We start from the raw sequence: 71,686 nt of genomic DNA, 5'->3' as shown, positions 1-71,686 counted from the left end.
GGTGAGGGAAATTGGAGATTTAATCTGGAGGTTAAAAAAAAAGAGGTCTTGGGCTTCCCTGGTGGCGCAGTGGTTGAGAGTCCGCCTGCCGATGCAGGGGACGCGGGTTCGTGCCCCGGTCCGGGAAGATCCCACATGCCGCGGAGCGGCTGGGCCCGTGAGCCATGGCCGCTGAGCCTGCGCATCCGGGGCCTGTGCTCCACAACGGGAGAGGCCACAGCACTGAGAGGCCCGCGCACTGCAAAAAAAAAAAAAAAAAAAAAAAAGAGGTCTTTTTTTGTAGGAAAAAAATTTTAGAAATTGGCAAATGTAGAGAAGAGCACTGAAGAATTCAGTGTAGGTGTAAGAGTACATCCAGGAGATCATCCCTGCAAGCTGAGCTCTGCCGCCTGAGAGCTCTAACCTCTAACCCTGCAGAGGATGGGGAGAAGCGGAATGAGGTGAGAAGAAAGCCAAATGAAGAAAGTGTTCCAAGAGATGAGAGCCATCAGCCGTGCCAGGGAAGTGCTTCCATGCCAGGAAGAAAAGCTAAATACCACCTCCTCTCCGTCTTCCAACGCTATAAATTGTTCCAGTGAAGCATCATCACAAAACTCATCGCTGCCTTACCTATTTCAGTCTCTCCATTTACTCTGATCAGTAATTAAATTAGATGTTGCACAAGATGCAAAAGTGTTTAATACATATACTCCCTGTCCTCATGAAGCTTTCCATCTACTAAAGAAAATACAACATCAACGAAAGCTTCTGCCACATAAAAGAAGGAATTAATCTATCAGTATTCACCAGGTGTCCGCTCTATTCACAGCCCTCAGCTTGTGGTTGAAAATACACAAGAGAAAGGCAAGACAAAGGTTTTCGTCTCGTGGAATTTACAATCTAGTTGTGGAGATTTAGAGGAGACATATAGTGGAGAGTGGAGATGCTCTAGGTGTTTGAAGAAGGAGGAAGCTATTCATTATTAAAAGGTCTTCTTACCGGCCTCCAGCCTGAAATGTCTCCCTTCTACTGTGGTTCACATATGTATTGGGAGTGGGAGTCCCAAGGAAGTTGGGATCAGGCCAGAGGATGTGAGTAAATCAGCATGACCATGACAACCTCTGAAAAATGACCCCAATGCCCACTGGCCGTGGACTGACAGTAGGAGGAGACTTCTCCTAGGAGCTCAGGCTCAGAGCTAGCAGCCCCTAGGATTGGTGGTGGAAGGGGAATTAGGGCCAACACGAAACTAAGATATCTTGGTGTCTCTTCCCATTCATTAGCTCCCAGCTGTGATTTCCCCAGAAGTAACCAGATAAAAGAGGTTTTGCATTTGCAATGTGGAGGCTTTGGAAAAATCAATTTCCACACCAATTTCTCTCTCAGGTCTGATATTCTAACCCGAAATAGGTTCTCAATTCTGCATACCCCAGCATTATAATGGGAAATTCATGAATTTCTGCATTAATGTAACCAAATCCTCGTATTATAAGGAGCAAAGCTTCAGTGCTCACAGGAACTCTTTGTATAAGGGGCAGATGAGTCTCAAAGGACAATCAGGCATTTACTTGTTTTAGTCTCATTTCTAGAGTGTAAGAAAGGCAGTAAAGTGGTGGATGGCTGGGCATGTGTAAGTAGAACATGGTTCAAGTTTTTGCAAAATTTATACACCTCTTTCTATAAAAATCTCAGGCAATTCTTAAGATAAATGTGTTTGGCTTGAGAAGGGATCAAAGAAACCGTCTATTTTCTTTTTTGTACGAATTCCTGAAGTACTCTCCCGTGAAGACTCAAGATACCTCAGAAGGAAGATGGAAGGACAAAATATTTCCAAAAAATGTCTACTTCCTCTATATCTCCTCATCTTCTTTTTCAAGTCAGTTTGCTTTACCGACAGTAAGATGTTTCAATTATCCGTTCTGTCAACACCTCACCAAAGCCAAGGTAAATATGATCATTTTGCTTTGGTATAAATAAATATGGGAGTAGTAGATTATTTTTTCAAACAGCCAAGGACCATAGAGTTAGAAATCACCTGTAAAGCCTGGAAGGCTTGCAAGGCCATTATCAGGAAAATTCCCTCAAGTCACATTTCTTTAACAAACAAACAGTAAGCAAAAGACCTGGATTTTTCTTTTTCACCGGTGTGAAGCCATCCTGTTCTTTGAGCCCAGTCCTAAATTGGGAAATACAAAGGGTCAATTGATTTCTTCTGAATGTGATTTTTCTTACCTGACATGTTTTCCATAAATTAGTACAATGATGCTAGGTTTTTAGATTAAAAGACCCAGTTCAAGATGTCTGTCCGCGGAAAAGGACATGAAGCATTTGCTTTGTGTCTCCATTAAGAAGATGACTTTCAATGGGCTGCTGTCAGACGAGGCATCTGGATTCCGGCTGAGCTGATTTAGACCCCCAGGCTGAAAGCCTTCGAGGACCCTTAGCAAGTCCCTTCCCACCCCCATCCTCAGAAACAACATGAACAACACGGAGACCCACACATGCATGTTTTGAGGATAATTTCAGGGTTTTCAAGCATCCCCACCCCAGAGGTCCAGACCCCAAAACCGCACCTGCGCTCTGTGATACAGGTTACTTACTTGCTCTCTCTAAGGCTCACTCTCCTCCCTCGTAAGTGGGCATGTCATAACAATACCTCGATCATCAGTCGACTTTCATGATTAAATGAGCAGATGTATCTGAAGCTCTCAGCACAATACCTCGCCCATAATGAAAGCTGGTCATCGTCAGCTGTTATTTTCATGCCTGGGCCGTGAGTTTAAGATTCCCTGGTCAAAAAGAATAATATAGGTACTTTATAGTTTATCTGTATCAATATATATTTTTATTTATTTATTATTTATTTTTGGCTGCGTTGGGCCTTCATTGCTGCGCGCAGGCTTTCTCTAGTTGCGGCGAGTGGGGGCTACTTTTCTTTGCGGTGCGCGGGCTTCTCATTGCGGTGGCTTCTCTTGTTGCGGAGCACGGGCTCTAGGTGAGTGCGGGCTTCGGTAGTTGTGGCTCATGGGCTTTGTTGTTCCACCGCGTGTGGGATCTTCCCGGACCAGAGATCGAACCCATGTCCCCTACATTGGCAGGTGGCTTCTTAACGACTGGGCCACCAGGGAAGTCCCTGTATCAATTTTTAAAAATCTATATGGCAGGTTTTATGGAGTAACAGTTAGGAGCATTAGTTTAATGTCCATAGTTTACTTGAAAATAGCTTGACATCGAGAATGGAAACATGAGTTTGTATTATTTGAAGCCTTAACTCTTGGGGCATTGAGTTGCTGTAACAGAAAATTCAGCCTCTGAGAGTGGTCAGCTGGCAATGTATCAGAAAGATGTCGGCTCTTCAAATTTCAAGCACCACCTGAGGCTTTGCGTATTAAGATAATGCATGTCAGAAATGAGTTTTTATCGGCAGAATGAGAGACTTGTTAGTCTACATGATGAGTATCAGAAATAGACTCTCAAGGGTAGAATGAAAGGTATTCAAGTTTGGAAGCCTGGGTAAAATACTGTAAAAATGCTCCCCGATGCATGCCGTAGGAGCCAGTGCCGCTGGGGTCCTTGTGCGTAGGGATGGCACTGAGGCCAGACAGTCCTGTGAGCTGCCATTGGTTAAAATTTCTGGTTTCCTGATGCCAGTTCTAGGGCCCTACCTCTGGAATACTGCTGCTTGTGCCTCAGGGGAAATTTTTAGTCAAGAGCTAGAATCCACCAAGCTCACAGTTGTACGAATTGTCCTGGGCCTGCTTTCTAAAGGAACCCTTGTTTAATAAAAGCTCTGTATTTGTGTCCAAATTTGGTCTGAGAATTGCTTTCCTAATAACATGATAATGAACACTTTCAATGTCTCAGTGACGTCATAAACCCAAATTACCCAAGAGTGGTGCTCAGACCAATTGGATTAAGTCAGTTCATGGTAGCTTTTTTTTTTTTTTTTCTCCTGTGACCCCACCGCACAGCCTGCAGGATCTTAGTTCCCTGACGAGGGATGGAACCTGGGCCCCCAGCAGTGAAAGCACGGAGTCCTAACCACTGGATCACCAGGGAAGTCCCCACGATAGCTTTAAGATAAGATAGACCTGAATTTGACTCCCAAATGTGTTACCTCCTAGCCCTTTGACCTTGGGCAGATGTCCTTGCCTGTGGGCCATTAAAGGATTAAATAAGGCATACAGAGCACATGCACAGTACCGGGCACACAGCGAGACGGTAATAAAGGCATCACCGTGGTTATGATCAAGTGTTTAGGGATTCTCATCTCTCCTAATTGTAAGGGGCTTCCCAACGTCTTTAGATGTTTATCTTACATGACAGTTTTATGCAGAACTGTGCGTCGAAAGTGCCCACTCTTGGGCTCTTGTGATCTACTTTGCTCAGGTGATCCTTTTACCTCTTGGAGTCTTTAAGGTCCCCCTTGGGATGAACATTCCTTGTGGGCAGGGATCTTGTCTCTTAGTCACTCTTGATGCCCGGCACCTGGACCCAGGCCTGGAACGTGGCAGGGGAATGATGGGGACCTAACTGAACTGTGCGTCTTCTCTTATCCAAGGTCAAAACCAGGAGTCCTTTCTTCTCCCTCTTCTCTCCCTGCTCTCATGCCACCAGCCATGCTTCCCGTTTGTTGTTTATTCATAACGTTACGTCTTCTATCCTCTCAGCCACCATCTTGCATTTAGACCATTGACATCTTCACCTACTGGTTATATCCAACTTGTTTCCCCTCCCGCGTCTGGCTAGTTCTTTCTTCAAACTGTCTTCTACAGAGCAGCCAGATTACTCTATTAGAACTCTGCACAAATCATCATTCTCTCAACAAACCAAAAAAACCCACTTTCAACAACTCTCTACTGAGAGCATCCAGGTCCCACAGGCTGGCTGGCAACTGGAGTCTCCACGACCTAAACCCACGGACCTTCCTTTCAGGAAATCCTTCACTCCAGTCACAGTGGTTTCCTCATTATCTCTGCTGACCCCTGTGTTCACAGACCAGTGTCTCTCAAACATCTCCACCAAAGGCTCCCTAAACTACAGAGGAGGGTGGGTCAAGTACAGAGAGGGAGATGTTGCTTTCAAGTCCTGTGTTTTATCTAAAAAACTCATATGAATTTTGCATTCCTAGCACATAATACATCCATCTGTGTTTGTATTAATATATAAACATCTTAGATGATAGCCACTCTGTAACATTGGGTGAGTCCAATCTCCAGGGTCCAAGAAGACGTGCCCAGGTAAGCCGATGGTTTGCGAATCCTCTGGCTTACCACAAAGCACCGTTTTCCCCACCGTCACAAGCCCACAGTCTGTTCTCCTGGCTTCCCTCCTCCCTACCCTGACTATTTCGGGCAGCAGTCACCGCCTCCTCTGAGATCCTACTCACTGTAGCTTGAACCGGGGACCATCTTTTCATAAACAATTCTGTTCCCCCAAATAAAAGGTAGGCACTTGGAGACAAAGACCCTCTGTTCCACCAGTGTTTTTCCCCTGGGTGTGGCACGAACCTCTGAGCACAAACAGCCCTCAGCAACACCTTCTGTATTCCTCGTGTGCTTTAAAGTGTCTCTTTAACGTTTCCATTTTACATGGATTTCTTTCTTTCTTGTCTTTTCTCCTCTTTCTTTCCCATCCCTTCAATGGCCTTTCTTTCTCCTTCTCTCCTATTTCGGGTCTGAGTGAACCGAACACTGAGTTATCTCTCAGCGGTAGGAGCTTTTCAGATGCTATGCTTTAAAATGCTTCCAACAGAACAATATAAAGAGTGATAAGAGCAACAATGAATGGCTTATTTATTTGTTTGTTTGTTTGTTTTTGGCATTTTATCAAAGACAGGCCCTGTGCTCAGAGATTTATTTGACTTGTTTGTTTCATGATAACACACCAGTGGAGAATCCCTCACTAAAGTAAAGTGGAACATTTCAGAAAAGTACACAAGCAACTCTCAGCTTCCTGGAGACCCACTTCCTTTCTCTGCCCGGCCTCTCCCATTTCATGTTTCAGTAACAGCCCCACTGAACGGAAGAATGAAGGCAGGGAACTCATGGAAGGAAGGGCTTTGAAACAGAAGGTTAAACTGAGATGAGCTTCAGTCATTAGCTCTGCTTTCTGTGGTCCCCATTAACCCAGGTGATTGAAAGGGCAATGGAAGGATGTGTCAGCTGAATCACAGAATGCTATTGAGGTTTTCTTCCACTCAGTGGGCACGAACTATACACACACACACACACACACACACAAACACACACACACACACACACACCCCTTTCCCTCCGGCCCCTCCCGCAGCCTTTTTCAGAGGCTGGAAATAACAAGCCTCATCCAGCCGCATGGCGTCAGTGACGCCGGCCAGCACTCTTTTCATCTGTCACTGGCCGGGCATCCACAAGTGTAAACATAATTGGGGTGAGGGAGGGAGGCGGTGTGTCCAGTGGGCGTGGCCTCCTGGCTCCAGGTGAGAATCGACCTTTCCAGACAGCGCTGTGGCCATGGTCAGGTTGCCACAGCACTGACGATGAAAACCGAACCTATACGCGCGGCAGCAAGAAATCACGCACCAAATGTTCATTCTTTTGCTCTCTCGTGGACTGGGTGAGCAGATATTTAGTCGTTGGATTCTGAGAAGGCTTATGTTTCGTTATGTTTATGCAGTGGTTTCCACTCTATTAATAGCATGTCCATTTTTGCAGCAAACTTCCTCAACCGTTAAGGCCAATTTCCATTAAAAATTGTTTTCAAAAATTATCCAAAGAGAGACAGAGTTGTTGCTCTTCTATAGATAGAACTTCTGATTTCCTTGAAGCCTATGCTGACATCTTTCAGGCAAGCAGGAGCGTGCCCATTTGCGGAGCTGCAGGAAATGTTAATACGTAGGCTGGTGACAATCTGTACTACCTATCAGCACAGCATCTAAGTGCATAGGCCAGGGTAACAAGAAGAAAGGAGGATAAACTTCTCCTGGGACTCTGGTCGATTTGTGTGCCAAGCGGAATTTTTAATTTGGAGAGCAATTCTGCAGAAATGAACAGAAACTGCTATCTAAACATTTTAATAAGAATAAACCCCTGAGCCAATATGCAATTGAGTGCAGTGCTTTCTAGTAATTTCATTTATACAACAGCTCCACAAGCTGTTTCTCTCTCCATATTCAGATAACCCTCGCCTCTAGGGTGACCAGAAAAATGGTATTTTAATAATGTGCCACATCTGTGATCAGAAATACTTAATGAAACACTCTCATGATCATATGGGTAACAAGCTTCAAAGAACTCTTTTCTAGATTTAGACAGGACCTGTTCGCTTCTTGTGGTAATTTTTCAATATCGTCTGCAAGGAATCGTTACCCAAAGACACGTGCTTGGCCTGAGGTCCAGCGTTTTTTTCAGCTAGGAGACCTTGCTGGCTCCCACAGAACTTCGGGACCAGTGCTGTCCAATAGAAATATCGATACAACGCCAGCTGCATATGGAATTTAAAATTTTCTAGTCATCACATTAAGGAACGTAGAAAGAAACAGGTGCAATTAATTCTAATTAATGAATGAATGCATTTTGTTTAACACAACGTATCCACAAGATTATCATTTGGATGTGTAATCAATATAAAAACATTCTTAATGGGATATTTTACATTTTTTATATTACGTCTTCAAAATCCGGCGTGCGTTTTCCATTTACAGCCCATCTCCATGCCGACAAGCCAAGTTCAAGGGCTCCATAGCCACGTGTGGCTATCGTATTGGGTGGCGCAGCTCTAGAGCAAAGGAAGGTAGTCTGCAACCACTCACATCAGGAAAACCCTGAGAATCTGAATAAGAAGGTGAATTCCTGGGCCCTGTTCGTGACCTACCAAATCATATCTCTGGGGGTGGCACTGAGGGATTTGCATCTTTTAACAGCTCCGTAGCTGGAGCTTTGCTTAGTAAAACTTGAGAACATCCGTTAGGCTCCCTGTCCCAACTTATAGTCCTTCAGATATCACCACCACAGCCCTCACTGTTCCCGACCCAGGCTCCTCGCCTTCCCCAGTCAATAGAAATTGACTAGAGGCCAGACAAGAAATTCAGGCAAGGCTCTACCGGGGCCCCTGCTGCAGCAGCGGGGAGGGCGAACAAACAACAGGTTCACTTGCTTGTTCGTTCCCGAGGCGGGGCAGGCTCGTTTCTTACAGGGGGTGAGAGTGAGGTGTGTCCAGGGGTCGGGCCGGAAGGGTGGCTTAGGGAGTTTGCCCACCCCTTAGGTGGTGTTGTGTGCAGGGGAAGGCTCAATACCCTGCTTTTGCTCCGGGCTTTTCAAAAGTGGCGGTTGAGTTTGTTTTTTTTTTTGGTCTCTGTATCTTCTGGGGCCAGAATTTGCCCCAACTGCGCATGCACACAGTTATTTTTAGTCCCATACAGTTTCTCTCTATTTTGTAGCTGGAGGAGAGGTGTGTCCACGTGCAAGCACTGCAGCACCGCAGCAAAGGGTCCAGGTCCCAGGCCTGTCTCACCACCACACATCATATAAACCAGGAGATACAACCTCACCACCCAGTCTATTCTGTTATTGGCTCACAAGCGTCTCTTGAGCACTGATCATGCTCCAGCACTGTTCTTGGCAATAAACAATGGGGGGGGGCGCTTCCCTGGTGACGCAGTGGTTGAGCGTCCGCCTGCCGATGCACGGTATGCGGGTTCGTGCCCCGGTCCGGGAAGATCCCACGTGCCGCGGAGCGGCTAGGCCGGTGAGCCATGGCCGCTGAGCCTGCGCATCCGGAGCCTGTGCTCCGCAATGGGAGAGGCCACAACAGTGAGAGGCCCGCGTACAGCAAAGAAAAAACAGAAACAAAACCAAAAAACAATAGGGGTGTTGCTCTGGGGTATTTATTGCTCTGGGGTAGAGCAATAAACAATAGAGGCAGTGTCCCTGCCCTTTGGAAGCTTACATTCCAGTGTAGGAGGCAAAGAATAAACCAGGGAAGGGGTAAATAAGTGGTCTGATTTCTGGTGGTGATGGGTACGGACAAGAAAAGCCGGAAGGCAGGAGGACAGGGGGTGAGGCGGAGGAAGGCTGGGCTTCTATGCAGGCGCAGTGCGGTGGTCTTGGGGGCTCTGGGAAGAGATGACCACAGACACTGAATGAAAGGATGAAGGGAGCCCCGGAGCAGTCTGGGAGGAGCGCACTGCGTTAGAGCCGGCAGCGCGACGCCTGTGATAGTCAATGCACTTGACTTTAAACGTCGAAGTGCGTGGGATTTCATTCTGCAGCAACAGAAAACGAATGTAGCAATAATGAATATAATAAATATAGCGATAATAATCTTCAGCACTCATTATATGGTAAACTTATTCAGTTGCTTTATCTCATTATTCCTCGCAACAGCCCGCAAAGCTGGCACTGTTATTAGCCCAGTTTAGCACATGCAAAAGCTGAGGCTTGGGAAGACGGCACAGAACTGAGGACGTGACAGAGCAGGGGTCCAGCCAAGGCCGGAACTCTGCAGAGAGTTTGGTCACTGTGCACCGCTGCCTCCTATTAGGGGCGGGGTCCCTCACGCAGGAGCTCTGCGCCTGAGTGCCCCTTCTTCACAGTGTGGAGGAAGGCTGCTCTACCCACGTCTCATCCTCCTGGTGCCTCCGCCCTGCCCAGGCCACGGCCTGCAGAGCCTCCTCTGATGGGCCACCACATTGCTTCCTCTCCTGCCCGCTGCAGGCCCCATGGCCAGTTTGGCCTCTGGGATAAGGTGCCCCCAGGCTCCACTGGGCATATTCTGGCCTAGCCCACCCTTAGGGTGACCGACTCTTCTTGGTTTCCCAGGACTGTCCCAGTTTTAAAAACAAAAGCCCCACCTTCCAGGAAAGCCCTTGGTCCCAGGCAAACTGGGATGATTTCTCACCCTACCATCATCTGAACCAACCGAGGCTGAGGTAGGCACAGGGGCCACTTGCATCCTGCAGCTTGCCGTGACCTTTCCTGTCACCAAGATGCAAAGAAAGGCCCGGCTGGGATACTGAGTCCTGTTCCCGCCCCGAGAGCTGAGAGCAGAAGCAACTCCACTGAGGCAACTGGCTCCTGCTGGATGTGGGGTCTTCAGCCTGGACCCTCAGACAGGCTAGGAAACCGTGACCCCGTGAGGACTGTTCCCGTGAATTGAGAGACCTGCTTGCCTTGAGCATCACGCATGCAACACATTGATGCAGACGTCACTGAGGCCAGACTCCACGTCCCCGTCCACTCTGCTCCCAACAGGAGAGAGCCGGGGGGAGAGTTGGCCCCCATCCAGCCCCATCCTCCCTGTGATGGTGACCATGATGCAACTCGGCTGGGGGTAAAGGGGGCTCATCTACTGCTGGTCACCTCAACTGAGAGCTCAGTCCCGATGAGCTGGCTTCTCTCCATTGGGTGTCCTAGACTCCTGAGCACACCCTGCTGTCTTCCAAATTGCTTTTTTTGTCAAGGGACAGCAGGTGTGACAGTGGTTGGACCACTACAAATCTGTACCTGATACGGGAAATGGCTCCACACACATACTTTATGAAGTATTACCAGCCAGTGACCACGAACTCATGCACTTACTTATTCATTTGTTCTACTAATATTTGGGGACCCCCACGATGGGTCTGGCGTCATCTTAGGCTCTGACACTGAGTTACAGCACATTTTAAACCGAATGATACAAAGAGTGCTGGGCACGATGCTAGCACATAAAGGTACCGACCTAGTTCTCATGGGGTGTGGGTAGGGGGCACACATTCAACAAAAGATTCTTAAGGAAACAAAAGGTTCTTAAGGAAGTCTGTTTGTCCATAGGAAGGATTGTTTGTTTGTTTTTGCATTTGTCCCCAATTTATTTATCTCATCAAAACTTGCTCTCATACGACTCACGCCTACTGTCCCCTACAATGCATCACTGTACAGGACGTTTTCTGAGTTCCCACATAGTCTGAGCCATTGGATGCCTGCTCTGTGCCAGCCTCTAAGCTTGGCACAGGAAAAGCAAAATAAACAGGGACATTCAAGAGCTGACGATTTAGTGGGGCTGGGCGGCACATACTAAAAACACCTTGACATTGCGATATGGATTTGCTGCGGTTGAGACGTGCACAGGGTGCTATGCTGGGGGTCAGGGGCAACACCAGACCAACCTGGAAAAGGCAGTCTTCAGTTGTGTCCTGTCTCTTTCTTTGTTTCGTGGTATTTTTTTGCCACTTAAAAATTTTCAAATAATACATGAAAATATAAATAAGAGATTAACACTTACTCCAAATCTCTTCACCCAGAGATAATCACACTTGACCACTGGTGACCTTCCAGGTGTGTGTGTGTGTGTGTGTGTGTGTGTGTGTGTGTGTGAAGACAGCGTATTTTTTTATCATCATCATTAAGGTCAAGGAAAACTACGCAGTTATTCAACTGTAGCAATTTACCCACGTAAAACTCAACCACCAGCCTCGCATATGTGTCTGCATTTTATTTTAGGAAAACATAAATCGGGTCACAACACATCTTCGGAAAGCAGGATAAGTAAGAAACACACAGACGGGATCTGAAGAGCAAATCTGGTGCCGCCGTCACGTTCCAGGGCGGAGCTGACATGAAGATATTCTCTTCCAGGAAAAGTGAGGTTCGCTCAAGCTGCAAAGCCCAGAGGGTCAGCAGATTTACAGCATCGTTTAAAGGGTTGAGTTATGACGGCTTCTAGGGATTGATTAGCTGAGCACACCCACCCGGAATTCAGTTAGGGGATGAGGAGGAGGGGGGAGATGGTGGTGGCGATCGTTTTCATGTAGTTTTCAAAGTCACTTCCGAAAAGGAGGATGAGGAAATAGTTGAGTATCCCAGCCAGGGACATGAGGAACAGGAACAGGATGATGCGTTTCCCAAATATGTAGCCACGTGTGCTGGAAAAAAAAGGGAAGAGAAAACTGTAGAGGCAGCACAAATGATACCAATTTAACAAGAAACGTTATCACGTTGAGGTACATGGGGTTTAAATTACAGCTCCTTTTACTCAAGAATGCTCCATTTACTTTATATGAAGGATGGAAGTGTCTTAGCTACTATTAGTCATTGAATCTATTTCAAAACCAAGCTAAGAGAGCCTCACGCCCATCACCATTAGGGCTCTGCTCTCCGGCTTCTCAGTGCCATCGGAACGCCAGCTCCTGGACGGCATGAGGGTGGTGGCTTCTGCTGGTCCGCGGGGTTCTGACCGGGGACTAGGACCCCATGGGCTGCCTAAGACCCTCTCCAGGAGCGCCTGTAGGAGCTGTGCTGGCCAGCGTGTAGCGTGCAGGACTTTCAGGGCCTCTATGTGAGAAGATGGTTTAAACGAGCCAAGAAGCCTGGTGGAATCTAAGCGGTGCTTTGCATCCGAGGGCTCGATCTAGTCTCCTGAGCTGCCTGGGAATAACCCATGTTCGCACTAATGAGAGCCAACCCCCAGCACTGGAAGGCAGGCCCTTACAATTGAAGTGAATCAGGGGAGGGAGACTTTTCCTCGCCTTCTCTCAGAGGCTCAAAATCCTAAGCCGCTTAGACAGAGCATCAGCTGGGGTCAGGAGGCGTCTCCCCAGCGACATGTGACCACCTAGCTGTGCATAGGGGCTGCCCTGGCTTCCTCTCTCCCCTGCAGCATCCTCCTGTGACGGCTGTGGCTGGTCCATCTGTGCAGCACCGGCACATCTGGAAAGTCCAGCCCAGTGAGTCTCTAAGGCTGTTAGTAAAGACCCCGGCGAGGGGCCCCTGTGGCAATCAGGAGTGCTCCCCGAGATCAGCCAGCTCAGCTAAACAGACGCCTTAATGCTGCTTGGCCCTTGTTTGCTACAATCAGAGAGCAGAATGTGGCATCCACAGGCTCGACGTCAGAAATTTTATCGTTTTGAAAGGGACCCAAAGGTTCATAATGCATCTCCTAATATTCCTGTGTCGAGAATTTGAAAATCATTCCACGGTTGAGCATGAACGTCCTCGCTGCCCACAGTGTCCCGTGCACCAGCAGCACAGACACCTGTTGGAAATGCAGAATCCCAGGTCCCTCCCCAGATCCACTGGGTCAGAACCTGCGCCACTGACGAGCTCCCTCTGTGACTCCCGGGCCCAGTAAAGTCTGGGAGGCACTGCCCGCTGCCAGCACCCTGCTCCTTTTTAGCCGGCTGTGTTCCTCTGTCTTTGGTTTCCTGTTCACGGTCCTGCTCAGGAAGGGACACATTCTAGCTCTTTGTTGGGGAAAAAAAAGTTTGGTCCCAAAAGAAAAGCGAACTGAATTGTATCCCCCGCATTCACGTCATACCGCAGAATGACTATTTAGAAAGAGGGTCTTTAAAGAGAGGTAATTAAGGTCAAATGAGGTCACTGGGGTGGACCCTAACTCACCATAAATGGTGTTCTTATAAAAAGAGGTGAAGACACAGACATGCACAGAGGGAAGACCACTGAGGACAAAGGGAGAAGACGGCCGTCTGCAAGCCAAGGAGAGAGGCCTCAGGGGAAACCAACGCCCCTGACATCTTCGTCTTGGACTTCCAGCCTCCAGAACTGTGAGAAAACGCGTTTCTGTTGTTTAAGCCCCCCAGTCTGTGGCACTGTGTTACGGCGGTCCTCAAAGACAAATACAGAGAATTACCTGCTAAGCTGGTAAGGAACTGAAAAGAAAGCAAACAAGTCTATTTTTCAGCCAGAGAATAGAAGCTTCAGAGAAATTAAATTGTTAAAAGTCAACTATTGTAGTGACTCAGACTTCTCACATGAATGAGGCCACCATATGCTCATTACAGAAACAAGGAAAAGTGATTTGTGAAGCTATTTCAGAACCTGCTCAAGATAAATCTGTGGCGAAGGATGAAACGGGAGTACCTCCTGATGAAACAGTGGTGTTCTTGATTTGGGTAGGAAGTTTCTAAGGATTCGAGGCATATCTCCCCTAAGGAGATGGGCCTATGGTGCTTTAACTCTTCCCAGACAAGAACTCAGCACGCTGTCACGTGCAGGGCTACGTGTGAACGGGGGGCCCCCCTGTCCAGCCCTTCATTCACTGCATTTTTAAGTCTCAAGCTTGGGGATGGGCTTTTGAAAACTGTGTCCATTATCATTTCTGTAAGCTCAATATTTGGGGTCTTGCACGGTGCCCCTGACTCTGGGAGATTCCCAGGTCTCTGCCATGCTTACTGTTATCACCTCACAACTGACACAGTACCTGCTCAGAGCAGGTGGTCAGTAAAGGTCCTGAATGATGCGGAGTGAACGAGGGGGGCGTAGGCAATGAGGAGAAGGTGGGCTCGGGTAACCCGAATTCACAGGCCTCGAGTCGCAGCCAATCTTTGCCCAACCAGCTCTGAGCTGAGAACTTCAAATTGCAAAGAGGAACTTAGTGGGAGCTCCACCAGGGAACAGGGCTCTGAGGGACAAGCAGACAGAGCAGCCTAGATGCCAGGCAGGTGGTAAAAGGCAGATAGTCTTGTAGCATCAGGCCAACTGCCATTGAGTTTGGGCCCAGATAGTAGCTCAGAAGGAAAGGGGAAGAAACTAAAATTCACCCTACACTGCAGTGTCGTTAAGGATGCTACTGACGACCTAATCAGGACAGGGAGAAAGGGGTCACCGTGTAAGGAGAAGGACTGAGAATAAGAGCCATAACTTCTAGGAGGAGTAAAGGAGACAGATGTAAAATTCTTGCAGGGCAGCCTGAAGCCGGAAGGCGAGGAACCCACCCACTGGACCAAAAATGACACTGGAACTTCTGCAGGGGTCAGAGCCAAAAGATGATCTAGAGCCCAGGGGAGAAAGTTCTGGGGAAGGATCTCACTGAGCAGTAACCTCCATGCGCTGGTGAGGCCAAGAACTAAAGCAGGTCTGGAGGGCATTAAGGCATCTGCAGAGTCCAAGGGTGACACAGCCCAGGGACAGAAGGACGGGGGAAGGAGAGGAGTCTACAGCAGAAGAGGGATTAGCAAGTAGTTTCTAGAAGGCAGAATTAAAAATCCCCTTGACCTGGGGACTTCCCTGGCAGCCCAGCGGTTAAGACTCTGCGCTCCCAATGCAGGGGGCATGGGTTCGATCGCTGGTCGGGAAACTAAGATCCCGCATGCCCCACGGCACAGCAAAAGAAAAAAAAAATCCCCTTGACATGACCACAGAGGCCCTCAGGCTATATTTTGGTCTAAATTAGGATCAGACACTTCATCTAGTGTGTCTCGTTTCTGCTGATGACAACTGCCCAGAACGCTGTGTTGAGAAAGTATGGTGAGGCCGTGCTAGGTCTCGGCGGGAAGGAGCACGATGATGACTAGTAACGCATGTGCAGGGGTGGCGACAAGGGTCCAGCACTGGTACAGACAGTGGGCTAAGGGGCGATGGGACCTTCTTTCTACCACCTGATGGGGGGGATTGAAGAGCACAGGCCTCATTTCAATGAGGTCCAGACACGTGTCCATTTTTAAGTCTATTGTCCTGTTGTGTATTCTTGTTCATTCCCTAGTAGTGACTACCTTTGAAATGAAAAGAGCCTGCGGGTAAGCGGACATATTTTGTCATGTCCCACAGAGTGTCTTGGAATTAAAGCAACTTTAAGGGAATTCCCTGGTGGTCCAGTGGTTAGGGCTCCGTGCTTTCACTGCCGTGGCCCCGGGTTCAATCCCTGGTCGGGGAACTAAGATCCCGCAAGCCACGCGGCGTGGCCAAAAAAATTAAAAATTAAAGCAACTTTAAGATCTCAGGCAAGTGGTGACGGATAAAGAGGAGACCAGTGACTGGGCTGAATTCCTGGGACTTTGGGGGAGGAAGACGGGGCTTCGGGGGGAGCCAGCCGGGAGAGCAGAACCCCTCATTTCATTGATAGTTACTCTGCCCCCTTCGACTCTGGACAACAGGTAAACCTCTGGGGAAAGGCAGAATAGCGGTTTTCCAGGATAAAGAAGAATAAAGAATATCACTGAGGACAGCGTTGACAAGGATGTGCGAGGTAATGGAGTTGTGGTTTTAGAGGATAAACAAAAACGCCGCTAGAGAGGAATGAGGGGGAGGTGAGCTTGGAGGAGACTTGCTGGGGGTACCACCATTCCTCTCCGGCCGCAGCTGACCATCCAACCACCGGAAATCACTCAGCTTCGCAGGCCCCCGGGTTCCCCAAAAGCAGTGCTTTCACCTGGTGACCTTCTGGGATGGCACTGCCTTTGTCACCGCCGAAGGAGGCTCCCTGAACGGAGAGTCCCTTATCCACTAGAGGGGGCGCTATTGTGAGAGACAGAGAGAAGTGAAGCCAGGCAAGGGAGAGACATGGAGCCGGAGGCTGGGGTCAGCGTGTGGGCGGAGCTCCCAGAGCATCTTCCCAGCCTTCAGAGCCCATCAGGAATTCTGATCGCTCAGGAACTGGTGGAAATTGTAACTCAAACATTTCTTCTTCAAGTATTATCATTTATTTTACTAAAATCCAGCCTTCCCAACCCAGGTCTAGGCAAAGTACAATTGCCGCTTTGGGCGACATCTGTAAGCAGCGCAGTGGTGACTCTATCCACTGGCTCCGTCTGATGCCTGCTAGCGCATCTTACTTTCTCAACATTCTTTCCGCTGGTCCCCGGATGATCTGTTACTCAAGGGAACTCATCACAAGGTGCAAGCTTTAGTTCTCGTTTCTCTAGGCAAACAATGAAATGTTTCACTCACTGGAGGCCTTGGGAAGCCAGACAGAGACCGTCATTCAAGCCCCAGACTCTGCAGGGTGGGAGTAGAGGGTGTGGGGTTGCAAAGAATGCGTTAAAGCATCCTTTGTGAGCCCAGCACCGTGTGGGGGAATTTTTAAATGGGAAAACTAGTCAAGGGCCCCAGCTGTATTTCAGAACCAGCAAAGCTCAAGGAGAAAAGGACGAGGGGTCCTAGTCGGCCTCTGCCCTCCCACCCTGAGTGGTCCCACAGGGCCTTAAATGGTAGACGGAATACTGTTGTGAATGACCACTCTTCCAGCTGGAAAAGTACGACTCCCTGCACGGTTCTTAAACAGTCCCAGTGGCCTACCTCTGCGTTCTCTCCCCCAGGTAGCCAACAAAGTACTTTTGCCTCACAACCAGGTACATCAGTCCAGCAAAAGCCGCAGGAACTAAGTGGAAAAAGGAAAACACCTTGCGTTAGCGTCGCTGACACCAAAGCATGCTAAGTTAACCCAGCATTAATACAGTCATGATGCAATCAATGCTGGTCACGAAACTGAGCAGAGGCCTCAGCTTCTGCCAGTCAGGGCCGATGTGAAGTTCAGCAAAGAGCCTGCAGCTGGAAGAAACCTGAGATCTTTAATAATAGTCATGTTGCGAAGTAAGTCAGAAACAGAAAAACAAATACCGCATGCTAACACGTGTATATGGAATCAAAAAAAAATGGTTCTGAAGAACCTAGGGGCAGGACAGGAATAAAGATGCAGATGTAGAGAATGGACTTGAGGACATGGGGAGGGGGAAGGGTAAGCTGGGACGAAGTGAGAGAGTGGCATGGACATATATACACTACCAGATGTAAAATAGATAGCTAGTGGGAAGCAGCCGCATAGCACAGGGAGATCAGCTCGGTGCTTTGTGACCACCTAGAGGGGTGGGATAGGGAGGCTGGGAGGGAGAGGCAAGAGGGAGGGGACATGGGGATATATGTATATGTATAGCTGATTCACTTTGTTATAAAGCAGAAACTAACACACCATTGTAAAGCAATTATACTCCAATAAAGATGTTAAAAAAAAACTCAACAGAAAAAATAAAACAAAACAATCTAGTTAGAAATTTAACAAAAGACATGAAAGGTATTTCAGCAAAGGGGATGTACAAATGGCAAAAAAAAAAAAAAAGCACATGAAGATTACTCTCATTAGACATTATAAGGAAGCACAAATGAAAACGATAATGAGACATCACTACACACCTATCAGAATGGCTAACAAAAAATAACGATGACACCAAACACTGATGAGGCTACATATTGCTGGTGGGAATGTGAAATGTTACAGTCTGGTAAAGACGTCAAGAGTTTCCTACAAAACTAAACATGGAATTACCATATGGTACAGCAACTGTACACTTGGGCATTTATCTCAGAGAAATAAAAAATTATGTTCACATAAAAATAATAAGAATAATAGTCATGTTACCCTGTATTGGCATCACGGTGTAGTTTACAAAGTCTTTTCAAACCCTTCATCTAATTTGAATCCTTTTCACATGATTGATATCATCTTTTCTATTTCCAGATGTGGAAACATGGGCTCCATTGGCCAAGGGGCTTGTTTAAGACTGTCAGCTTGTAAGTGTGTGTGTGTGTGTGTGTGTGTGTGTGTGTGTGTGTGTGTGTGTGTGTTTGGGAGGAGAGCTGGACTTGAACCCAGAGCCCTGCTCTGAAGCTGGTTCTCTTCAAAGTACACCCTTCACCTGTGGGCCTCCAGGAATTGCAACGTGCAACCTTTTCTGAACAATTGCTACAGTTCAGGAAAGATCTCTGGGGAAAGAAATGCCCTTTGCATTCCAGCCAAATAAACCCATGGAGGCCTGAACACTTGGAGCTGAGAGTTAGGAAACCCAGCCCCACCAGGACTATTACATCTGGAGCTAATGCTTAACTCATTCCACATCTGGACAAAGGGCTGATTACAGCTTTCCTACCTATCAGGAATTAATATGCAGGTGAAACAGAAGTATGGGTATAAAAGCTCTGTGAAAACCCCCCAGCGTTATTCAAATACCAAATTAAGTGCATTAACTGAGCACTTTTTGTGTGTCACGTACTGCCCGAGGCATACCGGGTACTCTGGTTTCCGATCCTCTCTTCTCTGAAGGTCACAAAATTGTCACAATTCACAATTTGCCTTGGACAAAGTCTTTCCTGGTTGGTCCCTTCCGGGTGGCTCTGCTCTACCTTACCGACCCATCTCTCTTTCACTGGGAGCTAAGGTGAATATAACCTAAAAGAAACCAGGGTGCAAAGTGGCTGAACTCCTTGCCCATGTGCAGGGAATGGCGCCCCCCTCTGGTGTGGACCTGGGCTGCTTGGAACACCAGGAGAGGTGTCGTGGATTCAAATCCAGGGTCTAAAATTCTCAGGTTTGAGCAAGTTCCCCTGGGGTTTGGGTTCCTGCTCTGTAAAGTGATGGGTTTGGGCTGGGGCTCCTTTCACCTAAAAAATTCTACAATCTACCATATTCATAGGAAGTGATGATTACTGAACAGGGGTGACTGACACTTCTGTCTCCCAGCAATGCCAACACTTGTTTTGGCAGAAAATGCATATTTCCAGCACCCTGAAACCCCTTCCAACTCCCTTTGTATTTAACTAACCAGAACAACTCCAGATTCACCTGTATCAAGTATCGTCTAAGACATAAAAGGAAGCATCTCTCCTACTCTAAGTGTAGTTTGACTTGATTTTTCAAGTGATGCCAGACATGTTTCTTATTTAACTGAGGACAGAAAGTGGGAAATAAAGAGTGAGCTTACTGACAGCCTTACAGCACACATGATATTCCTGAAGTGGTTTCTGCTACCATCCCTCACCTCTCTTCTCTCTCACTGCACCTTATTCTTTTCCTTCATGGCATGTCTCACTCTTGGCAAAAATTTATCCATTCATTTATTTTCTATGGTCCATCTCGCCAACTGCTGCGTGCTTCACCACCATCTCTGTTTTATTTATCGCTGTGTATCCAGGGACAGGGCTTGGCACATAGTAGGTGTTCAATGTATATTTTTATGGAAATAAATAAAGTAAGAGGATACTTGTGAAAAATCCAGGATTTAGCCTGAAAGACCTGGGTTCCCATCCTGGCTCTGTTATTCACCAGCTGAGCAACCTTGAAAAAGTCACTTTATGTCCCTGAACCGAAGGGTCCTCAAAGGTAACAGGGGGAAATAATATCTACTTTACCTACTTTATAGAATGAGTGAAGGCAATAAGGATGAAATCATTTATCAGGGGACACTAGTGGCCTTTTGTCATGCACCGCTGGGCCACAGCATGGAAGCCGGCCAGGTCATGCCGAGCCTTCACCAGACACAGGGCCAGTCTTCAAAGGGGACCAAAAATACCACACAGGGATTTCCCTGGCGGTCCAGTGGAAGACTCTGTGCTTCCAATGAGGGGGGCGCGGGTTCGATCCCTGGTCTGGGAACTAGAGCCCACATGCCGCGTGGCACAGCCAAAAAGAAAAAAAAAAAAACCACCACTCAGGTTTCCATTTAATTTTAAATCAACTCTGGGTGTCAACGTGCTGAAGTCAAGACCGTGGGCTGCTAAGAACCGGGGAGGCTGGAGACCTGGACCGAAGAAGGATCACCATGCAGAAGCCGATTGGCAGGACAGCCAAGTGACAGCTGGCCCAGAATAGACCCCTCGGGCGCTCTCATTTAGAATGCCCTTGCATCTGAGCTAACACTGCTTAAGGATTCTGAGCCACATTTAGCCTTAAACCACCCTTGTCAGCGCAGCCACTCTCCACCAGCCACCAGGGGGCCAGCATTAGCGACGCATTACCGCAGGGCTCCGCGCGGGCATCCCGCACGCTGAAACACAGCCTCCGGAGGGTCTCGCCTCTCCAGGGCTTCATGGATTGGAGCTGGAGGGCAGGCAAAGCCTTTTCAGCAGCTCCTGGTGATGCATCACGTTTCAGAAAGCGAACACGCAGGAGAAGCCTGGGTTACCTTGGCTGCAGAGAAGCCCGGCGCTCCAGAGCGTGACGAGGAAGGTGGGATACGCATCCACACAGTTCTGGCTGTAGGATAAACACACAAGGGGAAACGTCAGAAGACACGCTACTGCAGCGCAGTCTGAAAATTACCCGAAACCCCGAATTAATCATCACTGTCGCGCACAGCACAAACCCCATTCATAATTCCACTGACCTTTACCTGATAAGGCGTCAGAAACAGACAGCGGTGTGTGTAAAGCGGACACGAGTTCGGAAACCATCCACTCCCTTCCTCGGTGGAGCCGATCGGAGACCCACTTTCTTGACGGATTCGCCTTGGCAGGATTCCTGTTCTCGGTTACGCCAAAGCGCTTCTTGGAATCGAAAAGTGAGCGCTGTGGACAGCAGGTTGCCGGAGCAATGGCCTTGTGCAGGGCTCAGTCCTCACGCCCGTGCTGGTGTCTTACACCCTTGGTCTCCTTTAAACTCAAGCAATCCTGTGAGCACACATGGTGACTGCATGCGTTTCCTGGGGCTGCTGGGACAACTAGCCACAAGCTCAGTGGCTTAAAACAAGACAAATTGATTATCTGGAGGTCAGAAGTCTGAGATCGGTCTCATTGGGCCAAAATGAAGGTGTCCACATGGCTGCATTCCTTCTGGAGATGCATCGCTTCTGTCTCCTTGCTTTTCCCAGCTTCTAGAGATCGCCTGCATTCCTTGGCTTGTGGACCCTTCCAACCTCAAAACCAGCAATGTCTGATCATGTCTTCTTTGCGACACCAACTCTTCTGCCTCCTTCTCCCACATTTGAAGGATCCTTGTGATTACATTGGGTCCCACCCAGATAATCCAGAATAATCTCTTAAATTGAACTTAAATTCAGCTGGTTAGCAACCTTGATTCCTCCTTGCCACGTAACATAACCCATTCACATGTTCCCGAGATTAGGATGTGAACACCTTTGGAGGTCATTATTCTACCACATATACTACCATATATACTACCACAATTATTCTACCACATATACTACCATATATACTACCACAATTAGTCTCATGTTTCAGTCTACCATATATACTACCACAATTAGTCTCATGTTTCAGATGAGAAACTGAATCTTGAAGAAGTTGAATAACTTGCGCAGGGTCACCCAGCTACAGAGTAGCAAAGCCAGGATTCACAGCCTGGTCAGTACAACTCTAAAACCAGGTGTGTTACCTCTTCGACTCCACAGGCACATCTCAGAAATAGAGTGGCTTCAGTTCCACACCACCACGATGAAGCAAATACCAGATAAAGCAACTCACAGGAATGTTTTTGTTTCCCAGTACACATAAAAGTGATGTTTATGCTATACTGTAGTCCACTGTATGTGCAATAGCATTATGTCTAAAAAACAAGGTACATAACTTAATTTAAAAATATGTTATTGCTAAAAAATGCTAACCATCATCCGACAATGCAGGGCTGCTGCAAACCTTCAATTTGTAAAAAAAACAAAAACAAAAAACCCCACAGTGTCTGTGAAGCACAATAAAAAGAGGGATGCCTGCACTAAAGCAAACAGCAAGTGTTCTCGAGTTTACAGCCGAGATCAGAACAATCAACATGCACATCCATGGAAACACACACAAGAAGACTCAAAAGAGGAGAGCAATGCAATAGAGCAGGGAGGATTTGGTGACTAGGATTTCGTCCCCCACCTGACATTAACCTGCTGTCTGTCACGGGCAAAGCAATCTCTCTGGACTTAGTTTCCTTACCAGTTAACCTAAGAGACTAATACAGAGTAACTCTGAGACCCACTTAAGCTCTAAGAGTCGATGGTCTAATGTACTGGTTCTCAAGGTGTGGCCCCTGGATCAGAGGTCACATCAGAATCACCATGGAACTTGTTGAAAATGCAAATGTTAATGCCTTCCTTGGACCTAAGGAATTAAAAACTCTGAGGGCAGGCCCAGCAAGAGTTTTAACAGCCCCCCAGGTGATTCTGATACGTACTCAAGTTTGAGAACCACTGGTCTAAAGTAATTCGAACTGTATAGGTAAAAGCAAAGATGCAATTTTCAAATTACATTTGGCCTTTTATCCAAATTCCTTCCTTGGATTCTTCATCTGGATCCTTCCTGATCTGGTTCTCATAGAGTTCCTCCTAAAAGTTAGCCTTGAAGCCTCGTTCAAACCAATAGGATCTCACGATTCAGCTGGTACCACTGAGAACCCTGGAATGACCAGCCTTTGGTCTGTCCCCTGCAGAGAACCCAGAGGTTGGGTCACGGGGGCCTTCAGATCTTTCTGATGGTCAAAAAATCCTTTACTGGAGAAGTCAACAAATGGAAAAAGGAAGAAACCAATGTACCCTGTCCTGGATAGACACAGGAGAGCCAGAAGAGCCCTGATGACACTGCTGGGGGCTCTGGATACCCAGGATTTCCATGGATCTATGGACACAGTAAGAACTCCAAAGGGCAGGAGTCCCTTACAAATCTGCCATTTGCGGTGAAGCACCTAGTGAGTAAACAAGCCCCAAAGTGATAACTGTAGCAGCCGCTAAGCAACTGCATCACATCCATTCTTACACCTCATTAGAGACACAAAACTGCAGCCTCAGGACTGAGAGAAGATCCATCTCCCAGTTCCAGAAAACTAGAGAGAACATTCCCTTTTATTTAGTTGAATAATGTTCCATGTCTGATGGGATCTAATACCTGACGCTCCAACAGTTTGAAAATCTATTAATATCAAAGCTCTCCCCTGCTTCCTCTCATTCTCATGCTTCTGTTTTGTTTGTTTTGAAGTTGTGATTTTGTCTGGGTGATGCAAAATTTTAAAAAATTCTTCATTGTCCAAGGGATGTGCTCACAGAGAGAAGTGTTAGAAGCATTAGATCAGCCATTCAATCATTCCTGCCTCTTATATCAAGTCACCATGGGCCCTGGTACAACACAGTCTGCCTGGAATTGAACGAAATTCTCCCAACTCTAAGAAAATGGGCTCTTCTCTGGATTTCCAGAATACGCCCAGAAACCTAACCCCCACTCTGGCTCAGGCCTGTCGCTCTCCCCATGCAGGACCTCTGACACATCTTCCATCCACAGCTGCGTGCACACACGCCCCTCCTCGCCAGAGGACTGCTGCTGTGCTGAGCTCAAGCAGCTTTTGTCCTTTGGTCAGTGATACAGCTGCCTTTAGAGACCTTAGAGGTCACTCGTGTGGTCCCTAAAGTCACAAAGCCTGGGTCCCACCCGGGGCTGCCACTTTTTTTTTTTCAGTATTAAAATGTTTAATTTTATATTGTCTTTACCACCTTTAATCTTCTTCTTTTTTTAACATCTTTATTAGAGTATAATTGCTTTACAATGGTGTGTTAGTTTCTGCTTTATAACAAAGTGAATCAGCTATACATATACATATATCCCCATATCTCCTCCCTCTTGCGTCTCCCTCCCACCCTCCCTATCCCACCCCCTAGGTGGTCACAAAGCACCGAGCTGATCTCCCTGTGCTATGCGGCTGCTTCCCACTAGCTATCTATTTTACATTTGGTAGTGTATATATGCCCATGCCACTCTCTCACTTCGTCCCAGCTTACCCTTCCCACTCCCCATGTCCTCAAGTCCATTCCCTACGTCTGCATCTTTATTCCTGTCCTGCCCCTAGGTTCTTCAGAACCATTTTTTTTTTTTTTAGATTCCATGTATATGTGTTAGCATACAGTATTTGTTTTTCTCTTTCTGACTTACTTCACTCTGTATGACAGACTCTAGGTCCATCCACCTGACTACAAATAACTCAATTTCGTTTCTTTTTATGGCTGAGTAATATTCCACTGTTATATGTGCCACATCTTCTTTATCCATTCATCTGTTGATGGACACTTAGGTTGCTTCCACGTCCTGGCTATTGTAAATAGAGCTGCAATGAACATTGTGGTACATGACTCTTTTTGAATTATCGTGTTCTCAGGGTATATGCCCAGTAGTGGGATGCCTGTGTCTTATGGTAGTTCTATTTTTAGTACTTTAAGGAACCTCCATACAGTTCTCCATAGTGGCTATATCAATTTACGTTCCCACCAACAATGCAAGAGTGTTCCCTTTTCTCCACACCCTCTCCAGCATTTATTGTTTGTAGATTTTTTGATGATGGCCATTCTGACTGGTGTGAGGTGATACTTCACTGTAGTTTTGATTTGCACTTCTCTAATGATTAGTGATGCTGAGTATTCTTTCATGTGTTTGTTGGCAATCTGTATATCTTCTTTGGAGAAATGTCTATTTAGGTCTCCTGCTCATGTCTGGATTGGGCTGTTTGTTTTTTTGATATTCAGCTGCATGGGCTGCTTGTAAATTTTGGAGATTAATCCTTTGTCAGTTGCTTCAAAATATAGGCAAATATTTTCTCCCATTCTGAGGGCTGTCTTTTCATCTTGTTTATGGTTTCCTTTGCTGTGCAAAACTTTTAAGTTTCATTAGGTCCCATTTGTTTATTTTAGTTTTCATTTCCATTTCTCTAGGAGCTGGGTCAAAAAGGATCTTGCTGTGATTTATGTCAGAGTGTTCTGCTTATGTTTTCCCCTTAGAGTTTTATAGTGTCTGGCCTTACATTTAGGTCTTTAATCCATTTGGAGTTTATTTTTGTGTATGGTGTTAGGGAGTGTTCTAATTTCATTCTTTTACATGTAGCTGTCCAGTTTTCCCAGCACCACTTATTGAAGAGGCTGTCTTTTCTCCATTGTATATTCTTGCCTCCTTTATCAAAAATAAGGTTACCATATGTGCGTGGGTTTATCTCTGGGCTTTCTATCCTGCTCCATTGATCTAGATTCCTGTTTTTGTGCCAGTACCATACTATCTTAATTACTGTAGCTTTGTAGTATAGTCTGAAGTCTGGGAGCCTGATTCTACCAGCTCCATTTTTCTTTCTCAAGATTGCTTTGGCTATTCGTGGTCTTTTGTGTTTCCATACAAATTGTGAAATTTTTTTGTTCTAGTTCTGTGAAAAATGCCATTGGTAGTTTGATAGGGATTGCATAGAATCTGTAGACTGCTTTGGGTAGTATAGTCATTTTCACAATGTTGATTCTTCCAATCCAAGAACATGTATATCTCTCCATCTGTTTGTATTGTCTTTAATTTCTTTCATCAGTATCTTATAGTTTTCTGCATACAGGTCTTTTGTCTCCTTAGATAGGTTTATTCCTAGGTATTTTATTCTTTTTGTTGCAATGGTAAATGGGAGCATTTCCTTAATTTCTTGTTCAGATTTTTCTTAGTGTTTAGGAATGCAAGACATTTCTGTGCATTAATGCTACTTTACCAAATTCATTGATTTGATTTGATTCATTGATTCATTGATCTAGTAGTTTTCTGGTAGCGTCTTTAGGATTCTCTATGTATAGTATCATGTCATCTGCAAACAGTGACAGTTTGCTTCTTTGCTGATTTGGATTCCTTTTATTTCTTTTTCTTCTCTCATTGCTGTGGCTAAAACTTCCAAAACTATGTCGAATAATACTGCTGAGAGTGGGCAACCTTGTCTTGTTCCTGATCTTAGTGGAAATGGTTTCAGTTTTTCACCACTGAGAATGATGTTGGCTGTGGGTTTGTCATATATGGCCTTTATTATGTTGAGATAAGTTCCCTCTATGCCTACTTTCTGGAGGGTTTTTATCATAAACGGGTGTTGAATTTTGTCAAAAGCTTTCTCTGCATCTATTGAGATGATCATATGGTTTTTCTCCGTCAATTTGCTAATATGGTTTATAACATTGATTTGCATATATTGAAGAATCCTTGCATTCCTGGGATAAACCCCACTTGATCATGGTGTATGATCCTTTTAATGTGCTGTTGGATTCTGTTTGCTAGTACTTTGTTGAGGATTTTTGCATTTATGTTCATCAGTGATACTGGCCTGTAGTCTTCTTTCTTTGTGACATCTTTGTCTGGTTGTATCAGGGGGTGATGGTGGCTTCGTAGAATGAATCTGCTATATTTTGGAAGAGTTTGAGAAGGATAGGTGTTAGCTCTTCTCTAAATGTTTGATAGAATTCACCTGCGAAGCCATCTGGTCCTAGGCTTTTGTTTGTTGGAAGATTTTAAATCACAGTCTCAATTTCAGTGCTTGTGATTGGTCTGTTTATATTTTCTACTTCTTCCTGGTTCAGTCTCAGAAGGTTGTGCTTTTCTAAGAATCTGTCCATTTCTTCCAGGTTGTCCATTTTATTGGCCTATACTTGCTTGTAGTAATCTCTCATGATCCTTTGGGTTTCTGAAGTGTCAGTTGTTACTTTGTCTTTTTCATTTCTAATTCGATTGATTTGAGTCTTCTTTTTCTCCTTGATGAGTCTAGCTAATGGTTTACCAATTTTTTTTATCTTCTCAAAGAAACAGCTTTTAGTTTTATTGATCTTTGCCACTGTTTCCTTCTTTTTTTTTTCATTTATTTCTGATCTGATCTTTTATGATTTCTTTCCTTCTGCTAACTTCGGAGGTTTTTTGTTCTTTCTCTAATTGCTTTAGGCGTAAGGTTAGGCTGTTTATTTGAGACGTTTCTTGTTTCTTGAGGTAGGATTGCTATAAACTTCCCTCTTAGAACTGCTTTTGCTGCATCCCATAGGTTTTGGGTCGTTGTGTTTTCATTGTCATTTGTTTCTAGGTATTTTTTTTTGATTTCCTCTTTGATTTCTTCAGTGATCCCTTAGTTATTAAGTAGTGTATTGTTTAGCCTCCATGTGTTTGCATTTTTTACAGATTGTTTTCCTGTAATTGATATCTAGTCTTATAGCACGTGGTCGGAAAAGATACTTGACACAATTTCAATTTTCTTAAATTTACCAAGACTTGATTTGTGACCCAAGATATGATCTATCCTGGAGAATGTCCCTTGAGCACTTGAGAAGAAAGTGTATTCTGTTGTTTTTGCATGGAATGTCCTATAAATATCAATTAAGTCCATCTGGTTTAATGTGTCATTTAAAGCTTGTGTTTCCTTGTTTATTTTCATTTTGGATGATCTGTCCATTGGTGAAAGTGGGGTATTAAATTCCCCTACTATGATTGTGTTACTGTCGATTTCTCCTTTTGTGGCTGTTAGCATTTGCCTTATGTATTGAGGTGCTCCTATGTTGGGTGCATAAATATTTAGAATTGTTATATCATCTTCTTGGATTGATCCCTTGTTCATTATGTAGTGTCTTTCTTTGTCTCTTGTAATAGTCTTTATTTTAAAGTCCATTTTGTCTGATATGAGAATTGCTACTCCAGCTTTCTTTTGATTTCCATTTGCATGGAATATCTTTTTCCATCCCCTCGCTTTCAGTCTGTATGTGTCTCTAGGTCTGAAGTGGATCTCTGGTAGACAGCATATGTACAGGTCTTGTTTTTGTATCCATTCAGCCAGTCTATGTCTTTTAGTTGGAGCATCTAATCCATTTACGTTTAAGGTAATTATCGATATGTATGATCCTATTACCATTTTCTTAATTGTTTTGGGTTTGTTATTGTACATCTTTTCCTTCTCTTGTGTTTCCTGCCTAGAGAAGTTCCTTTAGCATTTGTTGTAAAGCTGGTTTGGTGGTGCTGAATTCTCTTAGCTTTTGCTTGTCTGTAAAGTTTTAATTTCTCCCTCGAATCTGAATGAGATCCTTGCTGGGTAGAGTTATCTTGGATGTAGGTTTTTCCCTTTCATCACTTTAAATATGTCCTGCCACTCCCTTCTCACTTGCAGAGTTTCTGCTGAAAGATCAGCTGTTAACCTTATAGGGATTCCCTTGTATGTTATTTGTTGTTTTTTCCTTGCTGCTTTTAATATTTTTTCTTTTATTTAATTTTTGATGGGTTGACTAATATGTGTCTTGGTGTGTTTCTCCTTGGATTTATCCTGTATGGGACTCTCTGCGCTTCCTGGACTTGACTATTTCCTTTTCCTTATTAGGGAAGTTTTCAGCTATAATCTCTTCAAATATTTTCTCAGTCCCTTTCTTTTTCTATTCTTCTTCTGGGAGCCCTGTAATTCGAATGTTGGTGTGTTTAATGTTGTCCCAGAGGTCTCTGAGACTGTCCTCAATTCTTTTCATTCTTTTTTCTTTATTCTGCTCTGTGATAGTTATTTCCACGATTTTATCTTCCAGCTCACTTATCTGTTCTTCTGCCTCAGTTATTCTGCTATTGATTCCTTCTAGAGAATTTCAAATTTCATTTATTGTGTTGTTCATCATTGTTTGTTTGCTCTTTAGTTCTTCTTGGTCCTTGTTAAAAGTTTCTTGTATTTTCTCCATTCTGTTTCCAAGATTTTGGATCATCTTTACTATCATTACTCTGAATTCTTTTTCAGGTAGACTGCCTATTTCCTCTTCATTTGTTTGGTCTGGTGGGTTTTTTCCTTGCTCCTTCATCTGTGCGTTTCTCTGTCTTCTCATTTTGCTTAACTTACTGTGTTTAGGGTCTTCTCTTCGCAGTCTGCAGGTTTGTAGTTCCTGTTGTTTTTGGTGTCTGTCCCCAGTGGCTAAGGTTGGTTCAGTGGGTTGTGTAGGCTTCCTGGTGGAGGGGACTGATGACTCTGTTCTGGTGGATGAGGCTGGATCTTGTCTTTCTGGTGGGCAGGGCTGCATCCGGTGGTGTGTTTTGGGGTGCCTGTGACCTTATTATGATTTTAGGCAGCCTCTCTGCTAATGGGTGGGGTTGTGTTTCTGTGTTGCTAGTTGTTTGGCATAGGGTGTCCAGCCCTGTAGCTTGCTGGTCATTAAGTGGAGCTGGGTCTTAGCCTTGAGATGTTGATCTCTGGGAGAGCTTTCACCGTTTGATATTACATGGAGCTGGGAGGTCTCTGGTGGACCAATGTTCTGAACTCGGCTCTCCCACCTCAGAGGCACAGGCCTGACACCCGGCCAGAGCACCAAGACCCTGTCAGCCACACAGCTCAGAAGAAAAGGAAGAAAGAAAGAAAGAAAGAAAGAAAGAAAGAAAGTTATTAAAATAAAAAATAAGAAATTATTATTTAAAAAATTTTAAATTATAAAGTAATAAAAAATGAAAAAAAAAAGAAAGAAGAGAGCAATCAAACCAAAAAAAAAAAAAATCCACCAATGGTAGCAAGTGCTAAATCTATACCAAAAAAACCCATAAAAAATGGACAGACAGAACCCTAGGACATATGGTAAAAGCAAAGCTATACAGATAAAACCACACAAAGAAGCATACACACACACATTTATAAAAAGAGAAAAAGGAAAAAAAAAATATATCGTTGCTCCCAAAGTCATCTCCTCAATTTAGGATGATTAGTTGTCTATTCAGGTATTCCACTGATGCAGGGTACATCAAGTTGATTGTGGAGATTTAATCCGCTGCTCCTGAGGCTGCTGGGAGGGATTTCCCTTTCTCTTCTTTGTTCGCACAGCTCCTGGGGTTCAGCTTTGGATTTGGCCCCGCGCCTGCGTGTAGGTCACCTGAGGGCGTCTGTTCTTCGCTCAGACAGGATGGGGTTAAAGGAGCAGCTGATTTGGGGGCTCTGGCTCACTCAGGCCGGGGGGGAGGGAAGGAGGGGTATGGATGCCGGGCGAGCCTGCGGCGGCAGAGGCCGGCATGACATTGCACCAGCCTGAGGTGTGCCATGTGTTCTCCCGGGGAAGTTGTCCCTGGATCACGGGACCCTGGCAGTGGCGGGCTGCACAGGCCCCCAGGAGGGGAGTTGTGGAGAGTGACCTGTGCTCGCACACAGGCTTCTTGGTGGCGGCAGCAGCAGCCTTAGTGTCTCATGCCCGCCTCTGGGGTCCGTGCTGATAGCCGTGGCTCGCGCCCGTCTCTGGAGCTCCTTTAAGCGGCGCTCTGAATCCCCTCTCCTCGCGCACCCCAAGACAGTGGCCCCTTCCCTCTTAGGCAGGTCCAGACTTTTTCCCGGACTCTCTCCCAGCTAGCCGTGGCGCACTAGCCCCCTTCAGGCTGTGTTCACGCCACCAACCCCCGTCCTCTCCCTGCGATCCGACCGAAGCCCGAGCCTCAGCTCCCAGCCCCGCCCGCCCCGGCAGGTGAGCAGACAAGCCTCTCGGGCTGGTGAGTGCCGGTCGGCACCGATCCTCTGTGCGGGAATCTCTCCGCTTTGCCCCCCGCACCCCTGTCGCTGTGCTCTCCTCCGCGGCTCCGAAGCTTCCCGCCTCCACCACCCGCAGTCTCTGCCCGCGAAGGGGCTCCTAGTGTGTGGAAACCTTTCCTCCTTCACAGCTCTCTCCCACTGGTGCGGTCCCGTCCCTATTCTTTTGTCTCTGTTTTTTCTTTTTTCTTTTGCCCTACCCAGGTACGTGGGGAGTTTCTTGCCTTTTGGGAGGTCTGAGGTCTTCTGCCAGCGTTCAGTAGGTGTTCTGTAGGAGTTGTTCCACGTGTAGATGTATTTCTGAGGTATTTGTGGGGAAGAAGGTGATGTCCACGTCTTACGCTTCCACCATCTTGAAGGTCTCCCGGCTGCCACTTTTTGTCTGTGCGATTGTGGGTGCATTTCCTAGCCTCACTGAGTTTCAGTCTCCTCATCAATTGAAGGTGAATGGAGACATGAGTATTTATGGATACCTCCTTGGCTGTTGTGAGAATAAAATGAGAGAAAGCAGTGCCAGGCTCATAGTAAGCATTCAATAAATGGTGGCTATTATTCCTCCAACCTCTTCCTTCTTATAACCCCCAATGGAAATGTCTTTCCTACTGACAAATTATTGTGATTCCAAATATTCTTTTGTGCCATTTTTTCTGCAGGACAAAACTGACAAACCCACTTTGTCTGTCATTTCTTGAGGTCTAACTGCGAGCTACTCAGCAGATCTCTCAACAATTCACTGTGCTGTGTTCAATTGGATGCACCGCACTGCCAGTGTTTTTATGGAGAAAAGGATTCATTGCAATTTTCCCTTTCATTTTTCTCCACCTTTAGGAATGAGATATAGAAGCACTTAATGTTTTGCTAATTAATTTGGGTTTATTTAAAATAAGTAAATATGGGAGGGATAAATTAGGAGTTTGGGATTAAAATATACACACTACTATATATAAAATAGATAACCAACAAGAACCTACTGCATAGCACAGGGAACTATACTCAATATCTTGCAATAACCTATAATGGAAAAGAATCTAAATAAGAATATATGTGTGTGTGTATATATACATATATATATATAACGGAATCACTTTGCTCTACACCTGAAACTATTGGTGGTGGGGAAGTAGACCTGGTACAATTACAAATGAGACCGAAGAGGTAGGTGGTGAATTGTTCTTTCAATGACAAACTAACACAACATTGTAAATCAACTGTATTGCAATAGAACTTTAAATAAATATGTAAATAAGTAAATATCAATAATAACAGTAATAGTATCAATACTAATGAATAGAACCAACGTAGATGTACCACCTTCAAACCATTCACAAGTCCCTGCTACTTGGAAGTGGGTCCAGAGTGGATTCTGAGAAGTGTGGGGGGAGAAGGGACCTCAGGGTGTCATTTACCAAAATGCATCTTGTGAAACACTAAACCTTTGATATGCTCTAGAAAAAAAAAAAGGAGGGGTGTCTGTAGTTAAATAAGACCTCCCCTTCTTGTAGAACCAGGAATCACAGTGTCTTAGTACTTTAAAGTTTCTCAAAAGTCTTGCTGTACAGAACTTGTTCTTTTCTTTAACACCTGTTAACAGCCCATGAACTTGTAATCTATGGGTCACATTTTGGAAAATGACACATCTGCAGAGACCCATCTTCTCTCCACAACCTGTGCTCACCCACACTCATGGAGAAGAATCTTAGGTCAGTTAACTGAGACTTTTCTCCAAAAATCAAACTTTGACGGCTCTGGCTGCGCTCATCAACTGGGAACAGGGCTTTGACCTATGCTTTAGACACATGAAGAGAGAGTCAAGGTCGAGATCCTTTTAACTCTCAAACCCTGACTCAGCTCTGCCCTCGAGGGAGATGGGTGGTAGAGCAGCCCATTAACCGAGGCTGAGTCTGAGCTGAAGGCCTCACCTGGCTGGGACGTCTGTTTACCAACAGCCCCCAAATCTTGAACTCTCTGTATCACTCAACAGTCATACTTTATGCTGAAAAACATGCATCAGCCATTTCAATCCACCAGCATCATTTATTCTTTCTGCTATTTTTCCCTTTATGCAGTCTCTAAACATGTATGATCCCACACCCCATCAACCAAGAGTTTTGATCCTGCAACCCTATGACGGGTGTATTTATGTACAAATTATATACACATCCTACTCTCAACTGTATATTAAAACTGAGTAAAGTTCAATTTCCTATTTTTTAGATAGCAACATAAGATGCATGTTCTTTTCTTCTCAAACCCCTACGGCTCTTCTTGTACCCCTCTTTGGTGCTTTTGGACGCCCCTGGAGAAGCTATCACTGGGGATGACTTTCTCCCGGGCTAACAGGTAAGGCCCTTCCTGGTAGCTTCCTGGCTGGGGCACACAGACTGGGGGCTCCTGGCGTCGCCAGCAGGCGGCAGCCTCTGTGTTGATCTTCAGCACCTTCCACAACCCACCTCAGGCACACACAGGGTGCTGCCAGCTGGGTCAGGGAGGAAGCAGTCTTTGTAACAGAACCACAGTAGTGTCTGGGCAACCTTTTAATTACAGAAAATTCCCCTCCGCTCCCCCCTCCCCCCCCCCAAAGCTCCGACCTTCTCCACAGCTCTCTCCCTTCCCCTCCCTCTTCTGGCCCTCTCTCGGGGGTGGGTAAGTGGGAAAGTCACGTGGGTTTGGGAGCTGGGCGGCAGCACCCATGCGGTGGGGACCCCCAGGCGGCACCAATCACCCACCACTCTCCTCTAGCGCCTTCGGACGTCAGGGACGCCATCTGGAGGCTGGCAGCGAGGGCCAGGCGTCAGAGAGGCGTCTTCTGAGACGCAGAGCTAGTTCACTCCTGGGGGAAATGGCAGACACCAGGCGGCCTGGCCTGCCCCTGTTCTTCTTCATTTTCGGCAGGATGGAAACTTAGCTTCTCACCCGGTACCGAGAAATCCCGCTGCATGCAGCCCTGCGCCCCTTCTCCAGACGAGCCCAGCTGTGCCCCTAAGAACACGGGGCAGCCGGTGAGAATGTAGTGATCTGGGCGGGAAGAAGCTTCTCTTTCCGAACAGGTAGAATGGTATTCACGTTCTTTTGGATTCCACGTGGGGGGAGGTTCTGGCGTTACCCCTGACGGAGGACACTGTCCTTGCCCCTCTTGCACTCTTGCACGTGGGTGTGTCTGAGGGGACCTCTCCCATCTCCCCTGCAAACAGCACAGAGGGGCTGACGGCACCGCACACACTCTCCTCCACGTCCTGTAAATGTGAACATCTAATATGGCTTAAATCCCATCCTCACGCTTCTTCGATGGATTCTGAGAATTAACACACCGAAGGTCTGAATCTTAAGATGGAAATCTCCCTGTAAGTAGTTCAGGAAGGGATTTCCTCGGAATCAGACTGCGCAGGAGTGCTGGGTCTGAGGGGCTGGGGCCGACGGGAGACAGAGGGGCCTCGAGGGGCTGCATGTGCTTGTGCTATTCCTGCCGTTGCTTGTGTGGCCACGACTCCCACTTTGGAAGGATCTCTGGAGACATCCAAGTCACCTCCAAGCCGAGACTGAAGGCCAGCTCAGAGCTGCAGCCTCCCTTTCTCACAGGCCAATCACAGGCTCAGAGAAGCAGGTGACAGGCCGCTGGCTGAACCCTCTGTCTGAATGCGCTCAGCACAGAGGGAAATGAATGTTGGATTTGCATCCCACATAGCGCCCGCCTCCTTCACCGAGTTCTTCAGGTGTTTTCAAACAGCCTTTTCATTCGGAAGGAAAGCAGCAGAGGTGGGGAAGCCATTGCATAATTTCCCCATTCTTTCCGTTCTGGTTGCACCAGGAGACCTGGCTTAGGAAACGCACTAGAGTCCCCTCCAGACCCCATCGAGGGGACCAGAGGGGCTGCAGGCAGCTGCCAGCTGGTCCTACCTGTTGCTTCCGAAGCTGGCTGGTGAGCGATGGCTGGTTTTCCCGGCAGCCCCTCTGGACTAACGCCCCAGAAAATCGGTCAACTCCACGACTGAATGACTGGCTGAGAGGTCCCCGAACAGGCGGAGCTCCATCCCGCCATGTCACAGCCCCGCTTCCTCTCTTTACACACCAGCACTTGCTAAGATGATGAAAAGTGCCCCCAAAGTCTCCCAGGTGAAGTTCAAGCTTCCCTGGGAACCTCGCCTCCCCGGCCTTTGGAAGGTTAGCCCGGACAGACATGCAGCCCTGTGCCCATTGCCCCTCTCTGTCAGTTAGCAGTGTCAGGGTTTGGACTCACTTGGCAGTGTAGACCCGTTCAAAGGCAAGTGTCCCCGTCCTCTGGAAGCTCCACCCATTATGGGTCTTGCTTTCGTGCTCCAACTTGTGGGCAAAGAACCCTGCCAGGGGGAAAGGTTTGGATTTGGTTTATAACGGGGAACATCCACGAGCCTCGTATCCCATTATTTTACTAGAATGTTAGACGGTTCCTTAACTTGACGTCTAAAGAGCCCTAAATGTCCTCCATCAAATGCAACTGAGCAAACATTCATTCAGCAGCTACCCTCCATTAATCACTGCATCTGGTGTTGGTGACTCAATGGTGAGTAAGACACGACCCTCACTTTCAAGGATCCGACAGTCGGAAGAAATAGACAACCAAGTAAAGAAATTACACTACAGAGTGACTCGTGCTAAGATCAGACTGAGTGAGAATACAGAGCCATCGAGGGTCCAAGGGGGCAACTTAATTCAGTGTTTGGGACACAGAAGGATTCCTAGAGGAAGTGATATTTAAGATAAAATCGGAAGAACAAGTGTGGCAAGCAGAGGAGACCACTCCACTCTAGTGTAATGGCATGTGCAAAGGTCCAGAGGCAAGAACCTCTGGGGTTCAGTACATCCAGCTTATTGGTGGTGGGGAAGTAGACCTGGTACAATTACAAATGAGACCGAAGAGGTAGGTGGTGAATTGTTCTTTCAATGACATTTCTCTGTTATCACTTGCCACGTGCCAGACACTCAGCTTACGTCTGAGAACAAAACACACAAAGAGCCTTGGCCTGAGGAGCTTACGTTCTGGCGAGGATACAAGAAGAGAAGACAGACCACACACAGTAAACAAAATGCAAAAATTAAAACGACACAGTGTGCCAAGCTGTGGACAAAAGAGAAGGCACAGCACGACAGGGGCCGCTGCGGGTGCAGACAGGGTGGCCGGAGGGAGCCCCAGGGAGAAAGCAGTAAGTGAACCAAGGCTGAAGAAGACGGTGGCTGAGAAGTACCTGCCAGACTTAGCAGCATGACCGTGACCTTGAGGACAGCCACGTTAAGAGCTTCTGAATTTATTTCCATCTTGAGAGCAACAAGGAGTTACTGACAAATGTAAGTTGAGGAGTGGCATTGCCAGAAAGCCACTCTGTCTTTAGCATGGTGAGTGTTTAAAGGGGTGAGACAGACCCAGGACAGGGGAAAGACAGAAGGGAGCTGGTTAGGGTGATGCTTGTGGGATTAAGAGATGCTGAGGGGACAGAATCTGTAGGCTGGATGGTGGGGATGGCGGGATAAAGGTCTCTCCCTCCCTCTCTCTCTCTCTCTCTCTCACCCCTCCTATTTTATTCCTTTCCTCCTATTTCAAGAGTGAGAAAGGGAAAAGTGTGATTGTCAGGGACCCACTCACAGGGTTTCTTTCCATCAACTTCCTCTTAGCCTCCTCAAAAAGACATGAAAAGGATGCCTTATCCATTGTGTACATGAATAAAAGTCTTCACGTTTTCCTTTTTGTCAAAAGTACATTCCTGTCCTAGAACTGTGCCCGTTTTGAGCAGAGCTGCAGGGCTGGCTTGTCTGAAGGCCCTCTGTTAGGCACTGGACATATGCTCCTTTATTGGGCCTGGCACCAGCTCTGTGAAGTGGGTGGTACTGTCCCCACTTTGTAGACAAGGGCCCTACGGCTCAGGGAGGTTAAATAACTTGCTCAGAGTCACTCCACTGGGGAGCAGGGAGGTTGGGATTCAACTCCAGCTGGGCATTCGAGGGTGTGTTTATCCTCCTACTGTCACATAGAAGCTCACTTCAGGGATTCCATCAACTACACAGGGTTTAAGTATCCAACTGTCCACTCTGGACGTCCCTTCTTACCATAGAATACAGTGGAAAATTCTGATCATTGTCTTTCCAGAACCCAAGGTGACACCCCTTGCCCCTGAACATGTAAATAGAGACAGTTTAAGAAAGTCTGAGGTTATTTCTGCAACCAACTGCACAGCGTGGCCGTCCTTCTCCGAGTCTGCCTCTCTTCTTCCTCTCCTTGCCTGAGAACAAACCCCTTCCTCTTTTCCAAGCTTTAGCCCTCCACCTGCAACCCTGACACTGCTTCTGCCACCCTCTTCGGGTCTTTGTTCATCAGTGTTTGCCCCATTTCCTGAACCTTCAATCTCTGTTTTCCTCCTAATCCTTACCATTGAAACACACTCAGATCTTTCCTACCCTCAAAACAAAAGAGAAACAAGCCTGCCTTTAGGGTCTACCTCCCCCTCCTTCTAAGCTAAACTTGAAAGAGTTGGGCCACCTCTGTCCACTCCTCCAAACACTGACACTCCAGCTCCTATTCTCCTTGACCACGTTACAGAAACTGTGCACGCAAAGACCACTCACACACTTCTCTTGGCTGGCTGCTAACATCAGACCAAACCAGAGAGACAGAGAGAGACACGGAGAGAGAAGGCTGCAACGGTACCACATGCTGGGCTCTGCTGGCTACTCTACCTATGTTAATTATCCCAGGCAATACCTTCAACCATCACACATAGAAGATATTAGTAACTCCATCTCTCTGTTGAGGAAACTGGTGGTCAGAGAAGGTAAATAACTTTCTCAGGATCACATAAAAAGCTCTTGAGAGCTTCATTAAGTTAGTATGAGCCAGCAGCGTGATACGAAAGAAAAATTCACACATCCTTTATTCTAACAGAACTGCTGTCTGAATCTCGGGAACGGTTTCCCTCCATGGAAAACACCCACCTGCATCTTAGAAAGAACATGGCAAGTTGGGGAGTGGGGTAGGAGGGGGAACCCAATGACAAGGGACTCTGGAAACCAAGTCATATGAGGAATGATACATTGAAGAAGGGATGTTACAGGTGACTTTGTAAACACAGAAGCAGCAGGTACAGTCTAAGCTTTTCCAAAGAACAGACACACCAGTGGATAGAAATTATAAGGCAGCAGATTTCAGTTCCATATAAGAGAGAACTTCCCGAGTAGTGAGCGTTTGAATGAATGAATTCGAGACAAAATACACTGTGTAAAGGTCTACCCTTTGGAGCAGGTTTGAATCCCAGTTTCACCATTACTGGCTCTGGAACCTCCAACCAATGGTCTAACCTCTCCAAGCTCCACTTTGCTTACCTGTGAATTAAGCCAGGACATGGAAGCAACCACTGACAGGTGAATGGATAAAGATGTGGCACATATATACAATGAATATTACTCAGCCATAAAAAGAAACGAAATTGAGTTATTTGTAGTGAGGTGGATGGACCTAGAGTCTGTCATACAGAGGGAAGTAAGTCAGAAAGAGAAAAACAAATACCGTATGTTAACACATATATATGGAATCTAAAAAAAAATGGTTCTGAGGAACCTAGGGGCAGAACAGGAATAAAGACACAGACGTAGAGAATGGACTTGAGGACACGGGGAGTGGGAAGGGTAAGCTGGGATGAAGTGAGAGAGTGGCATGGACATATACACACTACCAAATGTAAAATAGATAGCTAGTGGGAAACAGCCGCATAGCACAGGGAGATCGGCTCAGTGCTTTGTGACCACCTAGAGGGGTGGGATAGGGAGGGTGGGAGGGAGACGCAAGAGGGAGGAGATATGGGGACGTATGTGTATGTATAGCTGATTCACTTTGTTATACAGCAGAAACTAACACACCATTGTAAAGCAGTTATACTCCAATAAAGATGTTTTTAAAAAATTCAAAATAAAAAACAAAGAAATATAATACTATATATTTCATAGGGTGCAAGGATTAAATGAGATAATATTATGCCCAGCACCATACTTGACACAAAGCGATTCTCAATACACTTAACAATGGCAAGGGCAAGGCCAGTGCATTGTGAGCCCTCCGTCAGGGGAGTGTTCAGCAGGGGCTCTTCTTGTAAAGAAGATTTCTGCTGTCACCATTCAGGCCTCCGCGCACGAGGCCCGGGCCCCTGCCCGCAGCTCACCCTCTCCTCCCAGGCTAATTAGCTTGGCTTCCTATGGAAATCACTCTCTCTAAATCTGTGTCTCCCAGGTTTGCTCCATGCCAAGCTGCTGGCACCTTGGCCAAGAAGTTGGAGGCCCTCTGGGTGCTACGCATAGGAAATCCATCTCTCTACACTCCCTGCGAAACCAGGCTTTGGCAGTTCTGGTCCAGGTCTCTTGGAACGAGGTACTCTAAACTTGGTCTGCATTTCCAAACGTGGGTTCTGCTGGATCAAGCTGGAAGAGGGCCACGAGCTCAAAGATCTTGATGACTAACGAGCGTCTGGGGGGCAGAGGAGGAGGTTCCACCAGGCGGGTGGGCTCTGGCCCTTCCCCTGGGGAATCGGGCTCACACAGTGTACCGAGAGCGCAGAGCTCTCCAACACTGTCACAGACACGGGGACTGACCTCCTTGTCTTGGGACAAAGACAGAGTGTGCCATGCCTGGCAGCAACATGTGAATAGTTCCTAAAGCTAACAGAAAGGGCATCCAATGTAACTGGGGTGGGACAGAGTTTTTGCATATTTTCCGCACTCAATAAGGTAGACCCGTGGCTGCAACGTCGAGGTTAATTAGAATTGCAAAGAGAAGTTCTGGACCTACATTTGGACCTTTGTGTTTGCCTAAAAACTCAACGGTTAAAACAGGTAGAGGTGTTACCTTCCAAGTCATTTGCATTGTTCTTGTTTCCCTGCACGGGCACATTTAACAGTTAGAAACAAAAAGTCCTCACAGGGTGATCTCAGCATCACATGGGAGCCCTGGTCTCTGCCTCAGAGGGGAGCAGGGCTGATCCTAAGCCTCTGAGCGGGAGGCAAGGGCTCCTTCTGTGGCTTCAAATGGGCAGCAGCATGTCTTCTCCCCCGAGCACGGGTGGGACAACGCTGTGAAAGGGAATTGGGGGGATTGGATGGGGAGGGACAGAGGCTGTGATGCTGGGGCCGTGCTGTCCACACCGCTACACGTGCGCTCCAATCATCTGTGTGCCCAGGATGAAAAGTCTCCAGCCCAAAGCAGTAGCTCGTCCACACTTGTCTCTCCCCCACCAGGAAGCCTCTTCAGTTCACGGGACTGTGTCAGGGAGAACACTGTGCCCTGTCGTTATCTATCTGAAATGGCTGGCCGAAAGACTGCGGTTCAAACTCAGACATGTGGCCATCTGTAATCTCTCCTCCCCCTTTGCACCGAAGAAGAAGACTTAATCTCACCTGCCAAAGATAATTAGAAATCTCACCGTCCACCTCAAGTCTGCTCCGGGTTTGCTGTGCTTCTATGGAAAAGCCCGGGACCCCCTGGACAGACCAGGGCCAGGTCCTGGGGCATCTCAGGAGAGATGAAAAGAGTCTGTTCTCACGGGAGGAGACCCTCCAGCTTCCCCCGACTCAGCCTGGACCAACAGGGAGCAGCTCAGGGTGCACTCGAACCTCTGCTCAGCCCCATCTGCACAGGCGGCCGAGGGGACCCTGGCTCCCGTCCACTGTCACCGAGATTGACAGGTATCCGGGGGAGGGCCGGAAGGGGAGAGCTGAACAAGCAGCGCCCGCCTGCACCCATACAACTGCCTCCACGGGCACCGGAAGCATCACTGCAGGCTTCCTGCTTACCGCCTGCCCATCTTTTCCTGCCAGCCTTTCCTTTCCTGGGAGGCAGGAACCTAGCGTTCTTGTTCACTGCTACATCCTCCTGGATGCGGGACCCTTCCTGGACAGAGCAGGGTCCCTGTGGGTGTATGCAGGTCGAATGAATGAATCCCTCGGTGACTGACAAGACTAAGGGAGCCCCAACATGAAACAGCAATGGCCTGAGACTGTGGCAGCCTCAGCCGGCCCCTCGTCCCCTCTCTGTGTGAGATTTAGAATGAAAATGTTTGGGTCAGAAAACTGCCAAGTGCTGTTCCGGACACCAAGGGGGGAAAGTGGCGGGAGGGCTGGTGGTGGTGGGATGAATTGGGAGATTGGGATTGACATATATACACTGATATGGATAAAATAGATAACTAACAAGAAGCTTCTGTATAAAAAATAAATAAAATAAAATTCAAAAACGAAAAACAGAACGTGTTGTTCCACGGAGGAAGCATACTCGGAGTATGCAGAGTTGGCCACTCTCTGGTGCGGGGAGACCACGGGCAGCCTTCCCCATCACCAGCCTCTGTCCACACTCGAGTTGGGGGAAAATATCCGAATATGCCCAATTGATTGAACACCCAAGTTTCCAAAGCATGCCAGGGTGTGAACATTCAGTAATTACCATTAAGTTACAGCGCCGCCCTTCGTCATTCCTCTCCTTTTTTCTCTGTCTTCGTAAACTGCAAAGCCCAAAGACACTGGCCGTACTGATAGAGAGAGCCTGAGGCAGTCCTAGCTCAGAACTTTAAAGAGAAAGTTCTACCCAGTCCTGGCGTTTTCAGTTCTAGGTCTCTTGCTTGGTTTAAGTGATAGCAGAGTTAATGGAAATGCAAACCCCAAACAAGAAAATCCTCCCCGGTCTGTCTCTCCCTTTATGTAAGTACGTAATGCCTACCAAAAAATGCTTCAATTACGCATTGCTAGAGAAAAAGAAAGTATTGCAAAGGACATGTTTCTTCAAAAGAAAAAAGAAAAAGCAATACTGAGGTAAAATAATGTTAAGGTGAAATCCCCCTCACACCACACAAATTTCCTTTTTTTTAGCCTACAGGTGACAGGTGAAGAGCACCCAGCTGCAATTAGTAGAACCCAGCGTCTGGGTGAACATATATCTGATTGTCCCTTTCCAGCCTTCCTGCCCTCCAACTGGTCTCTGGCCACAGTAATTCATAGTTAAAATGCTGATTGCAGACACTCCGGTGACGGTTTTTTATACAGTTTGCTGCCCTGGCTCTACAGACATGATTAATCATCCCCATTAAAGCGAAAGAACGATTGGGAGAAGGAAAAACCTAAATTCATGCAGAAAGGCACAAACCCCTATACATTCAAATAAAGATACAAATACACATAAAGACAAAAGTGTACACACACACACACACACACACACACACACACAACTGTGTAAGCCTGACTTTCAAACAACTACAAACAAACTCTACCCTGAGGGAGGGGATTCCCTTACCGTTCTGGACTACACTGATGAGGGTGACGATGGCCAGCAGGACAATATTGCCCAGGGTTTCGTAATCCATGTTCGTTTCAGGCTCCCAGCAAGGACTGATCAGCTCTGTGGCACCCCAGGCCCGCACTGTGCAGGAAGGGGAAGTGAGGGCTGGACTCTGCCTTTCATCATTAGAGTTTCCAAAGGTCCCAGTGCTTCTTCTTTTTTTTTTTTTTTTTAAATAGCCACCAAAGTACCCTGGCTCAGCGTGTCCTGCCAGAAGAAGCAGGGCTCAGGAGACAGGCAGGAAGGGAAGAAAAAGTGAAGCATGTTTTTTATTTATTGAGCACCTAAAAGATCTGTGTCCAGAGTACTGTCTTTCTTTCTTTCCTTGAATCCCTCGGAAAAAAATAACTACTTGACACGTGGCGGGGTGCAGAGTAGCGACCAAGTAATAAGCCCTGGATGAACGAATGAATGATGATGAGGTGGACGGCTGATGCCTCTGTTTCCACAGGAAACAAGCAACAAGAGAATTAAAACTAAACCAAAGAACTTAGATAAGGAGCAGAAAGACGGTCACCTAGGAAAACTTCCACACAGGAAGGATTGTTGACCACTGGCTTCTCTGAGGTAATTACTGAGCTACTTCCCTGGAATCTTCTCAGCATAATAATAAGAGTAGAGAGAAGGTGTAAGAGGGAACCTGCTGAGTGAGGTAAGTGGTGGCCTGGCATCTTATAGGACAGTTTTCTGCCCTTGGAAGTTACACAGAAAATGCAAGATTCTGCAAACTTCATCCCAGCCTCAACATCTATTTGGCAGTGATGAAGAAGAGCTTTTATCAAAACCTCACTTCGAAAGAAAACATTGGGGGACTTCCCTGGCAGTCCCGTGGTTAAGATTCCACGATCCCGATGCAGGGGGCACGGGTTCGATCCCTGGTCGGGGAACTAAGATCCCCGCATGCCACACAGCCAGAAACAACAACAACAAAAAGAAAGAAAGTAGAAAGAAAGAGAACATGGGCCACTCTAGTTAGTGGCAGCAGGATTTGCATCTTGCTGTGGGAGAGGCCAGCATGGGGAAGAGATCACACAGTCCTCATACCTAAGGCAGCTGAGGCCAGCTTGAGTGAAACAGGTCCATGGGGGTCCATGGAGGACCGAGGCGTTTGGAGCTTGGATGCACAGAGGCCAGTAGCGAGGGCAGCCCTGGCTGGTCATGATGCTCTTGAGAACTCTCGCTGAGTGCCTGGGGCACTTCACAACGTGTGGGATCTTTACAAGATGGCTTAGGGGCTGGGCGCTGGCAAGATTTGTGTGTTCACCTCAACGAGATCTCATTTGTAAGTGTCAGGGAACGCTTAGGTCCCAGTAGACAAGGGGTCTGGTCCCCATAAAGTGTTAGCCCTTCTAAGACCCCTGCTGTCTTAGTGACAGTGCATCAGAAGTGAAGGCCAGGCTCCTTGAAAAGTACTCTAGTTGCACACAATAGAAACTTAGCTCAAGCTAGCTTGGGCAAAAAAGGGAAATTTATTGACTCAAAGAATCCAAGGAACTGAACAACCAAACACTGAAAAGAGCAGGGATGAGGCTGGGCCTCTCAAACGGAGTTCTCTGTCTCAATCTCTCTCTTTCTCTCTCCACTTTCTCACAACTCAGCAGCCATGTTCTCTCTGCAGACCAGTTTTCTCCACACAGTGGAAAATACCTCCACCTCCAACTCTGGAGTTTTATGTCTTACAGCTCTGTCACCTGTAAAGGGCTGACTCTTCTCAGTGAACTATTAGGACAATCCCATTGGCCCCAGGCTGGTCAGATATCTACTCCTAGGACCACCAGACAGCAGGAAAATGAAAGGACCTGGTGCTTTCCACAGTTGTCACGTGGTTGAGGGACACTGTTCCATAAAGAAAGACTGGGGCAGGGTAGGGGTGGGGTGAGGAGTGCCCGATGTGTCTGCTGCCGTGTTGTGACTGTTCACCACTTATAATCCCAGATTGTAAACGCCCAGCTTTAAAGAATTCTCTGTATCTTACAGCCTGATGTCTTTAAGGCTCATCCTGACCTCCTTCTGCTCCAGTGTTAATGTCTGTGGCGCAGAAAACAACATCAACAGAATCCTACGCGGTCAGCCCAGGGCGTCTGTGGCGATCTTGCCAGGTGTCAGGAACGCAGGAAAGCAGGAAGGAGCAGCCTCTCCGGCTTGTTCCCCGAGCCTCAGGAGCCCCGCAGACAGGATGGGGCGCGGGGGCGCGGAGCGGAATGCCCAGCCAGCTCCACTTTATAGAAAGCTGAGAAGGCGCCTGGGAAGAGGGTCACTCTTTGCGTGGTGGGACCTACACGTCTGAGCTCCCGGAGACACGCCGCCCGGGCGGGGCGCGCGTACCGGTGGAGCGAGTCCACTTCACCCAGGAGGAGAGCGTTTTAACAGTCAGCCGAGCTGGCCATTAAATTACAGCGTGCACATTAAGATTCTGGCTGCGGCTACAGAGGAGCACTTATCAGAGGTGAAGCCTCTGGAAATGCCATTCATCTCAACAGAGAGCTGCTGAGACAGAACAGAAAGAGAGGGACGCCAGGGGCACGGGGGAGGAGCGCGCAGGGGGCGCGAGGGGCGCAGCGGCCCGCGCTGGATGCCGAATTCCTAACAGAACGGTCTCCTGGCCTGGAGCCGGCCTTGGTCCGGCCAGCACCAGACCAGATCCATCCTGGACCCAAAGCCCTGAGCAGCTGTGTCCTGGGGACCTGGCTTGTGCATGTGCTGTTCAACACACCGCTCTGGGGACAGATAATCCCTCCCATTGCCCAAAAGAGGAGACTGCGCTGCAGAGCGGTTAAACCACAGGAAGCAAGGGGCAGACCTAGGATTCAAAACCAGGCCTGTCTAGCTTCAAAGTCTGGGGTTTTAACCACCCCGAATGCTGCTTCTGGAATAGTTTTCAGAGCTTGGGGCCCCTGGTCCTTCTGCATCCAAATCTGGCAATCCCCTCAGGGGCTAGTGAAATGACCAATGGCCGCTCAGCCCCTAAAGAGTTTTGTTTTTTTTTAAGAAAAGAAAGAAATTAACATATTTCCGGACACCTGACCATTAGTAAAGGTAGTTGAACGAGAAAGAGCCCACAGGTCCCGGCTGTAGGCCCAACACCCTCTCCTCCCGGACCCCTGCTCCCAGCGTCTTCGGTGCTGACACAGACACTGCACTTATCCATGCGTGACAGGTTAGTTGGACAAATGCGCTGGGAGTAGGGAAGAATAATTAGCACGTTCATTAATTAGAGTGCAGTTAGTAGCTTGACTGTAAAGACAACCATTTGTCAACAGAGATCAGGACAGCCGGGGCCAAGCAGCGACTTGGGGGCAGCAATTCACGGAAGGCGGTGGCACTGACCAGCTGCTATTAAAATCCATGGGAGCTGCGGCTCATCCACTTAGCGTCAGCGCGCTTCCATCACCATGGTAACACGGGCCCTTCAGGCAACAACATTCATGCATCCTTCATCTCGCCACGGGTGGGTGGCGTGTTGCCGTTTCATGACGTCTCTCGCCTTCACTTTCTGGCCAAGGAGGATTTCCCCGCACATAAACGTTGGGAGTGAGGGAGAGGGCGCAGAATGCCCCCAGGCTGCGGGTCAACTCTAGAGGGGCATGCGGATATAGCCCAGGTCTGTAGGCACACACTGGAGGTGGCTACACAGCAGTTCCTTTTAATTTCAGTTAATCTAAAGAATATTCAGACCTGGGATTTCCCTGGCGGTCCAGTGGTTAGGACTCTGCTCTCCCACTGCAGCGGGCAGGGGTTCGATCCCTGGTTGGGGAGCTAAGATTCCGCAAACTGCACGGCGTGGCCAAAAAAAAAAAAAAAGAAAAAAAAGAATATTCAGACCAGTATTGATCTGAATGAGAAGTGATAGGAGCAAAGATCAGGCCACAGTTTGTTCCAGATGTCATACATCGGTAGTCTCCAAGAGAACCCATCAGCCTGGTTAAAGTGTCCTGTCTTCTTCCCCGACCACAATCAGATGGCCTTTCTTTATATGAACAGCCCGCAGTTCCGAACCAAATTGAGTTAGATAGAGATGAGTCCTCGTGCCTTATACAGATGAGGAAATTGAGGGGTAGTGAGTATGCTACAACCTCAATGCTACCGATAAAAGTCCACGCATGCCCGGGGCACTGAGCTAGATGCCTCACAAGTCAAAATGACATGTACAGATATGACCTCAGTTCTCTAGAAGCTCAAGTTACAGGCTGATAATACCAGTGCAAGGAAACAGATAGAAGCAGAAATCCGTGGGCTGCAAGAAACGAAGATAGTATATCCGGAAAGCTTCTTTCTCTCTTGTCACAAACACGCAACACAGTGTACTGTTATGAGTTTAAGAGGAAAGTTAAGCAAGTAACCCACAAGTGCAGAAGACATCATGTTGTGTTCTATGTACAAAAACAGAGGTTAGACATAGATTCCTTCGTCCAACTATCAGCGTCATCTGCCTTATAGACTCACCAAGGAAAGGAGATCAGAAATGGTATGACCTGACTTGGGAAAGTTCAGTTCTAATAGTATTAAAAATTGCGATGCTCATATATGCTCAGCTGATTTTTGACAAAGTGATTCAATGAGGAAAGGAAAGTCTCTTCAATAAAGGGCACTAGAACAACTGGATATTCATATGAGGGGGAAATGAATCTTGACCCCGCCCCCAAATCACACAAAATATAACTAGAAATGAGTCTTTAACCTAAACATAAAAACTAAAATTATAAAGCTTCTAGAAGAAAATATAGGAGGAAGTCTTTGTGACTATGAGGAAGGCAAAGATTTTTTAGATAAGGCACAAAAAGTGTGAGCTATGTAAGGGAAAAAAAATCAATAAATTCGACTTCATCAAAATTGAAAACTTCTGCACTTCAGAAGACCATTAAGAAAATAAAAATGCAAGCCACAGACAGGGAGAAAATATGTGTAATATATAAATCTGATGAAGGACTTAAAACCAGAATATATAAGGAACTTATTTTCAGCCAACGATAAGAATATAAACAACTCATTTTAAAAATGGGTAAATGACTTGAACAGATATTTCAAAAAAAGAAGATAGATAAATAGCCCCGAAGTGCACGAAGAGATGCTCAACATCATTAGCCATCAGGGAAACGCAAATTAAAACCACAATGAGATCCTACTATAAAGCTCTTAGAATGCATAGCAAGGATGTGGAGCAGGTGAAATTCTAATCTGTAACTGGTGAGAGTGTAAAATGCTAAATGTAAAAATGGCAAAATATAAATAAAAACACATTGGAAAAAGCTTGGCAGCTTCTTAAAAAGCTAGATACACACTTACTATTACCTAGCAATTCTTAGGTATTTTTCCAAAAGAAGTAAAAACATATGTCCTATATCAGCAGGGGTTCAACCAGAGAAGCAGAACCACTAGAGACTATATATGTGTGTGTGTGTGTGTGTGTGTGTGTGTGTGTGTGTGTGTGTGTGTTATAGGGGTATGACCTAACACAATTGTGTGGTTAAATAGTCTATGTGCACGTATGTATTCGCTTCTAGGGCAGATGTAACAAAGTACCGCAACTGGGTGCCTTAAAACCACAGAAGTTTATTGTCTCACAGTCGTGGAGAGCAGAAGTCCAAGATCAAGTTGTTGGCAGGGCCACGTTGCCTCTGAAACCTACTTGCTCACGCAATTTACTTGTGGCTTCAGGCACTGCTTGAGCCCAGTCTCTTATACGTACGTATACCCCTTGCATTTGATGATGGAATGTGGCTCTGGGAGCCCAACTTTCTGGCTTGGGTCAGATGACACTCAGTTCACTATGGACAACTCAGTTCACAAGCTACCATGATGGCCCATGGTGAAGAGTCAGCATTTATTACCAAGAGCAAGCCAGGTGTTTCTTAAAAGGAGAATAGTTATCTTTGGAGGATAACATAGCTTGGCTCCAACATCCTAAGGAGCTATGCTAGGATTCACCCGTAGAGTGAAAGACTCTAAACCGCATCTTCCTACCTACCACCACCAGTGACCTGCCAACAGTACTTCAACCGCCACTGAATCGCACTGTATCAGCAGTCTTTAGGCTCAGGTGACACAGCAGCTTTCACAGCAGGCTGCATTTGTATGCAAAGGGAAGATCACGATGCACTTGATGAGCTGAAATGTTTTTCGTTTCGCTGGAAACCAGACTGAAGAGGTGGTGTGAGAGGGGCCTGGGGAACCCCGTCACAAAGGGCCCTACCAGCGCCATCAGCAAGTGTCAAGGGAACTCTCTGGTGGTCCAGTGGTTAGGACTCCACGCTCCTGCTGCCAAGGGCCTGGGTTCAATCCCTCGTCAGGGAACTAGAAGCCCACAAGCTGCGCGGGGTGGCCAAAAATGACATAAAATAAAATAAGAAGTTTTGAAATGATCCCAGAGGCAAAGAGAAGCCACTCGAGGATATTAAGAGGATTGTCTCCCAGCTGTATTTGCAGTTTGGAAGATCACGCTGGCTACAGTACGGAGAGCAAGTTGGAGGCGCCAGCATGGAGACGGGAGAGCAGCTGGGGGTCCGTTCCAGAGATCTATGGAGAAAAATGGGTTCGGGCACAAGATGGTGGATATGAGCGCTGTTAACTAGTAACTATGAGGTTTAGTGAGGGACGGGGGATAAGGAAGAGAAGACAAGTGTGATTCTCAGATCTCTGACAACATTCTGGGTCTGGATGAGTGTGGGCGCAATTCCCTGAGAAGTTCCTCTCGAGACCCTTTCACTATCATCATTCTTATGGTACCTCATCAGGGGTCATTTGGGCACGTAGCTGAAGGGCCCAGTGCTTGGTTGACTTTGGCTCTTCTTGAGTGAATTCTGATAAGCATCATGGCTCCCAAATGATCCACTTGACCGTACTATTGAGATATAGCAAATTTAAACTTGATGGCAGAGGTACGTGTATTAAACATGAATGCCCATTTCCTACGGTCTCCTGACAGGAGTAGAGGGAGGTGTGCCCGGCTATCAGAAGGAAGGCGTATGGGGTAGACTCAACAAAGAGTCCGTGAACCCCGTGTGATGACTGGAGAACTGAATTACAAGCTTCGTCTCCCCCCAGATACACGGCCACAGGGGGTTCCCAGCTCGAGATTAGAGGTGCAGCATCCACACTGAAGTTCAACTCCTACAACCGAAGAGCATCTGTGCCCACAGAGAAGTGGGGAGAGAAATGAGAATGGCGGTTGTGTTCGCTGGAGGATTCCCTCAGGGTGCAGACACCCCATTCTCTTAGGGATCAGTAGGCAGAAGAGAGAAGAACTCCTTTGTTTGTTGTTCTGTCTTTATTGACAGAAATTATGCAACAAGCGAGTACACAGAACTCAAACCAAATGACTGGGCATTCAAAGATTCAGAAGTTAAGATTCTTCCTCTGGCAAAATCACCCTGACCACATTAACAGAGGATATACAGCATTAAAGTGTTTTTGTTCCTGTTTTCCTTTCAAATAAACTCGCTGAAAACATTACTGCTTGTGGTGTTAAATGGATTTCATAACTAATATAGGATGTGGCTAAATCCCTATGACTGTGATAATTTTAATTGAATTTCCTGACTCTTACATGCTTAATTGTCAACTTTTAACACTGCATTAAACATGAGGTCCCAATGTTATTACTATGAAATGCTCACATTCCCCACGACTGTGATTATATTTTGCTTATCATTCCTGAATGTTGTATTAAGTCTATTTAAAAGATATGTTTACTGCATTAGAAGAAAAACAGATGTTCTCACATATCCTGAGAGATATTATAATTTACACTGTATACGAAGGGTGTTGAGAACCACTTAGAGATCTTCTTAGGTGGCTAAGTTTTCAGTAATCCACAGCATCTGATTTTCTCTGTCACATTATAAAGTTAGAAAAAAAGTCTGTGATATTATAAAGTTAGAAAAAGATGCCAATCACATTTTCCAAATGCAAACATATTTTTAAAGCAACTATGGGACTTCCCTGGTGGCGCAATGGTTAAGAATCCGCCTGCCGATGCAGGGGACATGGGTTCGATCCCTGGTCCGGGAAGATCCCACATGACACAGAGCAACTAAGCCATGCAACGCAACTACTGAGCCCACGCGCTGCAACTACTGAAGTCCGCATGACTAGAGCCCGTGCTCCACAACAAGAGAAGCCACCGCAATGAGAAGCCCGCGTACCACAATGAAGAGCAGCCCCCGCTCGCCGCAACTAGAGAAAGCCCGTGCGCAGCAACGAAGACCCAACACAGCCATAAATAAATAAATAAATAAATATACTTTTTTAAATCCCTTTAAAAAAAAAAGTATCTTTAAAAAAGAAGAAAAACAAAGCATTTGAACCACAGCCCTATTGTTCTCTGTGTTTGAATCACATTCACCAGTTAGAACTGACACAGTTTTATCAACAAAACATCCCAAACAGTCACTCCTCACTCGACCTGGAGCTTGTCCGTTAACGGCACCATGAACTATGACACGGCAAAGACAACCCTAAGCAATTCAAGCAAGTTTAACAGAGAATATTCACTAAACACCATCTGATTCTTTGAACTGCCCTAAAAAGCCTGGTCATTGTATGCAGGATTGTAACAAGACTTGTTCTCTGAAGTGTACACAAACAGGAAGAGATAAGGAGGAATGAGGGCGAGGCTTGAGGAACGTTTGTTGAATGCAACTAAGTGCAAGCAACCGCAGCACATTATTTAATCTTGATAACAACCCTCTGAAGAGGCACTGTTGTCCCATTTTACAGCTGGGGACACTGAGGCTGAGAGAGGTCACATGAGCATGTGGTGAAGCTGAAATCCTAGCCTAGGCTTGTTTGACTCTAGAGAATCATAATAATAACAATAAATACTAACATTTATTGGTTGTTTTCTATGTGTGCCGGATACTTTCCTGAGCACTTTATATCCATCATAACCCTTAATTCTTACAAAAAGACTTTGTCACCCTTCTCTGTTGTGACCATGTCACAGAGGAGCGAACGGAGGAAATTTTCGGTCACTTTCCCACCGTCGCACAGCCCACCGAGAGCAGAGACGGGCCTCAGACCCGGGATAGTGTGACTCCAAGCCCATGGGGTTTCACCACAGTCTGCTCTGCATTGATAGGGGAAGGGACAGCAGGAAACAGGTACCATGGCAACAGTAAGAAGGGGCAACTTGATGGCAAGAGAAGAAAAAAGAAAAGAATTAAGAAGCAACCGGAGCACAAAAATGAAGCTGGCCAGGCTGAGGCGTCCGAAAGAGGTGGCTGTCACTCAGGATGAGGGCAGGAGTGTGGGGGAGGGGAAGACTGTGAGGCCGTGGCCACATGTTCAGTGAACCTGGGGGAGGGACACTAGGGAGGTCAGGGGGCAGCTAGGAATATAGGGGGAGGGGGCTGTCATGACCTCAAAGCTCAGGGATTTTTACGGGAGTTCTGGAAGCTGCATTGGGAAGCCAGGTCCACCCTGATCCCACCTCGTGATGCGACCTCAAGCCGCTGGTGTGGCCCCACAGGTCTGCTTATGGTTGGAAAGCATGTAAAGACTAGCCCAGACCCTGTGAAACTGACAAAGGAGCATGTCTCCCAGTGGGGTTCCCCCGGCCCCTGGGGATCGCCTCCTCTGGGCTGGTAGCTCTCATCACTCCAACGCCACAGGCCCAGTGACTCGGACCCCTGCAGGCAGTTCAGCTCTGATGGGGGGGCATAGCCTTGATGTCACGAGCTGACAGATGTTGCCCCCAGCTCAGCATCACAGAGATCAGGCCCTTAAATGCTGACATTCCTATTTGACTACGACCATATATTTTTCTCATCACTTTGAATGTTGCATTTGGTAGCCAGGAAGGGATCGTCTTAGAAGTCAGGGGCCACTTGCCTGAACATTAGCTCCTGAAAAGAAGCCCAAGAGCAGAAAGGGACGCTGTGTTACAGAAGGAAACTCGACAGGGAGCTTTCCAAACTGTTCTGGCCTCGAAACACATCCTGATGGACGGGCCCCTCCCACCATGAGGACGGCTTCCACGGGGGCTCAAGCCAGGAGGAGCCACTGGGGCAGGGCAGCAGGGCGCCTGGACCACTTCCCACCCCATAAGTCACGTCCCAGCCTCCCTGGCCCACCTACAGGCCTTGGAGGTTACTGCCGCCTTTTCCTCTGCGTGTACTGACAGGGAGGCCTCTAGGCTCAGGAGAAAGTAAGGCTAGGCATGGAGATATTCTCTGCCCCCAGTGCTCGAGAAGACCCTCACCACCTTCACTCTGGCCCGTGCACTGGGGCACAACTATGTGGTTTTACAATGTTTCTTAGAATAAAAGCTAACATAGAGGGCTTCCCTGGTGGCGCAGTGGTTGAGCGTCTGCCTGCAGATGCAGGGGAACAGGTTCGTGCCCCAGTCCAGGAAGATCCCACATGCCGCGGAGCGGCTGGGCCCGTGAGCCGTGGCTGCTGAGCCTGCGCGTCCGGAGCCTGTGCTCCGCAACGGGAGAGGCCACAACAGTGAGAGGCCCGCGTACCGCAAAAAAAAAAAGCTAACATATAGCAAATTGCAACAAATGCACCAGACACTGTACCTAGTGCTTTTCATCCAATGCCTCATTTAACATGGACAAAACCCTATTGTTATCGCCCTTTTAACAGATGAGGAAATTGAAGCTCAGAGAACCCCAGTCACTTGACTAAAGTCACAAAGCAAGTAAAAACATGGTACTCAAAGCCAGACCCCTCGACTCCAAAGCCAGTGAAACTTAGTTACTTTTTCTGGAGGCCCTGGAGGCTCAGGCAACCCGTCCATGGCGCACATCAACCTGGGGAAGGAGCAAGGTGGCAAAGCCAGGGGTGAGGGCAGCCCTGCCCCAGCCTGTGAGCCACAGCCAATCGAGAAGTGATCTGACCACACGGTGCCCTCTCCCCAGCCAAGGCACAGTCTCTCACAACCTTGATGCAAGTCCCAAAAGGGGAACCCAGCACAGTACCACAGTGAGTAATGATGATGCTGGGAGGGGCACTGCTCACAGAGTAAGATGAATTTCCCAACAGGAACCACAGCCTGTAAGCTAAGTGGAGACATTCTGCCCAGTGCCCAGGGCCCAGTGGCAAGCTGGCTTCTCAGAGGCCACAGAAGTCCCCAACAGAACCTCCTACCAAGGCTCCCCAAGTCTACCATCCTCCCGCCCAAAGCATCGTGAGAGCCGTCCGCAGGCTGCCCACGAAGTGCTGGGTCCCACGAGCTCCCCCGACCCAGGGCAGCTGGCAGTCCTCCCGCCAGGCCCCTTGCCAGCCCCCTGCCTCTCTCAGGAGGAGCCTGGGAATGCGGGGAGGGCAGGAAAGAATGAATGAGGCCTAGGGAAATGGACCACTCATGCTGAGCGATCCCACCAGTGTCCATACATGGTGATACCCACACTTACTCCTCGAGTCTCCCCCCCCACTTGCTCCACCCCCTTCGCCCTTGGTCCTGGAGAGGCCACTCATGAGGAGGGAGTACAGTGACTGTATCCAAGTGTCTTCCTCAGGAGAGCAGAAAGGACCGCCTGGCTTCTCCCTCCAAAGGGACGGAGCGATGTTCTAAGCTCTTCGTGAATCCCACACTGTTTCTGCGCGTGTCAGCTCTTAAAACCCCTGCATGAGGTCAGAGGACCAGGCAGATCCGTAGGGGCGTGTAAGGGTGCCCCCAATACACGCCCCTTGTACCAGCACCTCAAAGCAGCCGACTTTCCCAGCACTTCCCAAGGCGCCTACACATTCCCAGGTTCAGGTTTTCAGATGCTCCCGTGGACACCATGAGAGCTGTGGTTAAACGCTAGCATCGTTATCTCTGTTGACTTCCTGGAGTTGTACAGTGCCGGGCTCACAGTGAAGCGAGCGCTACATTGCTCTCGAAGGATTGTCCAGATGTGTCAGGACTCCCCCTTTTCACTGGGGGGCAGGAAGCGAAATGGAGTGGAGGAGGGTGGAGGAGAGGTGGGATGGGGGATCTGGGAACTGCAGAGCTATCCCCCGAGCCTCGCCTCTGCCAGAGCTGTGACACCTCCACGTTCCCTTGTGACGGGAACTGATTTCTGTCCCTTCTCTAGGTGCCTCTTGCCTCACCAGCTTCCCCAGACCAAACACACCCCAGAAAAGGACGGGGGGAGGTACAGTTTTCTACTTGTGGGGTTAGGAGCAATGAATGTGGGAGACCAGAAGTTGCAGTGTGGTCTCACTCACTTCCTCGTACCAGGCCTCAGAGACTCAGGTCTGCAGAAGGACAGTATTCCGCGTGGACACTTCCTGTTTCCCTACCTCTGTGTCACTCTCCGTAATTGGTCTCCTACTGCACCCCTGCAGCCTGGTGTCCTAGCCCCTTCCCCTCTTTAGGTAGTTAGCCGTCCCACCGCCACTAGCACCCACATTCTCCACTCCCATCCCCAGAAGGTGTCCCTTTGTGTGTCCTGGAAAATCTAGCACCTCAGGTTTCGATCAGATACACACGGAGCCTCTCCTCTGTCCAACCGTTGGGATGCAGGGTTGGTGAAAATGAAAAGCAAAAAGGAAGCTTGTGGGCTCACATGCCCACGCGTGGCTGCAAGGAAGTCAGCCTTGGGCACACCCAGGAGAGGGACCCTCACTTCCTCAGGACACTCTCTGCCTTCACTCTGTGTCTTTGTGGGTCCGCTTCTTCCTCTCCAACTGAAGCTGGTCTCTAGTACAGGAGTGATGAGATGGGGGTGTTTGATTCCAGTCTGAACTCCCCAGCAATGAGCGATGCTTCTAACGGCCTCTATTTAGGAAGTAATCCAGTCTAGTTTGACATGAAGAAAACATGTTCTTCCAGTTAACGTGGCTTTGTTCCTGGATCTTACAAAATAGTAATTCAGGCATCTTGGTCCTGGTTCTCCTTACAAACTCTGGGACATGTGTTAGCAGCTGTTCCCAGGCAGATTGTATCCCCCTCAAAAGATGGGTCCCAGTCCTAAGCCCTGAAATCTCAGGATGTAATCTTACTGCGAATAGGATCATTACGGACATAATTAAGTTAAGATGAGCTCATCCTGGAGTAGTGTAAGCCCTTACTCAGTAAGACTGGTGTCCTTAAAGGAAGAGGAAAAGAGACACAGAGACACAGGAGGGAGAGTGCCGTGTGGCAACAGAGGCAGACATTGGAGCGATACGTGTACAGGCCAAGGAGCGCCAAGGATTCCTGGCAACACCAGAAGCTCAGAGAAAACCATGAACAGACGCCCCCCTGGAACCTTCAGAGCGAGTGCAGCTCTGCCGACACCTTGATTTCTGACTTCTGTGGCCTCCAGAACGGTGAGAGAACAAACTTCTATTGTGTAAAGCCTCCCAGTCTATGGTACTTTGTTATGGCAGCTCCAGGAAACTAACAGAGCCCTCAGCGTGGTAGTACAGCTCAAACTGATCCTTCCCAATCCCCAGTCTTCCGTGACAGGAGGTGCTCGGGCCTCAATTCCTCCCACCAAATGGAAACTTGTTTTGGTCGAGGCTTACTTTGCTCTTGCCTGGTTACTGCCACTCAACCCAATCTCTTCTAGGAACCAGGATGGGATAACTAAAGACTAAACCAATGACTCAACAGCAGGAGGTGTGGATGGATTTCCAAGTACTACAGATAAGAAAAGGTACAGTATTCACACTGGAAACGTGAGCAATGCCTGCTTTGAGACGTGGCGAGACAGTCATCCTGCAAGAGCCCTTCACTCTGTCACTGAGTGAACACAGCAGGTTCTGAACAGAAGTATGGTGTGCTCATCGACGTCTCTGGCTTTGAGTTTGCTTGGCTTTGAGTTTCTAAGATGTCGATTGATTGAAGGTGTTAAAGAGGCAGGTATCATTCAAAGATTCAAATTTTCCTAATTTAATTAATGATCTGAATAGGGGATTGCTGTTTCTGTTGCAGATGAGGGTGGCCTTGTGGATAGGAGGTTGTGTCATTTGAAAAACTCTCCTCATGAGTCTTATGCCCTCCTGGGTACCCCTTGCCAGGTTGAGAAGCTGATGCACAATTAACTGAAGACATGAAACACAATAAAATATATATTCTGGAAGTTTCTCTTTGTCCTCACTCCTCAGTTTTATCCCCAGAATACATGTGGGAACAGGAAGGGTGATGGAGGCTGTCTAACTCTTCCCCACCCTGTAGCAGCCTCACTGTGTACGGGAGATCGACCCACCTCCAGCTCCACGGGGGGCTCTGATTTGCCCAAACTAGTAGGTATAATCCCTCCCCCTTTGCTGCGGTCCCTGGTTCACAAATGCAACCAGTGCAGAGCGTGAAAGCATTCATCTTCCCAATCTCCACTGCCACTAGGAGGTGGCCATGTGGTCAGTTCTGACCAATGAGATGTAAACAGAATTATAGATGGGACCTCAAGAAGGTCTTTATGATGGTTTGGATTTTTTGTCTTCTTCTTCTTCTGATAAAAAAAGGACAAACTCAGCTGGCCTTTAGCCTGTCTGTCCCCTTCTTCCCACTAGGAGCTAGAATGTGATGCCAAAGAAGTAGCCATCTTGCTACTGGAAAACAAAAATCCACTTGCTGAAGATGATGGAGCAGGAAGCTGGAGAGAGGCTGCTCTGAACACGCAACTACCTGGCACAGCTTCACCCTGGTCCATCTATCTCTGGGAACAAGATAATAACCTTACCTGAATCAAGAAAGTGGAAACTGGCTTAAGAGTAGACAAATAGATCAACATAACAAAATAAAGAGCCCAGAAATAGATCCACACTGACCGTAAAATTAAAACCTGATTTACTGAACTTCATCAAAATTTCACGTTTCCACTCAGCAAAAGACATGAAGAATATGAAAAGGCAAACCACAAACTGGGAGAAAATATTCACAATACATTTATCTGACAAAGGGCTTGTATCCAGAGTATACACACTGCTGTAAATTTTAAAAATTAAAAAAAAATAAAGAAAATGATAACTCAATATTTTTAAAGACTGAGCAAACGACTTTAATGAACATGTCATGGAAGAAGCTAGAAATGGCCGATAAGCACTTGAAAAGATGCTCAACGTCATTAGTCATCAGAGAAATGTAATTACAACCCCAGTGAAATTTCACATCCACTAGAAGGGTTAAAATGTTTTTAACTGGCAACACTGAGTGTCAGGGCGTACATGGAGCAACTGGAATTCTCGAACATTGTTATTAGGAGTGTAAATTAGTGTAAATTAGTGCGGCCACTTTGAAAAACTGCTGGGCAAAGTTTCTTATAACTTAAATACGCATGCCTTTATTATCCAACAATTTTACCTCTGGTTATTCACCCCAGAAAAATAAAAAGATATAAATAAAAGACTTGTACAAGAATATTTTTAACCACCTTATTTGTAATAAGCAAAAATTGAAAAAAAAAAGTCCAAATATTTACCAAGTGAATGGATAAACAAATAGTAGTGTATTTATTCAACAGAATACTACTTGGCAATAAAAAGGAAAAACTGATACATTCAACAACAGGGATGAATCTCATGAATGTTACTTTGAACAAATGAAGCCAGCACAGAAGAATGCATTCGGTATTACTCTATTCATATGAGGTGCTAGAAACAGGCAAAACTTAGCTATGGTGACAAAAATCCAAACTGTTTTTGCCTGGGGACAGGGGACCCAGATTGACAAGGAAGGGACATGAGGTCATTTTCTCGGGTGATACAAATGTTTTCTACTCTGAGGAGGTGGTTTTAGATAGCTACCTTACACTTGTGAAAACTCATTGAACTGTGCACTTAAAATGTGTGGAATTTACATCATGCAAACAACACCTCCAAAAAACAAATTACCCTATTTGGTTCAGCGCTGTGGTCAGGTTTTTATTAATGCTACCAAATGTCATCCGTCACTGATTCAGGAAGGAAGAACCAGAGCAAAAATAAAGATAATAAAGGTGAAATGAGGAGAGGACAGAGGCAGTGTGGTATACAGTGTGACCTCCTTTCATGAGTCCTTAAACCTTCACAAGCACAGTCAAATTAACTGCATCGATCCCATAGTTTGATTGGATTTTCTTGTGCGGGTGGGTGGCAAGACTACTGAAAAGACGGAGCTCTGTGTACAGGGTGGAAATAGATCACATGTGCCTCTTCCTGAGGGGACACTCAAGGGACAAGGGGAGGTAGGCTTTCCGGTATTCCAGGCATCATGGGACGAGCTTTGGAAACTCACAGCCAGGAAACTGGGTGTGTGAAAAAACGTACCTAAATCTTTGAAGTTCTAAGAGGCCCAAATTAATGTATGAGTTGGGTCTGCTAAGGGGAGAGGAGGGGTGCCTTGACTCCATTTGAGGTCTCGTTGTGTTGGTGTCCCCATCCTAGTTTCCAGCCGCTACATACTGCAGGGGTATGGTTTCACCTCGAAGCAGTTTTCACAGCAGTATAGGACCTTCTTATGGAAAGCCACTGCCCTTGCCCATTTATTACCACCCAACACATATAGTCTCGTCCTCTGGCCCCTTTACCCCAAGCCCAGCCCAGCTGGGGCTCCAGGAACAAAATTCCACAGCTGTGCATCTGCCCCTCACCATCTGGGGTGGACGTATGTGGGGCTTTCACAGCATTAGCAATAAGACCTTGTGTTCTGATCCCAAAGCATCCATGCAGTTCCCACTGAAAAACAACAACACCATGTGCTATCGGTAATACCTACTGCAGTTCCGAGGGCAGATGCCAAGTATTGATAAACGCTTTGACGATGATGATGGTGCTGGTGGTGATTTTGTTGATTATATTCCCCACAATAGTGGCTCTTTCTTCTTTGGGTGGAGCCACACATCTCCTAGAAAAACTTTGCTTTAGAAAGTAAAAGAAATTGTGCTCATCAGGCTGCAGCTCAGCAGGAACAGTGACTGTGGTATTTCTCGGGGATTCTCCCAGAAAGCCAGGGAGAATTGGGCACGTGGAGCTCAGGGCCTTGAGGGGACTGTCCTCCGAGCACATTTCACCTGCATTTTCTGCCACCTGACCAGCTGCAAATTAAATGCAAAAAGTTTCCAAACCCTAAAATTCCAGGGAACCACGTTAGTTCAGAGCGACAGATGTTATTGTTTTGCTGAACCCTAATTCCATCAAACCACAGAGGTGGCCCTGCCTGTCAGGCAACTTCTTTGGCTTCTTGGTGTGACCTGCTGCTATGTCTTCACTCATGCCAGGCACTGAGATGTCTCTTGTCCTTCACTTGACGCAAATACTTTGTTTCGTATGAAATCCATTTCTTGTCTTTTCCATTAATCTGCAACTACTTTTAAAAATGCCACTTGGCATCAAAATGATTATAAACCCATTTATGGATACGGGTCCTGACGTGGCAAAGTAGTACTCCTAACTGAGGGAGTCATTGGAGAGCACAGAATAGGCTTATCTCCATCTGTTTAGATGACCATAAACATGAAAACACACGGTTTTAACACACGATCCCTTGCAGAGGACTCTCACAACTCCGGGTGTATCCTCCCACCACCCCCGGCTGTGGCCGGGGACTGCAGACCCCGTCTGAGACACTCTTCACTGTTTCTCAAGTTTCCCTCGGTGCTTTCTTGCTTTGCTCCAAATCAGACTCTATTTGTTGCAGGAAAGCATGTTACGAATCCCACAGTGCTTTGGTTCAGGCCTGTTCTAGAATCTTTAAAAGCAATGTTTATGTCCTGGTGGTTTCCTAACGTTATCTTGCCAAGTATTACCTCCAGGCTTGATGTCACTGTCATATAAGGCAATTCCATGAGAAGCTCCCTTCCATTTGGGATTTATGGACAGGCCTTTTTATTTTTCAGCCTCTGATTTGCATTGAACTTGGAACCCTACAAGGGAGGGAGACGGAGGCTTTCTGTAAAACTCGGGGTCTGGCCTCCTCTTTCCCACACACACTGGCGCTGCCACAGACTCTGGCCGGTCAAGCCCCGGCAGCTCCCTCCTCTGAGGGTCACTGACTTGTCTGCTGGAGAACAAGTTCCAGGAAGGCGATGCTGCTCTTCAGGCTGGGAAAGGTCACACGCTAAAAATCTCCATGGCACTGTCACCAGGGAACATTTGACCTCGAGGAAGAGACGTTCTGACGTGGAAAGCCCCATCCTTCCGGGAGAAGTTTCTCAACCAGTCTGGTCTGTGAACGAGCCTGGGAGCCAGTCCCCGCTGCTGGACGTCTACACTGCTTCTCTCCTACCCGCCAGGCCTCCACACAGGTGCTCACTCCTGTTTCCTCTTGGGGTAAATGAGATCCTGGCCCTCCCACGTCCCCAGGCTCCCAACCAAGGAGTCACCTTCCTCTGCTCCTTCACACTCCTCCCCATGTCGAGGGTCTTGTGGACCTGCCCCTGAGGTGTCTCTTTCCATCCCCCTAACAGTGTCTGCGTTCAGACTGTCATCACGACTTGTCTGGACTACAGCAGTGGCCTCTGAAATTACCTTCCCACCTCCGGTCACTCCTTTTGACAACCTACACTGTGCACATCATCAGAATCATCATTCTTTGTGTTTGTTTTCTTTTCATTATTTTTTAATTTATTATTTTGGCTGTGCTGGGTCTTCGTTGTGGCACGCAAGCTTTAGAGTCCGTGGGCCCAGTAGTTGCAGCGCATGGGCTTAGTTGTGGTACGTGGGATCTCAGCTCCCCAACCAGGGATCAAACTTGGGCCCCCTGCATGAGAAGCGTGGAGTCTTAACCACCGGACCACCAGGGAAGTCCCCTTTGTGTGTTTTTTTAAAAAACAAAGCAAACCAACCAACCAAACAAAAAACATTGCTCCCATTGCACACAACACCATGGCAAAGCCTTGAAACTCAAGGCTTTTCCCGAACGATTCCCCTAGCCTTCATTGCTGTATCTTTTGCTGCATAAAAAGTTACCCCCCAAATGAGTGGCTTAAAGCAACAAGGAAAACATTTACTATCTCTCCCTCTCGGTGAGTCAGAAATCCAGACATGTCCTAGCTGGGCAGCGCTGGCTTGGGTCTCTCAGGAGGTTTCAGTCAAGTTGTCAGCAGGGGCTGAAGTCGTCTGAAAGCTGGATCTCGGGCTGCCAGATCCGCTTCCAAGGTGGCTCGCTCATGGGGACAGGAAGTGGGTGCTGGCTGTTGGCAGGAGACCTGAGTTCCTCCCCGAAGTGGGTCTCTCCCTACGCTGCGTGAGTGTCCCATGACAGGATGGCTGGCTTCCCCAGAGCAGGCAATCCAAAATCCAGTAAGGGAAGTGGAAACATTTTCTATGACCTAGTCTTAGAAGCCACAAACCATCACTTCCACTATATTCAGTTGGTCGCACAGAGCGACCTTCTTACAGTGTTGGAAGGACTGTGAAAGAGCATGAATGCCCCAAGACAAGGATCACTGGGCACCAGCTTGGAGGCTGGCTACCGTGATTTTCCATCGTGACCCTCACCCTCCCATCCTGTGCACCCTGCGTGGTAGCCACTCAAAATGACCCTCCTCCCACCCCTAGCTGCCCAAATCCTCCCATTTCTGCCAGAGCTCACCCTTCCATGAAGGCATCTCAGATCCCATAAGCTTTAAGAAACTCCTGGTTCACTTAGCACTTTTACTTCCGTTGCAGTACTTATCACTCTCTGCCTTGTATTATAGCTGCGTGCAAATGTATCTACCTCCAAAAGACTGAAAACTCCTAAGGAGAAAATCCCTGCCATTCACATTTTCACCCAGTCCTTGGCAAAATACTTGAAGAAGATGCTCTATAAAAAAATTGATTAAATTGAGGACTTCCCTGGTGGCGCAGTGGTTAAGAATCTGCCTGCCAGTGCAGGGGACACGGGTTCGAGCCCTGGTCCGGGAAGATCCCACATGCTGTGGAGCAACTAAGCCCGAGCACCACAACTACTGAGCCCACGTGCCACAACTACTGAAGCCTGCATGCCTAGAGCCCATGCTCCACAACAAGAGAAGCCACCACAATGAGAAGCCCGCGCACCGCAACGAAGAGTAGCCCCCGCTCGCCGCAACTAGAGAAAGCCCGTGCGCAGCAACGAAGACCCAACGCAGCCAAAAATAAAAAGTAAGTAAATACATTTATAAAAAAATAAATTGAATTGAATGTGTCTTTCTCCCTGCCAGACTGGGAAGAGACTATTTCATTTAATATCCTACTATGGGTCTACTGCGTGCTAGCTGTTGGGGACAGACATGGTTCTTGCTTCCACGGAGTTTTCAGCCCAGCAAAACATTGATAACTTCTCACAAATGACTGGACAAAATGCCGCCACATTAAAAAAATCTCTATTCTGTCAACTCAGTGCATTAGAATATTACTGAAAGTATTTTAAAATAAGATTTTATAAAGATTTTATGGCCCAATCCTTCCATTTTCTTCTCAGCTTTCTTGTGATGGTTCCTATTCATGCATTCATTCATTCACTTGTTCACGCAACCTACTGTGGGGATTGAAAGATGAACAAGAGAGTTTCTCCTTTTAAGACCTTTGTAATCCAGTGGAGGAGACAAATGAGCACACAGATGACTACAACGCAGCTGGTAGCCCGGCAGCAGCAGCAAATTCTGAGAGTGATTCAGGAGATGGTCCTCTGCAAGCGTGCGAGGGGCAGGACCCTCGCTTCTGCTACAGGAGCTGCTGAGAGCGCAGGAACCACCACAGACTACACCAGAGATCAAAAAGCTGTGTCTTTTTTGTCCAGCAAGATCTGGACACCATCCCCTGATCCCCAGAAAAAAACATCCTTGCCAATCTCTCCCTCTTTCTATGCAGGGAACTGAGAGCCAAGAAAGGAAATAGGAACAAGGATGCATTGAAATTCTCTAGGTGAAAAGTCTCGGCAGTGTGCTTCCCTCAGAAAGGAAATGGGCCAGTCCTCACCTCGGACTGCCCAGTGCTGGCTGTCCCCTCTCTGGACCACGGTGGCCGGCCTGGAGGGGACAGGGACACCAGTGACTCAACACTAGGGACTCCAAGGAATCTAGCACCTGCCAGTCTTCCAAAAAGAAGGGAAAAAATGAAGACAGGCTCAGCTATTAATTCCCAGGAATCAGGACTATTCTTACCATTACCGTAGTTTTTGATCCATGAATGAGAACACCTGGCTAGTCCCATTGTTTGGCACGTGGGTCTAGTAATAAGGTGGAATATTCTCCTTCACTGCTGTCCTGGAACCCTGGGACCTACGACTGCTAAAGCAAACTTCATGAATGCTCATTTTTTAAAATAGATCTTTATTGGAGTATAATTGCTTCACAGTACTGTATTTGTTAGTTCCCGCTGTACAACAAAGTGAATCAACCACGTGCATACATATGTCCCCATATCTCCTCGCTCTTGCGTCTCCCTCCCACCCTCCCTATCCCACCCCTCTAGGTGGTGACAAAGCACCGAGCTGATCTCCCTGTGCTATGCGGCTGCTTCCCACTAGCTATCTATTTTACATTCGGTAGTGTATATAAGTCCATGCTATTCTCACTTCGCCCCAGCTTCCCCCTCCCACCCCATGTCCTCAAGTCCATTCTCTATGTCTACATCTTTATTCCTGCCCTGCAACTAGGTTCATCAGTACCAATTTCTTTTTTTAGATTCCATATATATGCGTTAGCACACGGTATTTCTTTTTCTCTTTCTGACTTACTTCACTCTGTATGACAGGCTCTAGGTCCATCCACCTCACCACAAATAACTCAGTTTCGTTTCTTTTTATGGCTGAGTAATATTCCACTGTATATATGTGCCACATCTTCTTTATCCATTCATCTGTCAATGGGCATTTAGGTTGGTTCCATGTCCTGGCTATGGTAAATAATGCTGCAATGAACATTGCGGTACGTGTCTCTTTTTGAATTATGGTTTTCTCAGGGTATATGCCCAGTAGTGGGATTGCTGGGTCATATGGTGGTTCTATTTTTAGTTTTTTAAGGAACCTCCATACTGTTCTCCATAGTGGTTGCATCAATTTACATTCCCACCAACAGTGCAGGTGGGTTCCCTTTTCACCACACCCTTTCCAGCGCTTAGTGTTTCTAGATTTTTTGATAATGGCCATTCTGACCAGCGTGAGGTGATACCTCACTGTAGTCTTGATTTGCATTTCTCTGATAATTAGTGACGTTGAGCATCTTTTCATGTGCCTCTTGGCCATCTGTATGTCTTCCTTGGTGAAATGTCTGTTTAGGTCATCTGCCCATTTTTTAACTGGGTTGTTTGTTTGTTTGATATTGAGCCCCATGAGCTGTATGTATATTTTGGAGATTAATCCTTTGTCTGTTGCTTCATTTGCAAATATTTTCTCCCATTCTGAGGGTTGTCTTTTTGTCTTGTTTATGGTTTCCTTTGCTGTGCAAAAGCTTTGAAGTTTAATTAAGACCCATTTGTTTATTTTTGGTTTTATTTCTGTTACTCTAGGAGGTGGGTCAAAAAAGATCTTGCAGTGGTTTATGTCAAAGAGTGTTTTTCCTGTGTTTTCCTCTAAGAGTTTTATAGTGCTTGGTCTTACATTTAAGTCTTTAATCCATTTGGAGTTTATTTTTGTGTATGGTGTTAGGGAGTGTTCTAATTTCATTCTTTATGCGTAGTTGTCCAGTTTTCCCAGCACCACTCATTGAACAGGCTGTTTTTTCTCCATTGTATGTTCTTGCCTCCTTTGTCATAAATTAGGTGCCCATATGTGCACGGGTTTATCACTGGGCATTCTATGCGGTACCATTGATCTATATTTGTTTTTGTGCCAGTACCATACTGTCTTGATTACTGTAGCTTTGTAGTATAGTTTGAAGTTGAGGAGCCTGATTGCTCCAACTCCATTTTCCTTTCTCAAAATTGCTTTGGCTATTCGGGGTCTTTGTGTTTCCATACAAATCGTAAAATTTTTTGTTCTAATTCTGTGAAGAATGCCACTGGTAGTTTGATAGGGATTGCATTGAATCTGTAGATTGCTTTGGGTAGTACAGTCATTTTCACAATATTGATTCTTCCAATCCAAGAACATGGTATATTTCTCCATCTGTTTATGTCATCTTTGATTTCTTTCATCAGTGTTTTATAGTTTTCTGCATACAGGTCTTTTGTCTCCTTAGATAGGCTTATTCCTAGGTATTTTATTCTTTTTGTTGTAATGGTAAATGGGAGTGTTTCCTTAATTTCTCTTTCTGATTTTTCAGTGTTGGTTATAGGAATGACAGAGATTTCTGTGCATTAATTTTGTATCCTGAAACCTTACCAAATTAATTGATTAGTTCTAGCAGTTTTCTGGTGGCATCTTTAGGACATTCTATGTATAGTACCATGTCATCGGCAAATAGTGACAGTTCTACTCCTTCTTTTCCAATTTGTATTCCTTTTATTTCTTTTTCTTCTCTGACTGCCATGGCTAGGACTTCCAAAACTATGTAGAATAAGAGTGGTGAGTGTGAACATCCCTGTCTCGTTCCTGATCTTAGTGGAAATGATTTCAGTTTTTCACCATTGAGTATGATGCTTGCTGTGGGTTTGTCATATATGGCCTTTATTATGTTGAGGTAGGTTCCCTCTATGCCCATTTTCTGGAGAGTTTTTATCATAAATGGGTGTTGAATGTTGCCAAAAGCTTTTTCTGCATCTATTGAGACAATCATATGGTTTTTATTCTTTAATTTGTTAATATGGTGTATCACATTGATTGATTTGCATATATTGAAGAATCCTTGCATCCCTGGGATAAATCCCACTTGATCATGGTGTATGATCCTTTTAATGTGTTGTTGGATTCTGTTTGCTAGTATTCTGTTGAGGATTTTTGCGTCAATGTTCATCAGTGATACTGGTCTATAATTTTCTTTTTTTGTGATATCTTCTTCTGGTTTTGGTATCAGGCTGATGGTGGCTTTGTAGAATGAATTTGGGAGTGTTTCTCCCTCTGCAATTTTTTGGAAGAGTTTGAGAAGGATCGGTGTTAGCTCTTCTCCAAATGTTTGATAGAATTCGCCTGTGAAGCCATCTGGTCCTGGACTTTTGTTTCTTGGAAGATTTTTAATTACGGTTTCAATTTCATTACTTGTGATAGGTCTGTTTATATTTTCTAATTCTTCCTGGTTCAGTCCTGGAAAATTGTACCTTTCTGAGAATTTGTCCATTTCTTGATTGTTGTCCATTTTATTGGCATATAGTTGTTTGTAGTAGTCTTATAATCCTTTGTAGTTCTGCAGTTTCAGTTGTGATTTCTCCTTTTTCATTTCTAATTTTATTGATTTGTGTCCTCTCCCTTGTTTTCTTGATGAGTCTGGCTAAAGGTTTATCAATTTTGTTTATCTTCTCAAAGAACCAGCTTTTAGTTTTATTGATTTTTGCTATTGTTTTCTTCATTTCTATTTCATTTATTTCTGCTCTGATCTTTATTTCTTTCCTTCTACTGACTTTGGGTTTTCTTTGTTCTTCTTTCTCTAGGTGTTTTAAGTGTAGGGTTAGATTGTTTGAGATGTTTCTTGTTTCTTGAGGTGACACTGAATTTCTATAAACTTCTCTCTTAGAAAGGCTTTTGCTGCGTCCCATAGGTGTTGGGTCATCATGTTTTCATTGTCATTTGTTTCCATGTATTTTTTTATTTCTTCTTTGATTTCTTCAGTGATCTCTTTGTTATTTAGTAGCACCCTGTTTAGCCTCCATGTATTTGTGTTTTTTACAGTTTTTTTCCTGTAAGCAATTTCCAATCTCATAGCGTTGTGGTCAGAAAAGATGCTTGATACGATTTCAATTTTCTTAAAGTTTCCGAGGCTTGATTTTTGACCCAAGATGTGATCTATCCTGGAGAATGTTCCGTGTGCACTTGAGAAGAAAGTGTATTCTGCCACTTTTGGGTGGAATGTTCTATAAATATCAATTAGATCTATTTGGTCTATTGTGTCATTTAAAGCTTGTGTTTCCTTATTTATTTTCTGTTTGGATGATCTGTCCGTTGGTGAAAGTGCGGTGTTAAAGTTCCCTATTATTATTATGTTACTGTCAATTTCTCCTTTATGGTTGTTAGCATTTGCCTTATGCATTGAGGTGCTCCTATGTTGGGTGCATAAACATTTATAATTGTTATATCTTCCTCTTGGATTAATCCTTTGATCATTATGTAGTGTCCCTCCTTATCCCTTGTAACAGTCTTTATTTTAAAATCTCTTTTATCTGATATGAGTATTGCTACTCCAGCTTTCTTATGATTTCCATTTGCATGGAATATCTTTTTCCATCCCTTCACTTTCAGTCTGTATGTGTCCCTAGATCTGAAGTGGGTCTCTTGTAGACAGCATATATATGGGTCTTGTTTTTGCATCCATTCAGCCAGTCTGTGTCTTTTGGTTGGGGCATTTAATCCATTTACATTCAAGGTTATTATTGATATGTATGTTCCTATTACCATTTTCTTAATTGTTTTGGATGTTTTTGTGGGTCTTTTTCTTCTCATGTGTTTCCCTCCTGGAGAAGTTTCTTTAGCATTTGTTGTAAAGCTGGTTTGGTGGTGCTGAATTCTCTTAACTTTTGCTTGGCTGAAAAGTTTTTGACTTCTCCTTCGAATCTGAATGAGATCCCTACTGGGTAGAGTAATCTTGGTTGTAGGTTTTTCCCTTTCATCACTTTAAGTATAGCCTGCCACTCCCTTCTGGCCTGCAGAATTTCTGCTGAATAATCAGCTGATAACCTTAAGGGGATTCCTTTGCATGTTATTTTTTGTTTTTCCCTTGCTGCTTTTAATATTTTTTCTTAGGAGTTAATTTTTGTTAGTTTGATTAATATGTGTCTTGGTGTGATTTTGCTAGGGTTTATCCTGTATGGGACTCTCTGTGCTTCCTGGACTTGGATGACTATTTCCTTTCCCATGTTAGGGAAGTTTTCGACTATAACCTCTTCAAATATTTTCTCAGACCCTTTCTTTTTCTCTTCTTCTTCTGGGAAGAGCTGGGTCTTGGTGCTGAGATGAGGACCTCCGTAAGCCCTCACTCCGATGACTATGCCCTGGGATCTGAGGTTTTCTGCTAGTCCAGTGGTTTGGACTCAGAGCTCCACTGCAGGAGCTTCACCCCCATCCCCGACTCGGGAACCAAGATCCCGCAAGCCGCATGGGGTGGCAGAAGAAAAAAGAGAACAATAATAAAGTAAAAAATAAAACCAGACTAGGAAACTAACAGATATGTTAGAAAGAATATTAAAATATAGATGAATCAACAACTGGAAGGTACATCAATACTACAACAGTAAAACAGAGGAGGGAAAAGAAAGAAAACAAAGGGGGAAAGGCCTTGGCTGTGGAGGGCGGGGACTAAGCAGTGCGAGGTTTGGGCGGTGGGCAGGGCCAATGCTCAGGACCCACAGGGCTGGAAAAGGCCCTGGGGGCCATGGGGGTGGGGTTTAGGCTCAAGGAACAGAAGGGGCCCAGGCGTGCCCCCCACCCCTGGTCTCAGAGGGCAGGGGACCTCACCTGGGAGCCCAGCAGGCTTCCTGGGCTCAAGTGGGCGGGGCTAACCCATGCGCTCCTCTCCCTCTCCTCCAGGAGCTCCCCTCCCTCCTGCCTCTTCTGATCTCCCTGGCCTCCCTCCTATGCCCCCAGGACCCACACGGCCGGCCTGGAGGGGGCTTTGGAGGGGGGGATACTGGCCTGGGAGCTCAGCAGACTCCCCGGCCCGAGTGGGCTAGGCAATCGCCCTCCGCTCCTCCCAGAGGGTCCCTCCCACCTGCCTTTCCTGATCTCCCCGGCCTCAGGGGCCCCGATCCTGTATGGCCTCCACTTCTCTTCCCCCCTCAGCCCCCCACGTCCTACCAGTTCATTTGGGGGTTCCTCCCGTCTCCTTGGGCGTCAGGGTCCCCCATCTTCATTTATTTTTAAGGCGTGTATTTTAATGCATGTGAAGTATATGATACACATAAAAAGGATTTATAAGATATACGCACAGTTTAAAGCTTAGTAAAACGAACAACATGGACCCACTACCCCGCTCAAGAAATATATGTCAGATTATTAGTAATAAGAAGTTAACATTTTCTGAGCACTTATCATGTGCCAGGCACTGTTCTAAGCACCTCACATATTATGGGATGGATCCTCACAACAGCCTTATCAGTCAGGTGGAGGGAGCGAGAGGGAGGATGGGCAGGAGGCTGTGTACAGAGGAAACGCTCATTTCAGACTCTGCAGCCGACAGACAGAGGGATTTGGAGAAGAGTGGACACTTTGGTGACTCTTTCTCCCTTTCCTTTCATTGTCCCTCTATTGACGTCCCAGTTGTTTAGTGACTATGTCCTGTTTCCCATAAAAAGATAAGACCAGCGTTTACTAGTTTGAAAAGCCTATGAAAATTATCCCCGGAGCTTTCTGACTACTTCACCCTTCTGCCCACAGAAATGCTCCACAACACCCTCCTCTTTGCAAATGATGAGAATATCGTGCTCTCCTTCCAGCAGACATAAGAACAAGGGGATTTCCATAGCCACAAGGTGAATGGAAGGGAAACGAACTTTTGGCAACGTGGCCCATTCACCTCCGTACACTGGCTCACATATTGCAGCACACAACAATTCAATAAAACCTCCATGCCCACATTTCTTCTTTAACGTGTTCCCTTCCAATAATTGAGCACAAAGATTTATTTCAGGGAACTTGGTCCTCTCCGTTCCCCTCCTTGCAGAAATCACCTTCATGGAAAAAGTCAACTTCAGTTCCTGGAAGAGTCAACAGCATCCTCAGAATTAATGTCCAGGCCACACTGCAGCGTGGCAATGGGTTGTGAGAGAAGAGACTCCCCCCCAGGGTCACTGGAGCAGCCCGAGGCAGGGGACCGGGGAGAGAGCTTGCCACTGAGCCCCCGTCCAGTCTTCACGACAATGATTGGGAGGGAGAGTTGCAACATCTTGAGAACTCAGGGTCCAGCAGGAAGCCTTTGCCCAGGAAAGTGATGTCCTCCCTGTTACCAGGAGGCGGGACCCAGACTGGGTCTCGGTCACGAGCTGCACCCTTCTGGACATGCAGAAGCCACCGACTGTCCCCAGGGAGGAGGAGCCCAGCACAAGAGGGAAGCTCTCCTCTGAAACAGGGTGCTGGAGAACAGGAATGGCCGGCCAGACAACCGGGGGGGGGGGCGGGGGGGGCCGGGGGGGCCTGGAAAAGGGGGTGGCGTGGCCCTGAGGCTTCCTGCCAGCATCCAGGGGGTCGCGAAGAACTGTGTGTCTAGGCAGCTGGGTCATCTTTAGGAGAACTCAACTCACCTGCACATCCGATGGGGAAGGAGAGAGCAGCTACCTGGGCCACTGAGGGTGGCCACACACTTTCTGTGGGTTCCTGAGAAGATGAGCTTATGGACTGGTTTCACTTTCAAGGAAACTTCCTTGGGACACATTTTGACAAATGAGGATCAGTGACTTTATAAAACGTCAAAGGAAATCTTTAGGTTTCTTGATGGCGCTCAAGCCGAGGGAAGAGCAAGTGGTGGCAGTTCACGCCCCAGGCACCTCTGGCCCAGAGGTTACAGCAATGGTCTCCCAGTAAGCCAGCCCAGGGCCCTATCACAGAGCCAAGAGCAGTTCATTTCTACCAAAAACTGGGAAACCAGATCCAGGCTGTGGTTGTCAAACAGCAGCAAATTTAAAGGATGTGAAGCAGAAACACAGGGCAGGAGAAGATGTAATGATGAAAAAACAAAAAAGAAAACTCATCACCCACACGCCTGGCTAGGCAACGAGACACGTACAGACATATGCATGTGGTTATTTTGCATCAAATTACAAACCTTACCCCTAAGAGGCAAGAACGACGTTAGAGCCAGAACGATCATGGGAGTTTGTAATACTACAAAAAACTTTCAAGAAATAAAAATTGTTTATATTGAGGTATTTATTTTCCTCTTAGTAGGATGGCATGGCGTGCCATGGCCATGACCTCTTATTGCCAAATGTCCAAAATCAGAGTATTGGTGGAAATTAAGCCAAAGATCTTTTTCAATGACCCAGCATTAGAATGAGAGACAAAGAAAGGGCAGGAAGGTCTGAGGCTGAGGTTTTGGGCGTCTACAGCAAGCAAGCTCTGGCGGGCAGGGCTGAGCCTGGAGCCTGCACTGCCCTGTGGGCTGTGTCTCCGCTTCCTTCCTACTTCTCTGCTCACTCACTCTCCGCCCCTTCTCTTCCACTTCCACTTTCTTTCCTCCCACTCACTCTCCACTCCACCAGCTATATTTGTCTTTCCTGCCACACCCGTTCTTAGAATAACCTTCCATTTCCGGCACCCAAATCCCTCTTCTTTCTACCCTTCAGAACTCTTGGAGAGCTCATGGCAAACGTTCCAGCTTGGACAGCTGGTTTCAAACTCCAAAGCATCCCATATTTGTGCACTGACAGAGGTGGGCGATGCACAGGTATGAACGAGACGGGGACCTCCTGGCCTTGGAGAATGTCCAATCCAGAGAAGGAAGCAGACAGAGGTCCACATGACTGAGATCCAGGCTGAGCCGGCTCAGGTACTAGAAAGGTACTATAAAAATACTAGAGAGGTAGAGTTAAAAATACCAGAGAGCAGGCACAATGGGAAGCCAAGATGAACTCCGCAGACAGGAAGAGTGTCCCCGGAGGAGGTGGAAGCAGAGCAGAAGGCCGGGGCCTGCGTCTCTTATCTCCGAGGTCTCTCTGTGACGATGCTAAATATTAGATTGGTCAAACGTTTTGTACGGGTTTTTCCATAAGATCTTACTGAAATAGAAAAGATGCGCATCTTCAAAGAGTGCTGACGGAGACTTTCAGCAC

The 71,686-nt window shown here is 46.7% G+C and overlaps 1 protein-coding gene across 1 annotated transcript; it reads right to left on the bottom strand.

Moving 5' to 3' along the window:
- Positions 1–11,410: 11,410 nt before the first annotated feature.
- Positions 11,411–58,775, bottom strand: ALOX5AP (arachidonate 5-lipoxygenase activating protein). Its single transcript, XM_060129540.1, has 5 exons — positions 58,646–58,775; positions 34,940–35,039; positions 20,624–20,694; positions 16,968–17,049; positions 11,411–11,860 (listed from the first exon to the last, which is right to left on the bottom strand). The coding sequence occupies exons 1-5, from the start codon at positions 58,773–58,775 to the stop codon at positions 11,698–11,700; spliced, it is 546 nt and encodes a 181-aa protein (XP_059985523.1). The 3' UTR covers positions 11,411–11,697.
- Positions 58,776–71,686: the final 12,911 nt, after the last annotated feature.

The sequence above is a fragment of the Lagenorhynchus albirostris genome, chromosome 18 (assembly GCF_949774975.1).
Source record: "Lagenorhynchus albirostris chromosome 18, mLagAlb1.1, whole genome shotgun sequence".
Taxonomy (NCBI): Eukaryota; Metazoa; Chordata; class Mammalia; order Artiodactyla; family Delphinidae; genus Lagenorhynchus; species Lagenorhynchus albirostris.
The sequence above is the reverse complement of the archived record's forward strand: the minus strand, read 5'-3'. Positions and strand labels throughout refer to the sequence as shown.

What these genes read in the sequence shown, in the direction of transcription:
- ALOX5AP (XM_060129540.1), bottom strand. Translation starts at nt 58,775, where the DNA reads ATGTGTGGCTCCACCCAAAGAAGAAAGAGCCACTATTGTGGGGAATAT. An exon ending in TGCCCTCGGAACTGCAGTAG is followed by an intron (nt 35,040 to 58,645) that starts GTATTACCGATA and finishes TCCCCCTGGCAG; the next exon opens with GGTTCTTTGCCCACAAGTTG. An exon ending in CTGGGGGAGAGAACGCAGAG is followed by an intron (nt 11,861 to 16,967) that starts GTAGGCCACTGG and finishes TTTTTTTTCCAG; the next exon opens with CACACGTGGCTACATATTTG.